Source organism: Vanellus vanellus (genome assembly GCF_965231255.1).
Source record: "Vanellus vanellus genome assembly, chromosome: 7".
Classification (NCBI taxonomy): domain Eukaryota; kingdom Metazoa; phylum Chordata; class Aves; order Charadriiformes; family Charadriidae; genus Vanellus; species Vanellus vanellus.
This window is the reverse complement of record NC_138912.1, coordinates 8,622,016-8,694,104: the sequence shown is the minus strand read 5'-3', so window position 1 is coordinate 8,694,104 and position 72,089 is coordinate 8,622,016. Positions and strand designations below refer to the sequence as shown.

Genomic DNA, 72,089 nt, shown 5'->3' with positions numbered 1-72,089 from the left:
TACTTTTAAAAATTTGAAAGAGTTTCTTTGACAAAAGAGGTATTTACTTGAAGAAAATACTGTCTCTTGCCCCTCCCCCCCCCCCAAAAAAATTATTATAAGTTCAGGTATGCATTTTTTCATCTGCAAACCCTCTCTAATTGGAAGACAATGAAGGGGTAAAATGTATCAGCATTTTTAATCAGTCAAAACAGAAGGCTTCAGTAGGGGGGAGAGGAAGAAAGGAGGAGGTCGATGTGATGCTCCCACAGCCCTAAATGAACAAATACTGACAGTGGCCTACATGCTACTTACTTCTAAATTGTGCCTGTATACAAACAGAAACAAGAAGCAAAGTACTCTTTAAATTAGTCGAAATGTTGTATTCGACTACACAATAAAAATCGAGCAGCTACTGCACTTGCAAGCATATTGAAGACATATATTATGTGAGATCCAAAGACAAAAGTTGTATTCAAGTCCCTTTTTGTGCTATGGCCCATGTAATTATTGTTGTGGTACGTATCCTGTGAAAAAACCTTACCTTTAATTGCATTAAGTGGATAATTGCTTCACATCAAACCAATTAGGGAGATGAAGGGGAAAAAAAGGGGATCGAAAACTCCAAAGCAATGCGCTTTTTGGCATAATAATTTGCGTTATTATAATTTTGCATATAATTTTAGATATACATACATCTTACTTGATCTCATTAAAAGTAACAATGAACAATACTGGTGGCTTGGGTGCCTCCGTTTGGGGTGTGCAGTTTCAGCGTTTGGATTCCCCTGGGAGTGCCGTTTATCCTCTTTGGAAAGTGAGGTCTCCTGTGACACTGGTACCATTTCTCGCTCAGAAGACATCCTCCACGGAGAAAGAAAATAGTCATCACCTTAACTATGTGGGATGCAAAACATACACTGAGCACGTATATGTCCAGCCTGAGATGATGGAAGAGCAGAAGCCATCCCATCTTTCTCTGAACACCAAGCACTGTGTTTGCTCACCGCAGCCTGAGTCGGGCTACAGAAACTTCCAAAGGAACTGCTTGAAAATAAACCCAAACTCTCGTTTTAGACTGCCAACCTTTTCCTTATAGTCCTCAATTCCTTAGTTAAACACCAACCACCATTCCAACCTCCATGACCATGGAATAAAAATCAACAGGAGGGAAGCATGAAAGAGGTTCTCCACCACTTTCAGCTCTCACCAGTCTCCTGTGATGCGAACTCACGTCTCTCTCCAACTTTCTCATCTCCCCTTTGCTTGCAGTTTGGAAACTGGTGCCATTTCACAGCCCTGCAGAGGCACAGCAAATTCAGTGGGGAGTCAGAGAGGAGGATGCATGTGCTCCCTCCGCCCCTTCAGTCCGCAGCCATCCATCTCCAAACCTGCACGTCCCACAGAATGCAGAGAGGGAGAGTTTGGGAAAGGAGATTTCTCCCTGTCATGAAAGAGAGATCACACATCCTTAAGCCTTTGCTTTAATTCAAAAGGAGTCAAAATGTCTTCACTGGGTCATGAAAATCAGCCTCTCGGTTCCTCCCGCTGAACCTGAATTACAAACCCCCTCCCAGCGGCTGTGACAGAAAGGACGCTGAAGGGCAGTTCATAGCAGCCATGTGCCATTCCTTGCTCCGTCTGAAGGGAAGGCGACATGGCAGCAGCAAAGGGCATGTTTTTGTTGCAAAGGACGATTGTAGGGGATTAACAGTTTCTTTTTAACTGAGGAAAATGTTAAAAGTGAAAAGTGACTGCACTAAAGAATAATTCTCCTTTTGACCCACAGAGAAAGAGGTGCCTAATGAAAATATATGATCACGGACAGTGTGAAGATAACTGTCTGATCAGATAATGGAATTGTTTTCAGTGATAAGAATGAATCCATTACTAATGCAAATAACGATAATAATTATAATTTGCAATACAGTAAAAATCACCTAGTCTACCTCCTCCTCTGACAGGAGACTGTATAATAAATTATAGGCTGAGAAAAAAAAATTCAAAGGGATAAAGGTTAAAAGATTAAAAAAAAATCTGAAACTTAAATGCTTAACAGGGAAGTCAAGACCTGAAAGCAGAAATTGGTGCTATTAAATAAAGCAATTGTGAAGAATGAGATATTATGGAATTGATTAACAAACCAGAAACCAAACGTTTCCTCGTATCACTACCTCTTGTCACAGATTTCAATAATTCTGAAAGAACAAAAAATTAAGAGTTGGCGGATAACAAGAAAATTAATTATTTAACTGTAGGTGAATATGCTAATAGTACTCTGGGAAGAAGAATATAACTTAAGACACAAAGAGCCCCCAGAAAGGTTCAGTAAATTTGGGGAGTTTCACCAGTTGTTTTTGCTCTGCTTTGGTATGTGAAACAGGTCCAGCTGTTGTGTCACTCCCAACCAGACCCTTTGCAGACCACGCATATCTGTAGGGCAGAACTTCTGGGGCTCTCTGGGCAGACCGAGATTCTCATACCAATCCCATCATCTTCTTTGTTCATGTGAGGGCTTCTGGGTACGGAGACAATGTGAAAAATGCTTCATTTCACCTTTGTGGAGGAGTAGAATAGGGACGATGAAACAAATCTGGTATTGCAGAGTTTGCGCTAAAGTGAGCTCTTTTATTGTTTACAACCATTTGGCTTTCTCCGTGGGTCAAGCGGAGCAGAAAGTAATGTTACACAGGGCTCACCATACACTGTTGGCATCATAACAGTCATCTAGATTTAGGTGATGGAGCATTGGGAATCTACCAAGAGATAATGTGATTCTTCCACACCCATCAGTTCTCAGTAAAATAGCAATTAAGTGACAGAGTTTAAAGCACTGTCTCTCAACACTCTTCACGTAGATCGTTTTCCAAAGCACTGTATGTCCCGTAACGGCCGCATAAGAAGAGCCGGGGATTGTAACGACAGGGGTTGTGTAAGGGAGACTTAAAGACCAGAGGTGCTGACACCTAGCCAAAAGTAGGAGTGACCACCAAATGAAATTAGTTTTAAACCTCAGAGTGGAGCCTGGTTTTCTGCAGCGGGAGTGGTTTATTGCATTTTAAATTCACAGTTAATAGCTCAATTTATCCCGTCTAAACTTCCCCAGCAAATCATTCAGGAAGTTAGAGATTTGTCACCCTCCTTGAAGTTTTTCATTGCAGCATTTTTCATGCAACTGAAAAGCTCAACATACTTCTGGTCAGTAAAGCACAAGCAGTTTATCAGAACTTCCACAGCATCGGAGTTCATGGAAAATGTTTTAATGATGCAAACTGTAAAAGCAAAATGCGTGCAAAACTCACATTGCGTTTCATAACCATGATTTGTGGTTACCTCCTAAGTGCAATTTATCAAAAACACACCCAGCTAAAATAATATTAACTACTGTAACGAGCTCCTAAGGTTTAAACACGCACCCCTCAAATTGCATGCAAGGCGGCCTTTAATCAATGTTTGCAAAAGTCAAAAACACAACGTGCCTCAACTACTCACATCATATCTCATTGTTTGTTGATGATTCACCAGGGCTTTCTGTTTCTTAGTGGGATGTGCACGGCACAAGCCTTCCATGCGTGTGCACACAGAACCACTTGGCCACCCGTTTCCAAATGTCCTCCCAGCAATGAGACGTTTATCTGCAAGAAACCAGCATCCACTGTCTAATCCTCAAAGCTGCCAACAGAGCCGTAAAAAAAAAGATCCTAGGTCTATAAAATGTGATTGAAACACGTGCAGTTTAATTAGAGAATTCAAATCAGGGCAAGCATGAGACTAGTCTTCAGATAGGTCAAAAGCTGTCAGAAGCAGGAGTGGGGTGGGATGTTCCTGTGTTCTCTCGGGGTAGGACAGCCACAGAGAGTCAGAGTTGACGTTATGTAAAGCTTTAGAAAGGTCAGGACAGCAAAACACAAATAAACTGCCGGGGTAGGTAGCGCCATTGCAGCATCAGAAGGTTTAAAACCAGATTAAACAGAAGTCAGGCGTATCTTAGGCAGAACTAATACTGTTGTGCTGCAGGAAGGTGAGAAAGTTGATGTCTGAAGTCCTTCCCATGTACCGGAATCTCCTGTGATGCTCTGACAGAGCTGCAACTGTCGTCAGCAAAAATACTGGATGGGTCTGCACGGAGGTAGAGAAGAAAAAAGGGAAAACACCTAAAGCCACAATTAATATTATATACTACCTGCCTCTGAAGGAGAGACGCTACAAATGCTTCTGTGGGATGCGATCAGTGTCTTTTGGCAACGTCCCCTCAGTCCTGCAGCATGTCTAGTAAGCGTGTGGCACTTTTTCAGCTCAGTCTCACGTGTCTCACTCCTAAGACAAAACAAAACTATGAAATTAATTTAAATGTGTTTTGGGACACCCTCAGTCACATTACCTGATTCTTCAAATGCCTATCACAATTATCAGACTTAAACGCTGGCCTTGTGGCCCTGAGCTGACAAATTATCTATCCTCCTGCCCACCTCCGTACTGCTTGCTAATGACTTTTCCACGGACAAGGCAGCTAGCTGTGTGTTCCCACACCCTGCAGGTACTACTGCCATCCGGGACCTCTGCTTACACAAGGAACACAAGGAGAAAATTATCTGAAGGGGATGCTGTAATGTTGTTTGTGGAAAAACACAGTTAAATACAGGAACCCCCGCAGGAACCCTTGCAGGACCAGCATCTTTTCTGCTGGACTCAGTTCTTCTCACAGTTAACTTCCTTCAACTCCACTCACTCTGAGGAGTCGATAGTCATCTAGATAAAGCGTGTGTACGTCAGGGGTGGGGGGAATGGGCTGAGAAAATAGATCCATTATGATTGTCACTAGAGGAAAAGTAAAAGCTCTGTGAACAATACATTACACTGCAATGCTTTAACTGCGGCCTCGGTACGTGTTAGCAAATAGGCACACGTATGGCACGCAGTGTGCTTGTGTGGGGGAAGCATCAGGTCAGCACTGAGGTTGTTCTTTGTACTCCAGAGGAAGAGGATACGTTCAGTCTGGTGTCTGCTCTTATCAGCTGATGGCAGACGGAAGTTCCTATTAGAGGTGCAGAGCTTATTCCTCAGAGGGAAGGAAATACTCCCTGTTGTCCTTAGGAAAGGGAGAGTCACCTTTCTAATTCCTTAGATTACTATGGTTTAGCAAACTTCGGCATTCACAGCTGTCGGTCTCGCCACTCCTTTCTACTTTGAAACCTTCCCTGATCTTCAGTTACTGCTGGTGCACACCAATGCCTCTGTTCTCCTACATCCACACCCTTCTTACACACCTCTCCCACTGATTCCTTTGGTTTCCTTACACTCAATCCAGTATCATCCTCCTTTTACTTGTTGGCTCTGCTGCAGCAGACAATATTCCCAGAGACACCTTACACTGAATTTTTCATTCCTCCCTGTTTATGTAAGCTCACCTGCGGACACTGACAGAAGGATCATAGCGCTTGCAATCTACCAAGTTCTTAAAACAGTTTTTTGCCATCACGGGGCAGCGAACACTATGTCCTAGTTGGGTGACTTCTGCTCTGGGCACAAAGCCAGAGCTCCTGGGATAGCAGCATCTAGTAAACTTTTCCGTATTATTACAGTTCCTGAAAAATGAGAAAATAGATACTACTTCAAAATTATAGCCAGCACCTACATAACTGTATGTTGAACCAAGAAGACACATAATTTCTTGGTTTGCAGAAAAGTGTTTGCAGCTAACCAACTAACTTCATACGCTGCACTTAGTCCCTTTATATCAGTGAGGTATGTGCTCAGCTGCTTTTGATATACCCCTTAGTGACGCTGAGATAATCTTTTTTTTTTTTTTTATTCAGCTAACTCCTCAAAATCTATTCACTTTTGAATGTCTGTTTTTCTGGCTACAAAGGATTTGAGGGCTTGGCTAACAGCCAGACTCAAAGCCTCCCTGAAGTCAGTATGAACCTTTCTATTGAAATTAATGATGAGATCCGAAACAGCCCCTAAACAGCGGAAAGGCTCCCTCGCCTAAGCGTTCGGTGTCCTGTCAAAATTCGCACGTAGGAAATTGTCTCCTGGCTGCCAAACAGCGGTTTCAACGGATCACAGGTGACGTCTGGTTTCAGACTGGCAGCTTGTGAGCTGTGTGTTCTCAAAATAGCTGCTGGGAAGGCGTGCATGAAGCAATCTAGGAAGAAAAGGAATAGTGACCAAATTAAGCGTTGTAACTAAGGAATGTTTTAGAGCAGTGAAAGGTTATCAAGGCAAAATGGGGTTCTGGGCCATCCTTTGTCAGACTGAAATACAACAAAGAATGCCAATACAAGACAACCTTTGGTTAAGATGGAGGGAGAAAAAAAGTCTGCATTGCAGTTCAGCCTGAGTTGATGCATTTAAGAGTCAAAGCATGTTTGAATTTGGACATTATGTTCCCAAGAGAAGATATTCAGTAGTTTGAACTTATTTCAGTACAGGAGTCTGAGAAAACGTTTGGAAAGAATGAACGTCAAATAGGGAAACCAGGGTCTCAACTTCTGTAAGAGTCCAAAGAACTGAGAGGAAAGTTATAGAAGAATTACAGTGTAATATAAATTAAAACATGAGGGACATGATCTGTTCATCAGTAGCAAGTAATTAAGGTTGCAGTGAAATTTGTTGTAAAGGTAGGAGTTAAATTGCCATGTAATAGAAAGGGCACGATTCACTACTAATGCCATCTTTACTGCTAGAACAGTGATTTGGTTTAGTACAGTAAAATTCAGAAGAGATGAAAAGTATATTCGCTGGAAATTTAGACTGTAAGGTTTCCTTTGAAAGGAATTCCCACCATAAAAATGCCTCTGTGTGTTAGAATAGAGGGCGAGATGAATGAGAATTAATAAAACAGAATTTATTCCTAAAAAAGTAAATACGCGTTTTCCAACTTCAGTACCAAATGAGACTGGCAAATAACAGGCCTGAATCCCGGTCACCAAACTTCTCACTGACTTATCCGAGCTGCACCTCTTGAAAATCAGGCAGCTCTTGCACCAAGTAAGGGGACTCTGAATCCATTGTCCTTCAGACAGATGTCTGGGTGGTGTTTAATGGAGCTGCTTCGAAAACTGAGAGGAGAGAGTCTCTTTGTGGACGTTGGACATTGCTGTTGTGGAGGTTGTTTTATAAGTGGTTTTACTCCACGAAAACACCGTCTGCAAATTTCAGTAAGGATTTATGGGATCTCGGTACAACCAACGATTTATACAAACTCCTTCCTATCAAGATGGGGCTGTAACTTTAAATGTAAACACACTCATATGAGAAAAACTTAAGACTTAGAAAAGTCCAGCAAAAAGGGCCAAATTCTGCCAGTGAATGCACATACATGAAACTCCCCTGGAAACCAGAGCAATGCGCTACAACACTGAAGGCAAAATTTGGTTCTTAATGTGTCCCTGAAGACTGTAATTATATTTCCCATTGTACTAGTAACATTAATTGAATGTTTAGCTGAAATCAAGTTCATTACAAGTTAAATACAGTACCTAGCCTATTAGGATGGTGTTTATAATTATAGTCATAAAGCACTTGTAAAACATCTTCATTGCAGCAAATAGGTGGAAGTCGGGTGTAGCGGCTGCTACGCATCTCAGTTCGTTCTTTGCATCTTTGCGTCTGAGCAGCATTGTAGACTAAGGTCACACACACCACTGAATCGCCTCCATTGTTAGTGCCGACACTGATGAATTTGAGCGGGACATGGCCTGCAACGGTGAGCAGAAAAATATAACATTGCATAAACTGTCATACAAGTTTTTTTCAGTGCAGCTGGACCTTACTAAACATCCCTAGATCTAGAAACACACAGTAAGGATGTACACTCTCAAGCGAATATACCTGGTTACTGGCCTGGTAATACAGTTTTGTCAATAAGCCAGCCTTTGACAAGGACTACAGTCCTCTCTGACATATCAACTTTTATATTTTATTTCCTGGCTCTCTCAGAGAATCACTAAAGAAAATACCTGATCTGCTTCTGGTATCGCCCCAATTCTTTCCGTCTTAACTCCAACAGACACCCTGCTCAGAGCTACACCAACTTTGATGGAAGTTGAGTGATCCCCAGCAGTGGACTTCTATTTCAGGCACATATGGAGTCCCCGTTAAAAAAAGAAAGCACACAAGTGAGCTAAAAATGCAGCAGCCTCTTGTCAAAGAGTCGTGTGTGCTGCACAGGGGCCTGCAAGCCCTCGGCCAAGACTCCAGGTGTCCACGCATTGAAAAGGCTGAAGAAATCTGGCAAGCGGCATGTAGGGTTGATGTCACTTTCGCTCAGTTGCGCACATGAAGGAGTATCCACACCCAAGTATAACCACTTGGCCTTTCTCGCATTCAAAATAAATTAGGTTTCTTTTTATAGTCACTTTCATAAAAATAGTAACACCCAAAAAGAAAAATTAGTTTTACTGTATTTTATTTGACATGGTTGAAGACACAAGGACACTCAAGATACAATCCAGACAAGTTGTGAACAGCTCCAAACATCAGTGAAATCTGAATTTATCTTGCACAGAGGTGAACAAGACCACAATGGTTGGTTTTATAATATAGTTTAAGACTATTTCAAGCAGGTGAGTACTGTGACGTTATGCCCAACAACTTTTATACTATTCATCCGCTTAAGCCACTTCATATCATAAATATGCAGCTTATCTTGGCGATTAAATCTCTGCAATATATAATTAGCCTTCTCATAATAATGCATTAAAACTCCTGTATGTAAATATTGGTATATTCGTACCAACGTAAACTGTCCTAACCATCACTGCACATTTATCATATTCTAGCACAATTCATCATTCTATCACGATTAGCTGCTAACTTTCAGCCTAGAGTTAAATAACTTGGACCCAAACTTGCAAGTTGCTGCTTACAGCGAAACTTCTGCCAAGGCCGCCTGCTTTCCCTAAGCATAGCAGGCCTTGTCTTTTCAACATTAAGTTGCACAATGTCATCTGAAACCCCTACCAAAAAAATGCTCTGCAGGCAATCTCCTGCAGAAGTCTCAGAACTACTATTCTAAAAAAAACGACTCCTAATAAATTTCATATTAATTTTACAGCCTAATATCCTTTATCAAAATGGGCATCCACATGCCGCTTACAAGGTAAAGTTGTTTAACTGGGTTATAGACTACAGACCACAGCTTAATATTCTACTTACAATTCTAATTCCTTAGAGACAAGCTAATGTTCCATCCTTAGATTTAAAAAGGGCAACAAGGACAGTTGGGAGTTTGTTCAGTAGTTCAGTGCTCTGCAGAGATAAGCTTGATAGTGCTCTCATCAGACTGAAAGAGGAAGTGCAAAAATACGCAAACTTCATAGTTTACAGTTACAGGAGAGTATTTTCAGCAATGAACCCCTGCTTGGAACCAGATGGAATCTTACAAAAGGTGAATAAGAAGGGGCAGAGAATTGCTATTGTGCAGGGAACTAAGCCTGGGAAGAGCTGCAGAACCTACCCTTAGTGTTCCCTGCAGACAGGCTGAAAACAGCACCGAAATCACGGCACACCTGACCTTGCAGTTCGCCTCCTCTTCCGAGGGGAAAGGGGGAAGTTGCAGCCGTTTATTAGACCAAATTCTGTTAACCTAAGGCCAATGGAAACAAATCTGTGCAGAAATGGACCCATTCAGTTTAACACAGGCTGCAAAGACACCAAAGTCTACTTTTCTTTGTGAATTTTGTGTTTTGGTAGGTGGTAGTGGTAGACGGAGAGTGGGTCTTATCTGCAGCTACTGTAAATCAGTGTTCCCTGGCTTTAGAAAGTAGTTTTGTGTTTGTTTTAATTTAAACTAGGGAAGATCCTTAATAAAACTCCAAAACCCAGGGAAGAAGCTGTATATCCAGATCATACAGTCAAAATTTTAACTTGGTTTTACAGGAGGATTCATCCATTATTATGATGAACTGCTGGAGATGGAACGGTCACCATCTGAAACAAAGAAATAAAAATCCCAGCAATGTACTAGTGCAACTGTGTAATACGCTTAACTGGTATGACTTGCACTGCAGGAAAAATGTTGTATTCTCTGACACACCAACATTTCTTTCCTATTATTATAAGATCAGCCTTTTACATTTCATATCTCACCATCTTTAAAAGCCTATAATTACAGAAGCTGATTGAGAAACTGTGTTATTTAAAATTAACAGCTGAATGAAATCAACACAGGCAAAGAGCATTTTTTATACAAGAAAATAGCACTGTAGAAAGAAAGAGTCTGTACAATATTTAAATATTGTATATACATAAAATTATATTGTTGATAACTCATCTTAAAGTTTCTCTTGTTTGTAAACCACGGAAAGCAACACACAAAAAATCCCAGTATTTAGCTTTTAAAGCATTTAGCAGGCAGCAGGAAACTGAATGCTAGCAAGCACACTTTGTAATTATAGAAAGTATCCAGCCAGATACTGTGACTAGCATTCTCTATAGTCCTTTTTTTTTTTTCCCCTTTTTTTTTTTTTTTAAAGCTGAATGCAGAGCAGATTTCACATTCAACTGGGGAATTCTGCAGAAGACACAGAAAACTCAATGGCAAAATGCAGTAGACCAGTTCTGCAGCTCTCCACTGTGGCAAAAGTCCAGGCTGAACACAGAAAGCTTAAGTGCAGGACTGGAACATAAATTAGTGAAATAATTGATAAAGCTTTTATTTCCAAAAAATGTCAGTAATGGATTTAACTCATGCTCAACTTATTAGGAAGGAAGGTTTAGTTTAACAATTAACATTGCAAGGTTTCAAAAATGTAATGAATTCCAGCAGGTAATCAGGCAGCTCTGTATAACCGCTCTGAAAGTGTCAGCATTTTCCAACCTAAATGATTCTATGATTCTGTAATTTTAGGATGATTCTACAGGTTTGGAGTGGGATTAGGATTTGAACCTGAAGTTGTCAATTCATGGTAGATACAGATTGTAGGTTTCAGAAGTTATCCACCTGTAGCATTTTGCAAAATAAAAACTGTTCATTGCAGAAGAAATTTTCGAGGTGAACATGCTTAAGAAAATGTTTCCATAAAGTTTTTATTTAGAAAACAAGATGCTACCATGACCATCATTGTGTTTCACCTGCGTTAGAGTTGTGTGCTTATAGCCATGTAAGCAATGCTTTATTTAATGTTATTTGTAGTTTCACTCTCTTGGCTTCCACCTTCCACCTTATTGGCCATTCAACTCAATCCAGAAATGTATTTTCCTCAATTAAAATGTTTGCTACTCCAAATATATCACAGTACTTTTGATCTGGACACTTTCCCTCTTTCAAGTTGTTTAAACCTTCCTGAACAGCCGTCATCTAACTGTACTTCCAAATCTTAACACAGGGATTCACAAGAAAAGAACTATAATCACTTGGAGAAGTGCTTGATAAACCAGATGGGTCAGAGGGACCTCGACAGGCTGGAGAAATGTGCAGACAGGAACCTCATAAAGTTCAACAAAGGGAAGCACAACGTTCTGAACGTGGGGAGGAATAACCCCATGTACCAGTATATGCTGTGGGCCAACTGGCTGGGAAGCAGCTTGGCAGCAAAAGACCTCAGGGTCTTGGTAGACACAAAGTTGAGCGTGAGCCAGCAATGTGCCCTTGCAACAAAGAATGCCAAGAGCTTCCTGGGCTGCATTAGGAGAAGCATTGCCAGCAGGCCAAGGAAAGTGGTTGTTCCCCTTTATTCAGCCCTGGTGAGACCACATCTGGAGTGCCAGGTCAGTTCTGTGCTTCTCAGTACAAGAGAGACATGGCCATACTGGACTGAGTCCAGCGAAGGATCATTAAGGTGATTAAGGGATTGGAGTATCTGTCATGCGAGGAGAGGCTGCAAGAGCTGGGACTGTTTAGACTCGAGAAGGCTCAGGGGATGCTAGGAACGTGCATAAACACCTGATAGAAGACAGTAAAGAAGACTGAGCTAGACTTCTCAGAGTTATCCAGAGAAGGGCACAAACGGAAACTGCAGAAATCCCTTTTAAACGTAAGAAAAAACTGTTTTGTGGCAAGGGTTGTCAAATACTGGAACAGGTTGCCCAGTTTAGGCATCTCCATCTTTGGAGATATTCAAAACTAGACAGAGTATCCTGCTCTATCTGACCCTGCTTAGAGCTGAGAGGTTGGACCAGATAGTCAATGCATATCCTCTCCAACCTCAACGATTCTGTGATTCTATGATTTCAGATGGAGACTAATAAAAATAAGTTTAGAAGACCCAAAAGGGAAACAGCTTTGTTCTTAATAATTTTCCAAGGTATAATGAGGGTAATGCTAGCTATTTAATCCAATAGCTAGTTCTGAGAGCTTTAACAATAAAGACCTTGTTTTCAAATTGGAGCAATCCATATTAGGCTCCATATATATATATTTCCTATATATTAATTTTAAGGAATTTCTGAGGACTTTCTTTTCAGTGGGATCTCAGAATTTAAGAAAAATGTTTTTAAGTCATTGATTTTCAGCACTTAAAATTTTGAAAGCATGGGGCAAAATCAAAAGAACAATAGAATACCATAGACTACAAATTTGTTCCCATCACCAGAGGATGGTGCTGTTTAAACAGATATCCCTCACAGATATGCCCCCCCCCCTACAGCAACCATGTGGGTTAGTGAGTTTTTCTTGGGAGGAAGAGGAAGAAGAAGAAAAAGGGAAAGAGATTATGATTTTATATCTTGTTAACTAATCTTCAGGAACCAAGGATAATCAGTATTTACTTAATAAAGGTAGATCTTTAAGCATGCTTGAGTAACTTGGGAACTTTTACTACCTCTGGAACTTTTGCTCCCAAAACATTTTAAGGGTCTTTCAAAATCCAGTCTTTGGTCATCAAAGGGCACAAACATGACATACCCCACCTTACTAGCTGTTCTCATATAGCCTGCTGAAATTCAAGTTGATTATGTGACATATCAAAGTCAAAAAATGGAATAGTGGAAGATCAGTCTCACAAACAGGCTGTGGTGGGGAAAATAGGCTGTTAGTAGTTTAAGAAATCAATTCCAACTTTGACACTTTTAGACGTGGCAACATCAATGGCCATGGCTTTGATTTCAGTGTCCCCAAACTGCATAAGTGTTTTGATCTCCCTCCGGCTTGGCACCGAAGCATCAGTTCCCGTGAGATCCAAGCGAAGGGTGCCACACTTTTTCACTCCAGATTCGGTGATGAAGCTGACATTATCTTGTTCTGAGCTATAGATATTGATCACTATTACTAACTGAGAAGGTTTGGCAGGTGTGTAACTGCGTGTCACAGTTTCTCCAAGGGCTACAGACTGGTCGGCTGAGATAAATTTGTCAAAGACATCAGTGCACCAGCGTGTGCCATCTTTGATTAGCAGCTTCTCTGGTGGATGCTTCCCTTCCACAAACCGATTGAGCACACCCACACCGTAGGTGAGAGGTGAACGCCGCACTTTGATGACAGCAGGGTCTAGACCAAAGAGAACCGCTCCTTTGAGGATAGTGAGCCCCACATCCTGAGGAATGATGACTCGACATCTTGAACCAAAAGCGCTCTGGACAGCTTGTTGGAGTAAGGGGGATTCAGCGAAGCCACCCACCAGGAACAGAAACTTGACATTGGTCACTTCTGGCTTATCAAACACATCACCTAAAGAGAAACAGAGCCCATTCAATAAGGAAAAATCCACTGTGGCAAGGCAATTCAGGTGAAAGCCCTAATGTCTGAGTACACTGAATGTCCCACGCACATGCACAAGATCTGAAACTGCCCACACTGCCACTCTCAGCATGCACTAGCTCCACTTCTGTAGTCTCTTCTATATTGTATTTCACTGTGAATGCAAACTTACCTGAAAGCATACAATATTTCTGAAGTGGCATTTAAAACGGAATTTGTATTTAGCTTCTACCAGTAAAGTGAGACGGGGATTTCTTGCAAAGAAATCCTGCCAGTCATATTATGGGTAGTAAGGAAACAGACATCATCTTGCCACTTCAAGTATCAGTTGGATATTCCCAAACCTAACCAATTCAGATGCACTTTATTGCATTCCAGAGAAGTCACCTTAAGTTAAGAAGTCATCTTAACCACAATAAGTACCATCTGCAAAATAATACCTCCTTACATTTTCACAGATGTTCCTTCTTAGCTTAAGCCCAAATCCCCTACTTTCAAGAAAATCAAGTAGTTCAGTTGTAGGCTCAGCCTTAGTTCAAATAACTGCGGCAGAATGACTGAGTCATCTGTCACAACTATTGCAATTCTAGCTCCACCCCTCCCTGCTTACATATAAGCTGTCCAGTACTAGTTGTCTAAGCTGTGACCTCTGAAATTTACCTAATAATTCCTCACATACAGTGAGCAAAGCTGGATATTCCATTCCAAATAAGATTTAGTCAGTGCTTTGTAATGTGTAGAACAGCAATACTTTGCTCAGTACATATGTTATACTCCAGTTGATACAAACCTATTGTTTCACCAGGAAGACTTTAAATAATAGATTTCCCAATAAGCCTATGTCACTTTCCATTACTACATAAATAAATTCAGTGCTGCTTAAGCCATGCCTGGAAGTACTTTTACCGTGACACATCATTTATTATTTGTGTTTTAGAGATGTCAGTGATCTGGACAGTCATGAACAAATGTGACCTTCCACTGAGGAGAAATGAACTAGAGGTCTTAATAGCAGGAATAATCAGAAACTAGTTACGTCTCTGGCATTATTTAGTTGTTGCCTGAAACAACTGCCTTCTGAATGCTTGCAGCCCTGGAAGTAAAGAATAATTGAAGCTTAGGCAGTAACAGGACTGAATCACACTCGATAACTAGTACTAGAACTAGGTAGGAATACATGTTAAGGTGATGCCCCTTACTTTCATTATTTTCCCAACTACTTTGTAGAGAACTACAAGTCTCAGAACTAAGTTCCTTGCCCACATTTGGTGCGTACTAGAGGGTCGTTTGACTTTAATTCCTGTTACTGGTTTGAAACGAGTAAGCGAAGCTTCGGTTTCAGCTCAGTTGGAAAGTGGAATTACACACAGATACGTACTAAGGTGCTGAACAATCTGGTCAATTGTAGGCTTGAAAAGAGCATTCATTGCATCCGGGCTCATCCTCAGCATTCCCTGGGAGGACCACTTCACAAAGTCCACACTGGAAAAGAAGAGTTAGAAAGGGCATTAAAACATTGCAGTCAAGCACTCACAAGACACACTAAATAAATAAATGAGTTTACAGCATCTGCATGCATTTTGCTTGGAAGAAAGTGCCTCACCTCACCCCAGCCCCATAACAACTGCAACAATGTAAAATTTCAAGGGAGAATTGTTATTTTTGCTTGTCTAATTGTTGTTTTCTTTGCCTGATTGCCTTCTGCAGTTACCAATGCTCAGCTGCTTCCCGAAACAGCTGGCAGTCAATCCGGTGCTCGCTCATCTGAAACAGCACCGATTCATCCCCAGAAGGGCAACATTTAGATTATAGCAGCAGCAGGCCAAAGCCACTGGAAACACACAAGGAAAACAAGCCAGTATGGGAAGCCCCAGGAGGCAGAGGGGAGCACAGCATTTTTAATGAGGCATAACATTTGTTAAGCGAATACAGGCATCATGTTATTCCATACTGAGACACATCCATGTAGCTCAGTAGTCTCCTTTCCATTCATGCACATTATAGGTCACATTTATACTCTTTCTATCCCGTTATCCAATTAGTTTCATTTTATTTGACAGGAACATTTAGCATTCCCTCTAAGATTCACCATTAAGACTATTAAGAAGAAGGAGATGGTCTTGTGAGGGGGAATATTTCCAGAAATTTTCAATGATTTCAGAACCTCAGTCTCATTTAAGAAGTAACTCTGAGTCGGATTCCAAGTCATTTAGGCTTAAAGTACATTTACCAATAACTTTAGGAAGAGGTGCAGGAGTTTCAGCCTGCATGCTACATTAAAAAACGCAGAAGGCCAAGGTACAGGTCTTAAATAGCACATCTTCTGCTCTCCGGTCCCAAGCACTCTGTCCCAGATTCGCAGGCTCTCTTGTTCATTCTTTTTTATGCCATTAATCTCCAGGTCTCCCGTAGTATATAATTTCAAAGGACGCAAAATGCCCACTTCTGCTTTCTGCTCACTTCCTTTTCTATAGCAGTCCATGATCTTGTCATTTAGGGTGCTTTCTTGACACTGAAAATCATTAATTAAATCTCTGGAGGAGATTATGTCTCCTTATCTACCAAGCAATTTATACAACTGGTAAAATCCTAGCAGAAAAGAAAGCCTGCCATCACTTCAAAACAAGAACGCTTTCCCCTTGCAGAGCTCTGTGCAGTAGTATAGGTTTTCACCAGTGATCCGGTATTGTTGATAACTTCCCTCAAGCCATGAATATATTTACACCTCTCACTCAAGATCTTGGATTTTTTCCAGGGCCCGAGCCTCTAAAAATTAAGGTTCTGGGTAACTAACATCAAATTCTGTATTTGATCAGGCCTTCCTAATTAACACATAAGGGACTCAAAATATATGGCCAAACTCAGGAAAGCGATGCGGTGGTGGCCTAACGAAAGCCATAAAGCCATAGAAAGCAATACCAGAAAACTGCAAGTCTTGTATAAAAAAAGCTTTTGCAAGAGATTGATCAGAACTTTTCATTCTGGAAATTACACTTCAGGCAATCCCATTTTCTCATGCTTATATTTCATTTTTATATTATTATCTTTCAGTCTATATGCAATTAGGATATTTTAATTATTTGTCTTTGCTACCAGTAGTTAATTCTACATCCATTTGGGTGCAATTTTCTACTCACTTGCTTTTCCTCAAGGCATGTTCTACACTGTGACCTCGAAACTTCTTGTAGTAGTCAATGAAGGAGAAAGGCAGAGTGATGTTTAGCGGATTGGTCCTGTCTGGAGCTGCTGCCCGTTTACGGGACTCAAATGCTATCATCAGATCTACCCAGGCAGCAGGACGCTTGATTTTAAATTGCTCGATAAAATCTTCTCCAAATATTTTACACAGGAGCTTTTCAAATTCATAGTCCACACCTAGAGAACCATATGGCCCACCTGTATCACAAACAAAACACAGCTTTAATATTCTGAACAGCTTATTAAGTTTCAAGTTGACAAAATACACATCAGATAGACACTAGTAGGACTGTCATGGGAGAAGGTCTACAGAAAAAGGTACCTTTCCTAAAAGTAACGGTCTGATACAGAACGTAATCTTACCTTTGCTTCACTTTTACTCCTATACCATCACAGCCACTGTAACACTACCACTATAAAACAGAAACATTTTTATTAGAAGCAGAGGAAACTGCCTCCTTATCCACACATGAGAAGGTGTGGGTTGGACTCATACTTAGGAGTACACAGACTTGATGTACACTGTCCCGTTTGCTCTTACTAGCTTGTACTCTTACAGCCACCAAGACTGAGAAGGCTCAGTGATGAACCACACAGATGAAGATTAACTTGGTATAGAGGCACAGCAACAAATAATAGGCTGACTCATGTGCTTAACAGCTTAGCCACAGGACAAAGTCAAAGGGGACCTGGAGTTCAGGAAAGGAGTACCATTGAAGGAACTGCACTTTAAATCTTTGTTGGGGACCAATCATTGTGCATTTTTCCCAGGGGATGGTAGACCCTCCTTGTTACACTGCCTGTGAACTTACAGGAATATATAAGATTCACCTTAAATCTAGGGAAACTTCTGCTCTGCTAACAGTCACTTTACAAGGATCTTGTGACACTCAGCTATTCAGATCTCCACAGTACATCCCTGAATACCTGGAAAGAACAGCAATACACAGGTGACCTCTCAAAGGACGGGAAGATGACGACTCTACTAGCAGAAGTTGGGCCAGGACCATAGCAGGAGGTCATGGCCTGAATGGGGGCGAATAACACAGGAGATGGCAGTTTCTTACTCTCCCAAAGTGAGGTTTACCATCCAAAAGCATCAGAAGCATTATGTGATTTAACCACGTCTGCTGAACAGCAGCTAGCTTATACTAATTTTGAATGATGGTCTTAATTCAGGAAGAACTGTTAGTGAAAGGTAGTGAATAATAAAGGCATATATTTCCATCACTGACAAGTCAAAATGTTATATAAATAAAGCAAGCAGTGGAAGTGACATTACCTGTTGCCTTGTATAGCTCCTTAAGGTGTCCTTCAGGGAGCCTGATCTGATGCACAGTTATATCCACTGTGCCTCCTCCACTGTCCACAACGATGTAACGGTCACCTAGTTTGCCAAAGGAATAGGCAAATGGCATTTACATTAATGTTATCACACCAGCATATTGCAATGAAAGCTTCTCAGGAGCATTATCATCATGAGAGATAATGAATTACAGAAAGTCATGAATGTCTCTGCTGAAGACTTGATCTTTTTTAGTCATTATAATGAAACCACTGACAACAAATATGAAATTCAGATGTCAAAGGCTACTGATTTAGCATAGATGAAGAACAGATTAATGGAATTCCTCATGCTGCTGGTGTACTCTCTAGTGTGCTCCCAAATTAATACTATGGCATATTTACGGGGTCTATTCTGAGGAAAATATGCTGGTTGCATTTTAAAAGCTAGATTCCTTTCTACTATGTCCTTAACAAACCATATTTTGCTAGAGCATACAGAATTGCAGTTCAGCCTTAGTAACTAAGAGCAGCACATAAACTTGGGGTTTTTTTCTGTTCCTATTTATAATTACTGTGAGAACAATGCAGCGCACAGCACATTTGTGGGGAAACACAATGTTGGCCCACATTATAAAACCAGTGAGAGCAAAGTTTACGCAAGAAAGGACACTACCTTCCTCCAGTTCGGACCAGATCTCTCCTATGACATTTTCCACCAAAAAGGTACGACTCTGTCGGTTACGACGGACGTGTTCCTTAGCTAGTCATTGACAGAGAAAAAAAATCACTGAGTATAGGAAAGCATGAAAAAGTTGACATCATAAGCTGCAGGAAGCAAGTGCAAGCAGGCTGACAGATCTGTACGTATCACTTCATAACAAACAAAAATTATCACATTAGAAAAAAGAACATGGTAAAGTTGTTCCTAGAAAGAAGGAAAAACATTTTTCAGCCACACTGATCTTCCTTAAGACTAACTGGATTAAAAGCAATAACCTAACATGAAAGCTATAAACAAGTCTGGTTTAGTTATTTTTTTATATTCCGTTTTTTTTTTTTTTTTTAAGCGCTGCCTGGAACTGGGCAGGCTGGCAGCCAGCCGTGCTTGGCACAGCCTGTGCCGCCAGGCGGCAGCCCCGGCCCGCTGCCAGACCGACTGTGCCGCCTGGGGCCAAGGAGACTATCCCCACCTTTCCAAAAGCCACTGCTGATTGTGGGTATTTGGGCAAAGATGCCTCCTGAGCCTTTCAGGATGACGGTCTGTCTCAAAACAAGCAGCTTCTCAGATTTATAACTTCTTAAGGCCACAGTGATCAAATCTGACCCTTATAATATTTTAAATATACACCAATTAAAAATTAAGCATAATCTAGCAAGACTATTGTAACAGTTAACTTACAAGACTTAATTGCTACTTAGACATTTAAAAGATTCAGAACAGTCTGTGAAGAGAAAGCAGAGTAGTGAGAGCCTTTGCTATTATGCTTTAAATCAACCTCTACAACTGAATGATCAAAAACAAAAAAAAAAATCATTCCTTGTGTAACCTTCATTCACCTTCAAAGGCACTTCTACAAAACACTACAGAAGAGAGGCATCCTGCCATGCATGAAAATATCATCCTTTATGAAACAAATCGGCATGCAAATCACTGAATGGGTTTTGCTTCTTGTTTCTATGATGCCTATCATCAGAAAAAGACCACTCCACTTGCACCCCTACCCTGCCCATAAAGACCCCGCGATGCAGACAAGCTGCATCAGCCTTGCTGTGCTGACTTAGAAGCACACAGCGAGAGCTTAAACGACGAAGCATTCAATGACAGAACAAGCACTAGGTCCAAGCAGGGGCCTGACACAGAGCCCACAGAAGTCAATGGGAGTCCTTTCATTCACTTCTGTGGGCTAAAAGTGAACACAAGAGACAGTCTTTAACTACGACTGAAGTAAGGTTATCCTGGCTACTGCGAACAGTAAAAATTTTGTTTTGACTTCATAGCAATAATATGGTCCTTGGAGTGCTTCTTTCTGTTTATATTTAAAGGGTTTTTCTCCTTAATCTGTTCTCAACTTGTCTTGGGTGCCTGCCACGCCTTTATGAAATTTTAATTCTAACCCCACATTAATTCACTCCCAACTTTGTTTTCATTAATTTTGACATGAAACCTTTCTCATCCCCAATAGCTTTTACCATACAAAGTCAAGAAGGAGAATGGTACCCCCTCGTCCAAGTATAAGCCCATTAGCAGAAATCCATGATCTGCCAGATCCCGCCCAGCTTCAAAACTTTAACCAGAGAAATGTTTTTCTTTTATTATTTTCCCAGAGGCAAATCCCTGTGTAGCCTGAAAGTAAGTTCATATAAAATCACATGGAACTGGAATGGTTCAGGACATGAATGAGGGGGACAGAAGGCAAGGGGCCCCTGAAGGGACTGTGTCCTGTGCTCTGCATGGGCCTCCATAACACTGAACACATCTGACAAGTGCTGGCTAGGAGGGGCACGGATATGAGAAAATGATGTAGTGACTCTGCCTAACTGAAGAAAAAAAAAAAAATACCCTCCAGTAACTACAGGAATAGCTTTACTATCTTAATCTTCCTTTTGCCTGTACTGTATTGACCTAGTAAATGTGATAAAATACAAATTCTTCTGAAAAATTCCTTCTGGGATGGAATGACACACTAGCACCGATACCAGTGCAACTGTTACAATTCACACAGATGGGAAATCTGATGCATTTTGCAGCAGTCACACCTTTCTGCTTCGATTTCCTCCTTTTGTTTTTTTGTTTGGTTTTCTTTTTATTTATTTATTTTCCTCCAATCCCAGGCAGGATACCAAGCTTAAAAATCCTTGGTGACAAAGGACCTTTTGGGAAGTGACTTACACTGTGGTCCAATCTTTGTCCCTCATTGTAAGTCAGTCTTCAAACATTGACATTAGCAAGAGATCCTAGGTCAAAAAATCAGAAGTGCCATATCCAGTTGCTCTTTTGTAAGTAAATTCATTGCTGTATTCCAGTACTTTGTATTCCCTCAAGTGTTGAAAATAATTAATGATATTTCATAAAGATGACATTAAAAAGTATTTACCAAAACTTCAGACTAAAAGTCTCATTGCAGATCTAGTTATTTAACATTGTTTCCGTAATGCGGCTAATCGAACACATAATTGTTTCCAACAAATTAAATTTTAAAAAAGATCCAACATGAAGTACTGATTTTAATTAAGGCAGAAAAATACTGTGCCTCTCCTAAAAGACTTGCACAACAGCCTAGTAAAGGCAAGGCAACGAAGTCACCCGTGTGCTAAAATTCAAGTGCGTTCAAACACGTCTGCTGGATCAATGCCTAAACTAGTTTAATTACAGCAAACAGTGAAACAGTTTATTAAAGCAAACTGATGCTAACCCAAAACATTTCAAGAGAACAAAGTCAAGAAGAAACGGTAAGAAAACAGCCCTCATGGACAAAGCAAATGTAAGCACAAGAACCTAAAGAAGTGAGTTATTAGAAGTAGTACCCTGTGTAAATCCAGTTCCAATAGTGTCACTTGGGCTATAGCCATTGACAGGTGCCCTACTACTCAGGTCTATCATCTGGTGCAGGCGGAGCTTTCGGCAGTAGATAGAGGCAGCCTCGGGTTCCAGGGCGATGATCAACTGTTCAGGATTTTCAGGAGATGCCATTCCTGCCTGCGAGAGAGAATCGATCAGAGAAATGGGGTGGGAAACACCACAGTGTAGCAGACCCTTTCCAGCAAGTGAACAAGCCTTTCCCCAGCTCGCGGTATCAGTTAGGTCAGCCCTCCGAGTTCAACACGCACAGAAGCTGCTGCCATTTGCTAAAGGTCTTGATCTGGGAATCATCCTGCCCACAGTGTATAGCACAACTTCACAGGCTGTACAGGGAAGTACGCATGCACCTACCATGCCAAGTGTCTAACTGAACAGCCGTGTGCATGACAGGTGGAAAAAGGAAGAAAGTCATTTTGAAACCTGTGATGAATGGCCTAAAACCTGAACTCCTAATTAAGCTGTGAATCTGCACGCTAAGAGGGGCCCCAGCCTCCTTTAAGAAGTGAAGGAATACCTTTGGCCTCTCCTCCCCACAACGATATTTTAAGTATGCCTTTCTTTACATCCCAGATACGTATAGCCCTTGACGAAATGGACTCTCCCCACACCGTGCAGCTTACTAGGAATACAGAATCATAGAACAGTTTAGGTTGGAAGGGACTTTGAAGATCATCTAGTTCCAACCCCGCTGCCATATACGCCATATAAGCCACACCTTTCCAGTAATGCATCTTTTGACTTAAACCCAACATTTTCCATTTCAAAATCTATTGCTTTTAAGCACATTCACTTTTATAACATCATCAAAATAATCAGTATAGCCAAGGGCTCAAAATACAATAGGGCAGGTTCCCTAAAATGTAATGAGAACAAGCCTAAAAATAATCCCACATTACAGAATCAACGTTTGCCATTCTTTCTATTTGCCTTCTGAATTTTCAGCCTCCAAACACAAAGATTTTCAAGAAGTCACAAGTTTTAATGTAACCACATCACTCCCAGAGCTGGGCTTAGAGAAAAATATCAAAGAGCAGTTGACAAAATTGTGTTTTCACTTTTTTTCTCCTGCACTTCTCCCTACTGTATGACTTTCAGTATCTTTCAGCTCTTTCTGCTCAACTTTTGGTTTACCTGCTGCTGTTTTTCAGTTAAGTGCCTGAGTACTAAAGCATGCTAGCAAACAAATAAACGTATGAACAGTTTTTTGCTTCCACGGTCAGTCTTCCAGCAAACCTTCACATCAACTCATACACACGCACTGTGGTGGCTCCAGAGCATCCCCAAAAGAAGGCAGATTCACATGGAAAAACTGCAGACCTGGACTAGAATTTGACTTCCTTCATACAGCTACACTGTGGGCTGTGGGAATTACTGGCTAGTTTACACTTGCAGCTAGAAACTCAAAGTAAAGCTTGTTCAAAAAGCAATATTGGGGTAAGACTTGGAGACATAAAATTGTCATTCTCATTTACTGACTCATTTTACCCTCTCCATCTTAATAAGATAAACAGATTTTTATGGAAAGCATCTTCCTCATTGTTGATAACAGAATGGAAAAACAACAATAAACAAATAAGAAAGTAAGGGTTAAACTACTCATGGTTGTTCATTATTTTAAAAGCACACCTCATGATTGGGATTATGGTCACTTTACAACCTTTATTGCTGTTGGGCAAAACCTTCTGCTTCGGTTACATCCACTGGACTCAACAGCATGGTCTGAAATTAGTGGAACTGTCTGGGAAGAATACTCTGCAAATACTACAGAATATCAAACCTTATCAGCTATGTGGCAACACATACTGAAAAAAATATTATATTGAAACAAATGTTTACAACCAAACTTTCAAGATTTGGAAAACACAGATTTACAGCAGCCAGAACCTAAAAGATATTAAAAAGTTAATCAATCAAGCACAGGTCCAAGACAGACTCTCCTTCCATCACAGCACTTGCATGCAAGCATGTTGGCAGGCACAGGTTAGATAAAGCTCTGGAGCGGTACTGGGGATGAAGATTAAGTTTTTGCATTGTGTCTTAGTATAAATCCAATCTTTCCTCCAACCAGTCTGGATGTACTAGGCACAACCCTGGCTGGTTCCATGCCAGCTCACTTCAACATCACTTATCTCCAGCTGAGCTCTTTTACACACAAAGCTCTAATTTGTTGCATTGGAAAGGGCAATGTTCAAGATATGAATCAATACTTGGTCCCTGACAGATATTTATCTAATCTGTTAAAGAATTCCAAAAATGTATGGTCTCTGCACACAAACTATCTCAGCCCTTTACTGTCTTTGCCTTTGGGAAGTTTTGCCAAAAACTTTATCCGAATCTTCCCTGCTGCAATTTTAAGGCCAGCACTTCTTGCCCTATCCAATAAGGGCATGGAGAACAAATAGCTCCCTACTAACCTGCTGCAGTCTTCACATAAACTAAAGCCATTATCATGTCTTGTGAGAGCTCTGAATCTGAGCAGCAAGTGTGGTGGTTTTTTAACATCCAGTAGGTAGTGTGGATGAACTTAGCATACTCAGTCTGCTCGATGTACAGGGCATGTGTTAGCAGCACAGACAAAGCAATGCTTAGTCTCCTGTCTAACCTACGCACTAAAAGAGAAAACTATATTTTAGGGAAAAAAATAGTTTGTTGTTAAGGGTATTAAAATCCAAAGGCTCCATCATAAAGTACTTGCAGAGGTGACATGAACTGAGTTGCACACACACTGCTATTTCCTAACTTGAGGGAGGAAAAAAAAAAAGATTGTATTAATTGCAAAGTCATCTGTTCTAAGGGGAATTTTGGTAAAAATTTCCAAGGCTGGTTCTGGTAAAAGAAAACAGTAAACCATTAACAATAACACTTGCTTCCTCCCCTCCTCCAGCAGTAGTCTGTACCATGAGCTTTTCACATGGCAGCCGGCAGGTCAGGAGAGGAAGGCAGTGACCTGCAGCAGATGGACTCAGATCCATGTTCTCAGACCCTCCAAGTATAGCAGATGCTATTCTTGCTACTTTTTCTCTCTAGATATTATTTTAACATACTCAAAATATCTCCCGAGGAAAACATTCAACAGAAATGACAGTTTTTAACAGTTCAAAGCGCAGCTGATCCTAACAGAATTTCATGAATAAACTGTTGGGGTTTTTTTTTGTTTAAAAGCTTCCTTACAGAGTTTGAAGGGCCAGTTACAATGAAGAATGTGCTATTTCACATCATAAAAAGACAACACAAAGAATCTTGTACAGCAAAAGGTACTAGGCATCCAACATATATATGTGTATATATACGTATGGACCAACAGTGACTATTTCATACCTTAGATCACCAGAGACAGCACATTATATATCTCTATACACACAGCACAGACAGAATGGGGGAAGAGGAAATGATAAAGAAACAAGAACACATACATACTTCCGGGCAGGAATGGAGCAATGAGGTTGCTTTAATACAAGCTCTGAGAAGATGAAGACTTAGGAGGCAGTACTTCTGTCCTGTCCTTATAGCCAAGGAGAAAAGGACAGATGGGAGAAAAATATCGGGCGTGAAGAGAAAGAGGAGTAAAAACAGCAGGCGGTGAACACAAAGAAACAGTGATGCATTCACTAAAAATATTAACTGTAGAAGTTTGGGAGTTCGCTATATTTTACATTTATTCCTTTCTATCTGCCTCACTCACTCACTATCTGCCCAGTGCTGCCCAAGTACTAGTGTAACTAAGAACAGACATTCACAAATTAACAGGCTTGAATGGGACAAATCTAAACAATGTCTCAGTATTCAACATTACATAGATCATCCTGGCAGTGGGACAGATGCATCTCGCTGCTTTTGCCTAGGGCAGCTTATAGCAGACTTTATAACAGAGCCATGTCTTGACTCGAGTCTGGTAAGGAGATTTTCTTTCCCCCATTATACTCACTAGCAGTATAAACCCAGTCATCACTTATGAAACATAAAGGAAGCAGACAGTGGTTTTCCCAAAAACGCAAACATGGAAAATCCATCATGAAATTATAAAAACCCTTTGACCAGAAGGAAGTTCTTAAAAATGGATTTATTTGCAGGACATTGCTGCATTTATATACCTGGAAGAAGCAACCAACACTATGAAAAGAACTACTTTAAAAGATTGCCCCAAACTCCCTTTGCTCATATGCCTGAGGACTAGGATTTCATACTTTGAGAACTCCCAGATTTTCACTCACTCCAGTAAAACAAGCCTGTGAGCTGGTGCCAGTGCATTGCTGTTCATTCGCCAAGATGCATCAGACAGCAAATCTCAAAGTGCTTCAAAGCCTCACGTACTACAGCACAAAGAACTTTGCCATCCAGATGCAGGTGAATTCTCAACGTAGCGCACTGGCTTTGCCTTTATAGCCAGAGAAGTGACACCAGACGAGAGCCACAGCTGACCGCAAATACACTCTTGAGTCTCTGAATAGCATCAGCTGCCAAGTGTAAGACTAATTCAACATTAGCAAATACTGAGGTCTGGACTGTAGCTTAGTATAGCAGCTTGAGTGCTTCCAGAGAACTAAATCATACACACTCATTCCATGCACAGAATCATTACTACAGATTGAAAGATGCTACGTTTAAAACCCAGCCTCTCATGCTCCAACATACAACAAAAAAAGCAGTGCACGTTCATTTATGTTTTTAAATTATTGTAATGTATATGGCCTTAAAGACAGTACTATAGTAGAACATTCCATGTAGTTTGAGTCTTTTTAAAAGGCATTGAAAGCCACAAGGTAGGCCTAGATGAAAAGCTGTCATCTATGAAAGCCACCATAATTAGAAGCGGCGGCATTTAGCTGGAGCACTCCTATATTCCGTAACACAGCCAGGCAGAATGCTGTTGCTCTATCAGGCTTTATTTGTTAAACCACAGTGACCTCAAATGTAAGAGCATATTAGGAAATACACCATCATTGACAAGCTACATGTTTCCTATTACCATCCTTTCAAACTATTCAAAGCAACAGTTAGATTTCCTTTGTTGCTTTTTCAGAGATATACATCATACATCTTTTTAAAGGGAAAAAAACAAAACAAAACAAAACAAAAAAAACAACAAAAAACCCCAAACCCAACCACTGACTTGTAACACAAGGAACATTCCTTGTGTGGAGTGCACCCGTTTCTTTGAGTTACAAAACAGATTAAAAGAACTGATACTAAAGTCTAAAACAGTGAAAAAAAAAACATGTACAGAAAACAGTACTCCATCCGTTGAATTTAAGATGCTGATTTATTATTAGAATTGCATATTAACCAGAGTCAGCCCCATGCATTTTGTATTCATCTCTATTTCCTTGAGCTTTACCTGCCTGGAAATCCTCTCTTTCTCTCTCTCTTTCATGTACACACTTTTGTTCTTCACTCAAAAACCTTTAAAGTCAAACTTGTCTGAGTACTAAAACTTCTGAAGTCTCACAGCTGACTGCTTTGAGGGCTGGGAGGCTCCCAGCTCACACTGCAGCTCTTCCCACTGTCAGGGCACACATAACTGCTTTCCTGCTCACAGCAGCCTATTTTCAATCATTTCTGAAGCTTCTGTCCTTCCATCAATGCTGGGTGATAACACAGGCAGGCACACACACGTTCACAAGACCACTGCATAGGTCTAGCTTACTTTTGGAATCAGATCATTAAAAAGGGCCAAACCTCCAGAATGAAACCACACTAGGGGCACAACAGCAATGATCAAAACACCGACCCATCTTGCGCAGACTTCCCAAGAACTTTTCTCCATCCAAAAGGAAAGCATTTGTGTTAAGTTGGTATGTACAAAAATTAGACTTTTATGTCCCTGAGGTTGTGTGGAGGAAGAATAGTCTATAGTACGGCTGTCAAACCCAAGTGAAGCTGTGTGCCAGCCCCTAGGCTGCTCCACAGGCTAGCAGTGCTACCCTGCCAGGCTAGGAGGGAGAGCCGCAGCTCACGGGACCAAACCGGCCCCACACAGGCAGACTCTGAGAAGACTGATAGCAAAGGGATCTGCCTTAATGATGTTCTGCAGCACAGGGGGTTGGGGAGATGAAAACATTAAAAAAATAAAATAAAGGATGAAGTGCATTTTACCCCACACTTATATAGGATTAGATTCAAATGGTTCTTGCACCTCAGTGTTACGTTAATGTAGGCAGAAAAGCCTCAACCTGGTAAGATGCAATTGTGCTTAATAATATAAAGCCAGCACCTTCCTTAGGGCAAAAATATGGTGAAAATACATACTCATCCTAATACAGCCTCTGAAAAAGGTCCAAAAAGTAGAAGAGAAATGGTTAAGAGTCAGTACATACTGGAAATAATGGAGGTACAAAAGAGTGCTACACAGATTTCAGATTAATGAGATCTGTGCAGGCAGTCTGGTCTTGACCCCATTTCACTAGAATCTAGAGTCAGGGCCGGAGCAAACTGCAGCTGGATCTACTTCAGTGCTAATGCTCACCTCAACTCGCAGAGTGGTAGTCTTCACCACTGCAAGAGGAGCACAGTGGCCGCTCTGACCCCTTGATTCCCCTTTGGTCTAAGGAGCAGCTCAGGCCTGTTTTCTGAACACAGAAAATAATCTGATCGAGACCCATTTTTTTCACCCATTTACTAACATTTGCTACATCACTTTCAGGGTCAAATGGAACAAGAAAATGATTCCAACATATACTCACAAGTTTTTAAAAGTGCATTTTCTCTGGATAAGAACTGTGCATATACTCAGAAGTGAACGTTACTTCCTGTTGCACTACGAACCAGTGAGACGATCCTGGCAGACTGTACTCCTTACTAGCTTAGATTGCCTATCTGTAAAATATGTATACTAGTGCCTTTTGCATGGAAAGCCACTAAAGGAAAACGTTTTGTAAACTAAGTATAGAGTAAATACTAAATTATTTTTGTGGCAGTTAAATTTGAACTTTCAGAAAGAGAAACAAACTAATAATGAGGTCTGATTGGATGGATTCTAATTTACTGCTCTGATAAATTTTGTAGGCATCTCAGAGCTGATTCAGTACTGTGTCAGTGCCATTGGCACTGCCTTCACAATTAAGACGACATTTCCAGATAGAAAAATGTTGCATAAAGAGACTAAACAGATAAACATGTGCAAGAGAAGAACCACCCTCATTAGACAGTTGGAAAAACAAGGCAGCGAGACTAAAAGCTTTGGCTAATGCTGCACAGGAACCCATGATAAGGTGGGAATTCACTCCACAGCCCCAGAACTCCAGTTCAATGTCCCAGTCAAATGCTACTCTTGGCCAAACAGCAAGCTTCAATTTCTGCATGTGAGACACAGCACATGCAGAAGCTGCAGGGACAGCTCCATCACAGCCTTGGGTCCCTGTTCTGCTTTCACAGTTTGCCACCTCCACCAACTGCATTACTTTAATCACTTCTGAAGCAATGCCACAGACCAGATGAGTGTAACGATCCCTTCTTCTGGATGGTAGGAATAACCTTTTAAACCTGTTTTACCACTAAAGCCACATTTGTAGGCACCAGAGATAAAATTTAAAAGTTGGATTCCATGACATAGTTCTGCAAAGATAATGTGGTTCGTTAGGAAATGAAGCTCTGCAGGACAACATCATTCAGCCAAAAAACCAGAAGCTGTGAATTAACATCAACATTTTTCTATTTTCCAAGATATTTATTATAATTAGTAACAATAGGAAAGCCATGATTGCAAGTTAAGCACCACACAGCCCGCATGAAGAAAGTATTGTGTGTCTGAATCAAGGCAACACAAAACAGCAGTTGGAAATTAAGTGCCTTGTGAAATTTACACTGTTTAAACTAATCAGTTCATTGTGTAAACGGATTCATGATAACACCATCCACTTAGTGCCTTGGTAAGTGAGCTCTTCTCTAATCCTCCTCCTTTTTCACTAGCTAGCACTTTCTCCAGTTCTATGGCATCAAACTGGGATGTCACAAATAAACGACTGAGATCTAATTACAGAGGCAGAGCATGCCAGGAAAGAAGATGAGCAACATGGGAAAAGACTCTCAGCATTATCACAAAGAGGCGCGTAAGGGGGAGCTGGGTTGGCAGGGAGTGGGGCTAGTGGATATCACAAAGCTGCATGAAAAGCACAACGCATGCAGTTTTGCTAGATCTTCAGCCTTGAGACTTAAGAATCCTTCACAAAAAATGTTTGAAAATCACTACGCCATCACATACACCGAGGCTTCGCTGTTAGTCTTCAGAGTGATGAAGAGCACTGCAATATAATACGCATTGTGAATAAACATAACGGAGTGAGGTCAGACAGCCCATTTAGCTCAGTCCACTTATCTGTTCAAAGACAGATTCTTAAAATTGCTCAACAGCCACAAAACAAACAGGATTTTCAAAGGCACCCAGATTCCTCTTAGTGACCACAGCAAAGAGGTTGGGTTTGCCAAAGGCAGGAGGAAGAGCTGCTGGGTGCTCCCCTCCTTTCAAAAATTCATCCTCGGGATCAAAATGCAGAATTAACGTCTGTCTTTTTCTCTTTTTTAAAATCCAGTCAACACAATGTTCGGGTGGTGGTTGATCCTGCAAAGATCTGACATCTACAATATCATAGAGGCACTTTTTGCTTTACAGAACCAAGAGCTTTTTGCTTTCTTTTAAACAACATTTGCTATACATACACGCATATACATAACAGACACACATAAGTGCATGTATTTTCACACTATTGTTGCCTGTTGATCTACAATTAGGTTTGTGGCACAGGCCGTCCTTCATCCTATTCTGCTCAGGTGCCCCGACAATATTTTGCATTTCACAAGTGAGAACATTGTGAATAATTATCACAGCTGCAGGACTCCTTCAGTGTCAGATTCCCCACCTGCACAGTTAAGTGACAGCACAAAGACACTCATCTCTTGGCAAGAACTGCTTGAGAGAGCATAAATGAAAGCTCAGGCTATGGTAAAATAGCAGTAACTTCATTTTGCAGACAAGAGAAATACAAGTGATGAAAGATGAAAAGTGGAAAAGCCATCGGTTTAACGGATAGGGCACCAAACGGGAAGTTAAGAGACCCCTATAATAATTTTCATTTAATTACCTATGCTAGTGCAAAGTGAATAAGTAATGTGAAAGACATAGAAGGATGAACAACAACGTAAAAATCAGCCTTTAAATTTTTCCCGAGGATTTTGTGATTATCCTTAGACCTCCGAGACGCCAGATAACTTCCCTTCTGTATATTTATAAAATTTTTCCTTCCTTTTAAAGTTCCACTGCATAGTGGTTTGCAGTGCTTTTTGAATTCCCAGGGCTTGCCCATACCAGAAGGCTCATACAAAGTCACTAACTCACAGAAAATTCACAGCCTTCCTACAGCCTTCACCTAGGCTGAACTTTCTGCTGCTCACACTTCAAAGGCAGAACTCACAAGCCATGAACTCCCATGAAGGGAGTTTTTAGGTGAAATCCTCTAATCCATTGGAAATCAGGATAGATTATAGATTATAATAAGGTACCTCACACTTGCACCCGTATTGCAGGTTTGGTGACGCGATATAAATTAACTTCCAGTTAATAGTGACACTACTCCCCATTTAAGAGTTTGTGTATGAACATTTGTGTTGAAGGGGAAAGAGGTTTCGATTAGCATTTTACGTTTCAACTTAGTTTTGTGATGAAAGAAACTCTTGGATACCAACTTCAGAAAGCTGGGATGAAAATATGTAATCACTGTATACGCTATTATTATTGTTGTTGTTGTTAATTCCAAAAACACCACTAGAATGACTTACAAACCTCTACTACAGCCCTTACTTCCTTGTTATTTCCCAGTGTGAGTATTCACGTCTGCTAATTTCCATAAGGAATGGTGACAGAATGAGCTCTGTAAAGGTTATAAAATGAACACTTTTGCACCCCTTAGTTCAAAAGAGAAGTGGAGAAAGTGGAGAGGGTTCAAGGAGGGCTACTAAGGGAACATGTTCTGTAGGGAGAGAGCGAGGGAGCCGGGTTTGTTTAGTCTAGTAAAGAGGCGGCCAAGGAGGAATCTAATAGCTGCCTGCAGCTATGTGAAGGGCAGTCACAAAGACAGCAGAACACAACTTTTCTATCTCGCCAGGACATATAACAAGGGGCAACAGCTACACATTGCAGCTTGTAGAGTCAAATTGGATATTACAAAACCCCCTTTTTACTAGGAAGGTGATGCGGCACCAGAACAGCTGCCCAGAGAGGCATCTCTGTCCTTGGGTACTTTTAAAACTTGCCTAACCAAAGCCACTGCTGAGCTGGTGTTGGCAATAACCCTGTTTCAAATGGAAGGTCAGACGAAACGATCTCCAACAAATGCCTCCAATGCATGCCTCCACGATTCTAGAATGGTGCAGGTATTATATGCTGAGAAATACCACAACTGCTGGTAGGAATCTTTCCCAAATGCGAAAGCCCTACACACTTTCTCATTCCTTGCCCTTCTGAAAGGCATGTCAAATCCTTGCCTATATCAGCGAGAGCCCATCGCGTCTGACAGTACGACAGCAGTACCAGACTCTCCATAACAAGCCTGCGGTTATTTAGGGCCTTACAGGTCTCCATATGGAGTTCAGTCATCTTTGCAATTAGAACTTTTATTTAAGTGTCTTGAGATCAAAAGGAAACATTTGTCACAGTGCACTTTTTTTAATACAAAGAGCACAATAGTCCTAAGTGTAGCCTTGAACATCAGCCATCAGCCGCTTTAAAAAGTGATTCAATATAGGGAAAACAGTTAGTTTAATGCATCAAGGATACACAAGTTGAATTTACAACACTAATACAATTTGCACAAGAAAAAAAATCTGCCTCAGTCCGGTGTCTTGTCAGAGAAGGAAACTCAATTCCTAATTAATTCATTTTCCTATATTTGGTTGCACAGAAAAAAATGGCATGAGAATACAAATAGCAGACCTGGACTTGAAGTTCAATTCTTTTGCATTCAGCTCTGCTGCAAGCGTCCCATATAACATTTTGCAAGTCACTTAGACCAAACTTTGTGAAACAATCCACTAAAGCAAATGCATCAATTTCTGAGTAGCCAACTCAATACCAAGGTTTACAGTGGAGCTATTGCTGAAGTTTGTTGGAATGGGCAGTGCTTGGACTCTAAATCATCAAGCTGGATATCTGTCATACACATACCTGATCATGCTACTTAGCAAGCTGGTTTGGACCAAAGTAGAATCCATTTGATATTTCATTTCTGTTTACTAACCAATCCATAACGCTACTCCTACGATAAGACATAAAGTACAGCCTGTAACATTGCTCCCTCCTAACAGCTGTTTAGAAACCATGGCATTATCCCGTTCTGAAAGGCAAGATAAATGGGGCACCTGGAACTGTAATGAAGTGTGACTTTTAACTTTCAGCACACTCTGAATAATGAATTTTGTGGAGTTGCATTGGCTACAGTCAGAACTGCTGCATTTGTGTGGTCACTGATTAGATGAACCAATTTGTTATAGATGGCTAGGCTGTCTTATTGAGATAAATGCCTTTGCTAAGCATGGTCAGGCTGCCTCAATTTTTTTTTTTTTCCTGGGGTTGCTGTTACCCAGCTAAGAGTACAGATTGCTTTACCTGTGCATTTCTATGCTTTACACATTATTTTTATAATCTATCTTTGTATTTTCAACTTGAACTTGGAATTCTTTGGGACTGTAAGCACTGTTTGATTCTATTATTAAAACCCATACTCACCAGGTCTTCTGGATTTTGTATTATCGTTTCTCTTTCTTAATTTAAAAAACAATAAAATTTACTAAACATAGGATATAATACAAACCTCTGAAACTCCTAAAATGCATAATGGAATCCAGAGAAGGAAGAGAAACAGATAATCTCAGGGGCTCCTGAGCTCTACGAAGTATTAATTGGGGAAATATTAAGTTCTCCTGGGCAGGAGAGACAGGACAGATAACAGGATATATTGTCAAATCTGACACTAGCAGAACTGCAGAATAATGAAAGAATACAGTATTCACTACATAAATGTTACGAGGATTAAGATTATACTTCTAGTCCAAATGATAAGGTAAATGCGGCTTCTTGCAGAAAACAACAGTGACAAAAAGGGCTCCTCTCTGTCAAGCCTTCCAAAATGTCACCCTCCCCTCACAGGTAGAGGAAGTCCTTTAACTGGTCTGTCTTAAGTCAAAAACCTGAGGAAATTTGTAATTTAAAACTGTACTGTGACAGCTCTGACAGGGGAATGTCATCCTACCCCAAAACTAGCAGACATGTTCTATGACTCAAAGAAAAAGGCCCTTGGGACAACCTTGAACTGTTGTATACCTGTCAGAAATCATCTAGAAATGCATACAAGCTGTTTATTCTCAAGTTATGCTTTCACTGAAAAAATACAACTTTAATTTTTGAAGGACTGTTGGTCATTTGCTTGCTTCTCAAAGGAAAAGACTGTTCATGTTGAACTCCCCACGGAGGCGATTTCAGGGTTTTAGAGGGGCCTGCAGACCTGAGGGCTAACGTGGAAGGAAAGAATCAGTGTTCTGTCTTAGCAAAGGTGAGAGGTGGAAATCACTGAGATAAAAGTGTTGGAAAACGTGTGTACTGCACCTGTGGGATGATCTGGGAAGAGGGTCAGGAGGAAGTGCCACATACCACTGCCTGTTCCACCCCCTGTCTTTGACCCCCCTCTTTATGCATGTACTTCAGCAAGCTCCTGAGCTTGGGCTCATGTCTGCACCAGCCACAGCCACAGCCACAGGAGCGGTGTTGGCTGACAGAGAGTTTACATCTGTTTTGAACAGAGCGCAGAGATGGGGAAGGACCGCCACATCTCCCAGCTGCACAAGACAGCACCCAAAACGCCAAACGCGCTGCTGTCGGAATGCTTTCTGCTGCAGTCACAGAGTCTGTCATAAGCCTCCTGCTTTCTCTCTTCTTCCCTGTACTGGAACCTGCATCACCAGGAGGTGCATCCATACAACACCTGCAGTGGAAACTAAGTATTTCGTCTGTCTTTTGCCATCTACTGGGAGGAGCGGTGTGAAAATTCAGTTGCCATTTGCGCTGTATGGAAGTCTGCCCTGAATCGGTCCCAACATAAAAAGATTCTGCTCTCCTTATTGAGAGAGAAAATGAGGCCTTTATGTACCCTCAGTAGGGGTGTCTGTTCTCCACTGCCTTTAGAGGATGCCCACTGGAACCGATTTTCTGGAAGTGTCTGCTTTCCAGATAGAAACAAAGATATAGAAATACTTCCTTGGCTTTATGGCATGATGAAAGGATTATTCCAGTTGCTATCTTAAATCAAAAAACGTCCTCTTCCAATTATACTTCACTTTTCTAGGGAACAGCTCTGCAGTTTGCGGAGAAACAACACTCACAGGTTACAACAGTGAGATGGATGAATCCAAGAGCAGATGTCTGAGCAGAGTAGTTTGGAAATTAGTATGGTAGCACAGGCTGACGAGCAGGCCTTGAGGAAGGAAAGTGGAACATAAGGAAGGAAATATTTGAATTACAACCACTGGCTACCAGTCATGAAGCAGCATTAAAACCACTTTTGTTTACAATGCATGGAGAACGTTCTGCGGTTTACCTGTGCCTACTCCTCCAAGGCTTTTGTGAACTGCTGATAAGAAAGAAACATAATTTCTTTCTACACACAGGCAAGGCACAAGCTTTCTGGGTCATCACGAGAGAGAAAAGGATTTCTTGTATTTGTGAGATAGAAAAGACTACCAATAATTGCACCAGACCTTAGAACATTGCACCTAGTCTATCACATTTTGGTCTCAGAAGTAATCCCGGATATGTAGACATAATTTTCTACGGGGAAGAATCTTGGATCCCTTACAAGGTAAGGAACGACCACAAAACTCGGAAATCACCAACATTTTTCTTTGCACAACAGGCTACACAAAATCTCCAAATTGTTTGTTTTCTTGTGCCCCTGCCCTTTCATTCCTCCAAAATTTTCACAGATATTGGGACCACGAAAAATACAAATTAACATTACTAATGCTGACTCATATTGCTGAACGATAGTGTGCTAAGGGAGACGTTATATTTGTTGACAGGTTGATGGTAAATGGGATCACAGTGGCATTGAGTCCATATTTCCACTCGGGTGATGTTGCTGCAGCTCACTCCCAAGTGACTGTAGCCACAGATCACATTTGGGCAGTAAATGAAAGCTTAGCTCCGAGTGGCATTACCACAAATTTTTTGCTGCATTACATTATATCCCCAAGGTGCAGGAGGACATTAGTTGCAAGTTTTATGACTAGCATGCATTAGAAAAATGAAGCGATTAAATTCTCATAAGCTTTTCAATTTTTCATGTTATAGTATTCTAGAAATGCTTTTTGTACCATGGGCACGCACCAGCTACCACAGCAGCAAAGCCTGACTCTCTTCCTATTTAAGTATGCTCCTAGTGTCTCAGGCTCTCCCCTTCCCTTTGTTTCAAAATATCCTCATTGTAGGTCTTTATGGCTCGGGCTGATTTTATTACAGACACACATGTGGCCCTCACTGAGAGCTGTTTCGCCAAAAGAACCCTATATGCTTGCTATTTTCTGTTAGTTGCATCTTACTTTGTACCTTGGACTTTCTGATTTTGCCTTAATATTTTTCACTACAGTTCCACTTTCAGCTTGTTTTTCTTTTATCTGTCATTGTAACTGAATACTGGCACCTAAGATATCTTTTAGACCGACCTGTTCTCCTCCTTCATTGTCCTTTCTATGAACTTGCTAGAAACAAACCTACCCACTACTTTTAGACCTTGTCCACATTGATTTATATTTGTTTGTGGACTTCTATCACTCCCCCGCACTCCTCCTGATTGTAGTTTAGACTTTCAGACTGTTGTTTTCTTCTTTTGGCTGGAAAACCCCATCTAGCAGAGTCTTTCCACCAGGCAGAGGGAAGATTCTTATTTTGGGCTATTTCTGTTGGTTCCAGCGCCCTTTCAGGTGACTTCTAAGATCCTGAGAAACATGTTCCACAGCTTTATAAGACAGGCACAGATCCATCTACCTACTTTAAAATACAATGCTACAAAACCCTCCTATTTTACTTGCCTAGCAAAATAGAAAGAAAATCTCCAAATATTCCAATTGTGCCACAGAATTGGACAAACAGAAATGTACAGAACTGGATTAGCAGATGGCTTTGTCAGCTGCCTCTGCTTTCATGTGAACCTGGCTGGGTAATTAAAATGTGTAAACCAAGATCAATTAGTACACATTTCCCACTGTGCTGAGTTCCCACTCTGTAATCTTCACTCATTTAGTTATCCTTTCCTAATTAAACATAGCTACAAGATGCAGAATCCTCCCTAACATATCACTTAATAAACATTTTAATCCTTATGATTAAAATGTTCTTAATATCACAAAAGTGAAAGCATGGACTCAAGAGAAACCCCAGAAGCTACAAATAATCAGGATGGTTGATGCATTAACACACTTCTGCCTCATCTGCCGCCACTAACAAGTAGTGTTTCAAAGAAAACACCAGCTTCCCAGTGCTGCTTATGCCTGAACATCATTGCCTTTTTATGTAGTTTATAGCAGAAGTCTGCTACACTGTGCCTAAATAAATAAATTTCAGTTGTGTGTGTTTTACGTACCAAAGAAAATACTTACAAAGGAGTAAGTGTAGCTCAGCTTCACAGATAACAATCTGGTTAAGTCTCTCTAGTAATCTTTTTATAAAAATCAAACACACTTCACATCAAGTTTTTATTAGCAAGGGATTTTATGTGGTGTCACATTACTCTTTCACCACATTTGCTTACTTTTCTCCGAAGCTTTCTACAGAGCAGGCCAGTACTGGTCAATGTAATGTAACGTAACCCTGGAACACAATGTGTTAAATAATTCTCATCATGTGCATTCCATGACGAAATTGATGTGAAAACATTAATAAACATTCAGCATAAGAGCTGGTTAAAGAAAGCATCTGGAATTCCAGGCTCTCATGCTTAATCCTATAACCTAGACTGCTTCTCTGTTTGTTTATACGAGCTCACCATGCAAATGACTTTGTTATTTGTAATTGAAAGATAAATCTACTTCAGAACTCTAGAACTCTATTTCAAAATCAACAGTTCGTATTAAAAGAGAAGAACCCTCAATATCTCTAAGTAGACCAGCTGACTGATGTTTGTAAGCCTACAGAATATTTTGGGCAAGCTTACGAAAATGCACTATCCTTCCCTTTCCTTCGCTGTGCCCTGAGTGCATTTGGTATGGCATGTTTTACTGTCTCATTTTATAGCTTCTGCATTCACATACTTCTGTCACACTCCAAACTGTTCCTTAAAACCTTATTCCTATTGTCATGTTCAAGGTCTGCAGCCTGCAGATTCTGCTCTGCTCTTACTGTGCCCAAAGAATGTGTGTTGAAAGATGAGCTGGAAGAATGCCTTTACTAAAAAGAAACACTCTGCCAAGAATATTGGATCCTCTCATAAACAATCTACAGTGCCTGAATTTCATTTGGATAAGGGATTAAAAGGGCCGCTCATAGTAATGTATTAAGACAGCGAAGTGCTGTCAAGACTGAACCAACTATTCACACCTACCTAGATTCAATGGATTTACCTAGATTCAATACTTTTAGAGTTTCACCTTTCCATCAGTGAACATATGGGGGGTTTTGTTTTTCTCTTTTGTTTTGGTGTTTGTTTTTTTTTTTGTCATCAGCAATACAAGACTAATAAAACACTGAAGTGTCTTGTTCCAGTACAAACTCAGATGATACAGAGGTGGGATCCTGGCTTTGTGTCCATGTTCTCACGCCATTCTGATGAGGCTATTAAGTGCCAGGCCATGGTCACAAGCAGGAAGTGGCTTCCCTCCATACCTAAGCGACCTTTTCACGTTGGGGTCTAAACCTCAGCCCAGCCCAGGATGCATTTGGCTGCTTTTGCAAAGACAAGAATAAGGGCAGGTCCCACCACATGAGCGGGACAGAGTCCCCCCACATGCTGGCCAACTGTACCACTCTGCCAAGGTCTCCAAAATAAGAAAGAAATCAGCAATTTGAATTTATTACTCACGATGAGAGTTCTTCATAAGAATGGGATTTCTTCTAAGACTGGTAAATACAGCATTTCTGACAGAACTACACCAAAGCAAAGAATTTGAAACAGAACAACTAGGACACAGAAACAAGAAAAGTTAACACTATACACGATGCCCTATATTTCACTGGGGGCAACAATGAGAAACCTGACTGATACATCCTAAGAGTCATTATTCGGGATATAACGAACACGCATGCAATGCACACTAATCCCAGCAGACATGCTTTGAGAAAGAAAACTTAAGCCAAAGTGGGTCGTACAGCTCTGCTCTCGCCACAGAGCTCTCTCCAAGTGTGACCAGACCTCGACAAGTGTCAAACAGCTTTAGAACTATCTCCGGACACATAGGAATTAAGCATGAGGGACAGGAAGAAGCATCTGTGAACTGTTACTCAGGAAGAAAGCAATTTTGATTTAGCAAAGTGAAGTTATAAAGACATGCAGCCCTCTACAGCCAAACTTAACCAGACTTAGTCCTTCAGGAGGCCCCGGAGAGCAAGACAAATGAGAATAAACAAATACCTGCTTCAAATAGGTAACAACGCAAGTATAAAAGGAGTTTAGGATACAAAAAGCACAACAGATGAATACACATGGGGCAGGCAGGGTAACAGCAAGAAGAATTAAGGAGCAATTTTCACATATCAGTAGGTTAATCACAGTCAAGTTTCTGCAGGCATGAAAAAAAATGCATTTCAGAGCAGGTTTCAGAGGAGGAAAGTGAATTAGCATTACAGATGTTCATGTCCAGGACATGTAGCTTATTCTGAAGAGATACAAAACAGGCCAGATTACAGTTGCCAAAGCCAAGGAAACGATGTTGCAGTAACCGAGATGCAAAAGCCGTGACAGCTTGGATGAAAGCTCAGCAGTATGCACAGACAGGAAAAGCTGTTATGCAGACAGAATTAGCAAGATTTTGATAGGCTTGATGGAAAGAGAGAGGAAGAACTATGAGCCGAAGGGAACACCCAGATTACTCATTCAAATGAGAAAGCAGCACAACTGGAAGGGAGTGTTGCAGGAGCCCTTAGGCAGATTAAGAGTTCCAGGTTAGCAATGTTGTGTTTAAGGCAAGACAGAGATGAGGGGATGTCAGAGTCGCACTGAGATTGTAGGCGGTACAAAAGCTGATGGATGTCGAGTGCAGCAGCAGATCTACAACACTTCTTACTTGACTTTATTAATTCCATGCTTTGCCTAGACAGCCACTTAACCATTCCAGAAAGGCTGGGCTTTACGTTGTGATCCGATGACTGAAGCCATTAGTATTTTTGTTCTCTTAGAGCTACGTCACTTGCCACAGATTACTCAAGCAAATTTCCACAGGTCATTAACATTTCCCACTAGTTAACTCTCAGCTTAGACTAGTGCTTGTACCTCAGTGTGTTTCCAGTAACAGTTTCACACTTTTCTCTACTCGATGCCCTGATTACTCTTAAGACAACAAGCTCTCCTTTTCATGATGCTTGCATGTTCCAATAGCTAGCAACAAGGGCTGCAACTTCCAATCCATCGGTACATACTGGTTTGAGGGACATGTTGGATCCAGCAATAGGAATCTGAAAGACTGAATGGCAATGCAGAACTCTCAGTTTTCTGCGCTTTTTTCTTCATACCCTTTACTTGAGAAAGAATCAACCGTGTGTCAAGTAAACATCAATTATTTCCCTAAACTTACATTTTCCTGCAATTGGTCACACACACCATGTTAAAAGCCTTGTCAGTCCTTGCTATTTATCAAGCTTGCCGATAAAAGTACACAATCACAGACACAACCACAGACACAGACACTAATTAACAACATTCCATTGTGCCACAAATGAGAAATGCCAAGAGATCTACATTACCCTGCCCTGCTCCTTGCACAGCTCCCGGTTCACGAGCACACATGCACACACACAGACAGCAGGCAGACAACAATATACAAAGATGGGTCTCTAGTGTTTCAGATTTACCTAAAACCGTGTCCTTCCATCAGAACTTTAAGAGTGTTTTGCTTCTGGCACTAGCATTAGCAATTCCACAATAAAGACTGTTAAGAAAAATGTTGCTCAACATTAGAGATAGTTAGAAACAGATAAAAATCTGGGTGCTTCCCAGGAGCACTCTGCAAGTTATTCATGCTTACTAGATATTTTACAAACTGTGTATCGCATAGCTGCTGCCAATGAGTTACGCAAGTCTCCGACCAAAAATAAATAAAACAAAATGGAAAATTAATATCCTGATGAAAAGGAGAATGTGTACATCTGTGTACCAAAGACGCAAACTGAGTTTGAAATAAAGGATATGCATATGGAAAGTGCACATATTTGGGGGGGCTGTGGTGAAAGGGTTAAATGCAGATAAACCTTTAACTGATGAAAATATCATTTGAATTTAATTTTATATCCAGACTATCCGGTTCACAGTCCTTTCATTCCTACTGTGGGAAAATGGGAACTGGAAAAAAAAGTCCCACTGAGGAGGCCCTTTGCTTTCCCTCTTCTTCCTTTTTTTTTTCTTTTTTTTTAATTTAAAATTCTGCGATGACCTAAAGAAAATAACAAAACAAAACTGTGTCCAGTATTTTAAAATCAGCTTTCCCTTGGGTCTCAAAACTGCATCTGTTCCATGTGCACTGAATTCAGCAGGAATACAGTGTACAAGATGACTAAAACATCAGAGTCTGCAATAAGGGACAGCAAGAAAATGGCATCTAAAAGGCGAATACCTACAACTTAAAGCTACTGCTTGGTAGAGTTAACTTGTCTTTCAATGTTTCTAGTCTGACTCTTTCCTAGACCATTTTTATATAGTTTATACTAGAGCTAATTGTCCCAAATACAGTTTATCATTTAGCCTGTCAACTAGGACTTTAAAGAGGCACTTCTACATTCAGCCTGTAAACTTACCTTGTAGGCAGCTTGTCTCATAAACTGCTTTGCAGGCTGCTTCCAAATAGCAGGCACTGTAATGACCCATCTTACTTCAGTGTTTTCAAAATCCGAGCCTCCTTGGTCACTGAGCTCCTAAATAAAACGAAAATATAGAGGTGAAGGCAAAATGATGAGCACCAACTTTATAAGAAAACATTATTTTCTGCTGGCTCCAGTAACAGTAACTTCTCTTTTCAATTTTTTCACTGTTACATCTATGCTACAAATCAGAATTATTGCCAACCTGTCAAAAATACTTTACTGTGCTAAAAGCTGGGATTAGGGTTGATGCCTTCTCAAGAAGGCCTATAGAAAAGTTTACTGCTTAACATGAACTAGAAAAGTTAGTTTTTCCAAAAGCAGCACTGCTGAATATTACAGAAAGTTTATGTATGTTCTTAGTTACAGTGTGGGATTTGCTGTTAGCTTGAAGAATTCACACTTGCGTCTTGATTAATACACAGAAAAATTATTTAAGGCATCACTGATGAACACTATGTTTTACAACCTGGATTTTTCAATGACTTCTTTATACCTCACTTACTAACCTTTAAATCAAATTTTTACAACTCAGTTAACAAGGGGAAGTTACAGTATACCCTGTTAAAAATGACTGATTGCTCCTTGAAAATTTTGCTTCAAGCAAACATTCATGACTAGTTTAGTTACTTTATTGTCCTTTTTTCCCCCCCTAAAAAGAGGAAAGTCTGTACTGCATTTGCAAATTAGGTGATATACTGACATGTTTTGGGAAAGGTTCCAAGTAAAATGTCCCTACCATATGTCCTATCTAAATTTCCAGCCAAACAGGGAAAGGTTCAGAAAGGTGAACAACAGGCCTTTAGAGGGTAAAAAAATGTTTCTGCATGTGCTGCGCCAAGGTGTTGTGTTTGTTTAGCTACGCTGCAGTTCAAAAATCCATGCTGGAAAAGTAGTACCTTTATACTGCACAGGGCACTAGAAATGGACAGATGATAGTCCAAAGTAACAGTTCATTTATATCGCTTGTCTAATTAGTTTCAGCATGCACTCACAAATCACAGGAATTTATTTATTAACATCAAGAAAGGATGTAGCCCTGAACAGGCAGCACAGCAAATATATGGAATTGTACACAACAGCATCCATATTCACTAAGAATTTCCCCAGACTATGCACAGGTACAAGTATGTGACTCCACAATCAAGCCCAAAATCCCAAAATCTAGTTAAATACAGTCTTTGACAAGAGGAGGATTTGGAGTCGTAATGATCGGATTATTTCTCTGTAGCCATAAAGAATAAGCTGAGATCTCACAGACAATAAATTAAATCCATTCAGAAAAGTAGGATAGTTTTTTAACAACGCTATTTTCAACAATGCTTGCTTGCATGAAGATTCTGATCTTTATTCTGTAAGCATAGTAGTTGCTGGGTCAGGAGTGCTGTGCACAGGTAGTTAAGTTGGTTTGAATAATGGAGCCTATACATCTGCGCTAGTGCAGAATTACACCTAGGCTAATATGCTGAACTTCTCAGTGCAATCAAGTGGCCTGTACAGATCATTGGCATAATTACACTATTTCCACTAGGTTAGCTGGCTGGTACACCTCAGCAGGTCATCTTCGTACACACAGTTACAGCAAGATCCAAGCTACCAAATTGTAACGGAACTTTTAATAATTTTTCTGTTACAAATAAATCCAGCTCATCCGACTTCCCTTTGCTTAATCAGTGAAGACAAAGTCAGGCTGGGGCAGGAGACATCAGCAGGTGCCCCTCCTATAGCATTTCACAGTGCCAATTCTTTAACACGAGAGAGAACCTTGCGTGAACACAGAACAATCCACCATCCCAGCAGAAGTGTAGGGGTCAAGGACAGGACCCAGTCGCAAATTTAATTCCCAAGCTTCACCTCCTGCACTTTTAAATTTTCTTTTCAAATCAATATTTTTTCATGAAAAAAAAAAAAAAAGCAGTAGAAAATATTTAAGCCAGCAAGAAGATATTCAGAACTCTGCATCACAGTGATACACTTACTATTATTGAAGCCAGCTTCCCCTGTGTGAGGGGAAAACACTTCAGGCTATTGTGAGCCCTCCAGAGTCCACAGCCTGCCTAGATTTTCTACAGCTGCCTTACTTTGTTTACATCAATTACTACTGAGGTCAAAGCTTGGCAAGGTTAGAAGTGTTAAGCTCACATTTATACCAATTATAAATATAGCAAATCTAGATAAGGAAGCATTATGGTACCTTTAATGCCTGTTCCTTAAAGAATTGCAGAGCGTAAGCAAATATCTCAAGCGCTTTGACTTTTTTGCCATTTGCAGCTGTCAGGTCTGTCTCCATGGTAAGATTCTACATGAAAGAAAATAACTGGAAGTTGTTAAAAGGAAAAGGTAAACATGAAATTAATTCCCAAGCTTGAGGAAAGGGAATTCTTTATCCACCTGGCCAGGAAAAAGTGACAAAATTGTTCTGAAGAGGATCTAACTCATCACTTGAATTTCCTGGAGCATGACATTTGTTGCTTATTTTAGACTTTGTTTTTAAACACCTACCACGTCTACAAATACTGGAGGCAGAGACAGAAACATGGACTAAATATTAAATAATTACAATAAGTGTATTTGTAATTAATTGCAACAAAGCTGTATATGCACAATATTTAATCCAAGTTAAGAGTTAAAAGCACAGGGTTTTGGCTTCCTACCAACACATGAAACCAGAAAACACCTCAATACAGAAAGTACTGGCCAAGTCCCAAAACTCCAGAATGACTTAGTTTAAAGACAAAAATGTAATCAGCAGGAATAATGTCAAATTAGCAACATGATTTGCACTTGCAATTTTGATAATGAACCCTGGCTGGATTTGCTCCTCTGCGCTAGAGTTCAGCATGGCTCTTATATTCTACTTCTGCTTTCTGAGTAAATTCATAGAACAAACCGACCTCATGCAGAGTCCTTACGCAGCCTTGAATTTCACCCAGGAAAATTAGGACATGAAGATCTAAGCAAAGCAGATATTGAACTTCTAAGATTTCGAAAGAAGGCTGGCAATACACACTTGCCAAATGCAGTGAGAAGCAAAATGAATCATAATGTTAACTGAAAAGTGTAATTTACTTTATTTACTCCCTAAACGTAGAAATAGAGCTGCTTCACATCTAGTTCACAATCTTTAGGCAAAATCTAGCACTGTCCAATGGAAGATGCACAATCATGCAGTAGCAAATGCACAATCATCCAAGAGAGTCGGTTATTACTTACACCAGTGGTATGTAGCTTCATCTTAAACTTTTCAAAATACAACCAGTGCTTTGATTCAGTGGGATCCAAGTCATGGTAGAAATCTCTTGCTGCATACCCAAAGCTATGGAACTTTCTCTCTGGTGTTAGGAGGATGGTAGTTGGTGTCTTCTGATTGGATACCCCCGGATCTCCACCTTCCCATCGTCTATCCAACAAATGAAACAGCTTCAGTAAATTATACTGAATGATGATGTTTCGAGCAGCAGAAACAACAGCATATCTTGAGAAAAACAATCTGGTGACAGACTGCACACTCTGCTTTCCCCTACTAAGATACTGATTTGAATCCTTATGATATCAAAACCGAGTGTTTTTATTCACATCCAAGAAAAGAGGACTGCAATTTTAATTTCAGCCAATTCAATAAATTTTGTAATTAGCTGTATAATTTTTAAGGACATAATCATACTCCGTCTTCGGTAAGAACACAAGTTCCCTAAAGTAAGCCACACACAATGTATTACACCTACATTTTCAAACTAAACATACATATGTGATAACTATTGTCAGGAAAAAACTCAAGTTATTATACAAGAACACTACAAATGAAAACCCAAACCCTCAAAAGGGCCAATCCAATTGTCAATCAGACTTCATGCATGCTTACTTGGTTGGGATATTTTTCCCCATTTTGGAAAAGGGACCTGTTTAAGTCAGCTGAGCACCACTGCAAAGTTGATTAAATCCCTTCTGCCACAGAATGCTCTCTGAAGCAAGACAAGCCAGTTCAACCAACATCTGAACATGTGCCTAATTTCCTGGACACCTGAAACTCTGAAGATGCCTCTGCAGATGTTGAGCTCTCAGCATTGCACTCTCTACTCACCTGAAGTTGATGGATTTTGTGTTTCAAATGCCCAAAATGCTGTAAAAATTTTAGTTTGTCAAAAATAAAGCAGACTCCCCCAACCCCCACGTATCTTTTTAATTTAATTTAATTTAAACATTGGGAAGAAATTTTAAACATTAGGGAGAATTTTTTCACTTTGAGGGTGGTAAGGCACCGGCACAGGTGGCCCAGAGAGGTTGTTGAGGCCCCACTCCTGGAGGTGTTCAAGGCCAGGCTGGACGTGGCCTTGGGCAACCTGGGCTGGTGGGAGGTGTCCCTGCCCATGGCAGGGGGGTTGGAACTCGATGATCTTCAAGGTCCTTTCCAACCTAAACCATGATTCTATGATTCTATGATCTTACAGGCACCAAAAGATTTCCCTCACTACCATCCATTAAAACAGTGAATAAAACTATCCTATCTTATCAAGATTGTGACGGTATCTTCAGAAAGACCCAAGAAGCACAAAGGTATTAAGGCAGAAGCAACACAAGGCTTCTTTCACAGAATGGATAAGGAAATAAGTAAGAACATCAAATTTGGGAAAAACCATTAACTGCAGCAGGAATCGGGGGAGGCACGGGGGGCCAACAAGGTCAGACAGTAGAAGGGTGTACCAGAGCGACAGCTGTGAGCATTCTTGTCTTCTCCTCACTTCTCCATCACAAAAAAAGCAGAATGGAAGAACGAGAAACTCACATTACTCTTCCTCCTCACGCAAGTACTTTCAGCATGGGAAACAAACACCAGAAGACGTTTTCTTAAAAAGGCAGCAGTGGAAAATCTGCTTTATGCTATCGGCCATACTCTTAATGCAGCTCAAAAAGATCCAAGCTAAGATCACATGGGCAACTGCATTCATTATTAAACCACATGTTGATTGCTTTTTTCTAAAGATAGCAAAACACACTTTCATAATATACTACTGCCAAAGTCCTTGTTCTGAAGCACAAAAAGATTGCCTTGTTCTGTGGTACTTGTTTATGTGACATAGGAAGATTATGTAGAAAACAAATCATCTTTTCCATTTCACTCTCAGAAACAGTTGAACCTATTGAAAATTAATTGACCTCCTGACCAAGGCAGACAATTGACATGGAAAACTGCAATCGAAGGGGTTAATTACTTGGCAAAGTAACAAGGAACAGGATCTTCTGCAATGCTGGGAGCCCTTTAGACCATTCAGCTGGATAAAACAGAGCAAAATCTGCCCTTTTTTCTTGTATCAGCAGCAGCAGCGATGGCAGGGAATCTCATGTCTACGAATTTACTTCAGTGTAGAGAGCAATTCCACTGCTCTGAAAGCAGAAACAGCAGGATGAGAAGTGGAATGTTTTCCACCTTCATCCACTTGGAAAAACTTTCCTAAACGTCCCTAGTCCTTCTGCTCAGCCCCTGAGTTGTTATCAGCTGGCAAGGGCTCTGCTCCAGGTCATTTCTTCTCATCTGCTGCTAGAAATGTACTTGGTCAACTCCAAAATCTTTGAGTAGGTGTTACAGCAAACATATGGTTCCAATGTGAAGAAGCTGGGATCTCACAACCCCAGATTGTTAAAGCCCACACACTCGCTGCAAGCAGAGAGGAGACAGACTGGTATCATTTTCGCTCGGAATCATTAATGATTCATTCTGAGTCATTGGTGGGAAATTCCATAAATAGGACATGGCTAATAACAATACTTCTTTATTTTTCATTACGGTTAGGCACATTTTCTCTTTCCGGAATAAGTACACTTAAGGTGCAGTTTAAATGAAGACAAATTGATGCTCAGTGGTATGGGTTGAAATTTTCAAAGCCACCTAGAGGACTGGATGTTCACTTCCTGATGAGATTCTGAGGGAAACTAGACACATTAACTGCTCAGCAAGTTCTAAAGTTCTCAACCTGTATTACCTTTCAGTCATAGAAAGAGCAATAAGGAGGGGGAAGTCCGACTTTACCATTTGCTTTAAAAATATTCCTCTGTGACAGGTTTTCTACAGAGAAGCAGCTGCAGTCAAAAGCACGTGCATGGTAACTCCTGACACTCTTCTCAGGTGCAGCCCTAGCCTTGCTCGGGTTAGGGGAGGCTTCCAGTCAGTATGGCTAGGATTTCAAGACTTTCATTTGCAGCTTTATTTCATAGTCCCAGCATGGCCGAATACAAGCTAGCAGTACTCTAAATGCACTTGGAGGTATTTTTTCAAAGCAGGGTCAGAGCTAAAATAATCTACTCAAGCAGAACCTGGGGTAGATTTCTGCCTAAATTCAGACATACGAGACCAGTTCCTAGGCTGATAGAAAGTGCAGTAGTTCATAGGAGCATAGACCCGTTTATAGCCACAGAGGATCTCACTGTATATTAAAAGTGAAAACAGACAAGAGGAAAGTTAGTGTGGAGCGGATCACAAGGTTATACTAAGGTTAGAGAAATGCCCTTCCTTACACATGGATCTGCCTAACAGACTGAGCAAAGAGAGTGATCTGCAGAGTGATGAGAATTTGATCCAGAGCTGCAGCATAACAGTCAAGGAAATGAAGCAGCAGGGTCATCAAAACGCAGCCGAATGCCACTAGGAGTGTGTATGCAGAAGAAAGGCAAGCACGTGTCTGCCAAGAACTACAATCAAGCAGGGAAGAGAAGGAAAAGGAAAAATCTGAAGGTTGAAGTAAAGTTACACTGAAAAAAGACCACCTTCACCCTCCTTCGAAAGACAGGCTGCAATTTGTTTCATAAACAGAGGCGGTTTTCCATTTATTTTTCTCCATTTGTGAAATACTTACATTCAGTTTGTTGCTATTTAACCAGCAGCCAAAACATTTATAACCTCATGTAAGTGCACATAAATCAGTAGGAGTTTTTCAAAATTGTGTAAGACCTCACGTATTGCCTTCAAAGGAGACATTATTAACTCCTTCTACAGCACCGAGCTGTCTTTCATTATGGCTCTGGCACTGCCCTGCACCCTGAATTGCTTGCTGAACTGCTGGCCAGGCTGTTCATAAGCATTCACTCAGCATCAAGGTACGCAAAAAACAGCAGTCACTGTAACATATACTTCTACTCTGCAACAAGAGCCTGAAGGCTTTACAGAAGCCGTGGGGAACTAGTGAGAGTCGACAGGTATGAAGTATTACCTAAAATTGATAAAACAGTAACTAATGTTATGCAATCAAGCAAAAGTCATTCATTGATCATGTAAAAATATACGCCTAACTCTGAACACACGCTTTAGTCTACTGAAGTGAGTGAGGCTACTCATTTAAAGCTAAGCATGTGCTTAAAGAACTTTCTTAGGTTAATGCTTATAAATTAATTTGGTTTTAGTACTGGACATCACAGAAAACAAACACTCACAGTCAAAAACAGGACTTTGTCTACTAATTACAGGACTAGAATCATGACTATGAATGCTGACACTACAGACAAACTTGGTACTAAAGCCTTGTCTATCCACTCTTTTCTTAAGTCAGACTTTGTAATTAAACCCATCTTACCCTTCATTGAGACATTTACAGAAAAGCAGCTTTGTTAAAAGGCAGTCAGAAATCTAAATGTCTGGAAAGGATCAACACCAAGGAGGGAAAGTGGAAAAATGCTAGGAAGCAAAGAGGATCATGCATCATTGGCATGCTTTATTTTAATGTAAACATTCTCGAGAGCGGGCGGGAAGTCACATTTACTCTGCTGAAATATTTGTAAATTATCCTACATGTAAGCCTCATTATATACAGAGTTCGAACCTCTTACTACCTTCTGAACTACTGAAGCCTTATTTTGGTATACACCATTCTTTTCTTTTACATATATATAAAAATACTACATACATTATTTCATAACTCAGTTTCAGCTATATCTTCCCCAAAATCCTTCCCTATCAGCAATATTTATTAAAAAATAAAATTAAAAATCATCCCTGGTATTAAAATACGTTCCATTGTTTGAAATACCTGTTGGAAATTGGAACACATTCCCCCCGCTCCCCCCCCAAAAAAGTTCCTCTTTTCTGGTTGTAAATATATGAATTAATTTATTTCATCTCTTTTTACACCAGTATGTCATATAATATCTACACAGGTCTGAAACTACAATCATGCTACCATTATTGCATAAGGAACAAAATATGGTGTTTGAACCATAAGTAGTAAGCTCTTAATTAAGATTAGGAATATACTCTCAGCTGGCCACACAGAACCCAGATTTCAATGTCCCGGTGATGTACAGCAGGAAGCCTGGTACTCTGGGAGGAGAATCTAGTCTGCTATCTACTGCAGGATAGTGTGAACCCAGTGGCAAAAATCAGGTCCTAAGGTAAAATTTTGAGTCCAAAGGGCTTAAAGGACATCCCTAGAAACAGTAGGGAACTCACATAGTAAAATCTTCACAGGATTATAGGAACAACACAGTATATAGGATTTAGGCTTGCTCAGGTACAGCTTCAGAGATGTCTTCCCTCACTTCAGCCAACTTCTTCAAGAAATTGGATTAATTTTTTGCTGTCGATAGAGAACAGGAATGGATATACATGGATTCTGACTCCACAACCCTGTAACCTGGCTGAGATAGCAACACATGGCCTGTCCTCTGACTTCTAGCACCACGCAGCTTCCTGTGCTGTTTGCGGAACAATAGGTGGATGGATGCAGAAAAGTCCTTGAAGCATTACTTGTCTGTCCTGAAAATGGTTTGTATTTTTGTAACTGGATGGTTGAATACCATTCAAAAATTTACCTCCCTTTAGACAGTATTTCACATCACCCAGTTGTGTCACATCTCTGAAATACATTGCAACCGTATACAAACCAAATATGCAGGCTGACTGCACAATCAATACTGTCTGCTGAGAATTAGAGCGATGCATTGCAGCTACCATCTTTACTTAGAAAAATTACAGTATATCTCTTTGGACTACCACAAGTTAGTCTCTTTGCCCTTTTTTTTCTCAGTATAACATGTTAAACCAGTAGATTACCTACTGCTTAACAGCAGCTTTGTTTAGAAGAACTTCTATGGCTAAGATTTTCATACATACCTTGCTTCTTCTGAAATCATCTATATCTTGGTCTTGTTACAATACTAACATTTTAAAAATACTTCAATAAGAATTGTATAAGCTTTTAGTTATAAAACAAATCTTGAAAAAAAAATCAAAAACATTATAAAAATGGTTTGTAGGGCAATCTTCAGGCACATGCCATAATAGTTTTTGTATTTGTGATTGCATTATATTTATATGCATAAATTTATATTGCATTGAATTTATCAAGAAATTAAGAAAAGAGCCGTACATAACAGCATCTAAAATCTGTTCCTTACATACATATAACACAGAACAGATTACACATCAAACCTTAATTTTCACATTCATGCCTTTTGATCGCTTTATTTCCCAATATCACTCATTCATTATCAGGGATTTGATTCAAATTTAATGGTAAAAAGCTTAAATCAGCCAAATGAACTATCACTTTCTGGGTGCAAGTAACTAAGCGTTATACAAGCACTTGTGTACAAGCACGACTCCAGGAGATGGGCAGCTCTTGGGAAATGCCATGACCCTTAATAAATGGGTAGTTTCTCTCGGTCTCTGAGATAAGGGCATCTTGAGTTAATAATTATCACTGCTCCCTGAACAGTTCTAAATACTTACTGACCCCTCCTTTCACCCATGTCATCTTTTAAACTCAGCAAAACAACAGACAGGGGACATGTTAACATTGATTATTAAAGCAAATTAAAATACAAGAAAATGCAACAAAAAAGTATAACCACAAGAAAGGCATACACTGTGGCAACACTAGAAAAATCTAGACACTTCAGGCTCCTGTAGAAGATATCTAAAGCTACTGCAGACAATCCATGTTAGCACGATCAAAAACTAAATGCTGCATTGCAGCCCTTACCTCATTACATGAATACATTCTGGTTCCTTGGTGAAGCTGTAGGCGTAGCCACTGGATGTTGTGCCAAAATCAATAGCCACAACAACAAGAAATAACTGTTCTACAGCATCATCTGCATCAGAGTCCTTCTGTTAAATAGCAGAAACAAAACAGATAGTGAGTTACTGATTAGAATAACTGTAACCTGTCTTACCCTTCAGTATTTCTGCTCTCCGAGACATGCATATCTCTTTAGTGGAAATAAGGACTTCCCTAAAGCTGCATTTCTGACGAAAATTGGTACCAGAAAACTGCACATTCCAATGGAAATAGAAATTCAATATACAACTCAATATATTTGCTGGAGCCTTTTATACCTAACCTTCTGAATCAAGAGTTTCCTTCATATTCATTTCTTGGAATAGCTATTATCTTATATCATTAAAACTTATGGCTAGATACTAGGTTATTAGTTTTGGGGCTAGTTTGTTGGTGGTTTTTTTTTCTTAAATTGATCAGAATATGTTTACATCCATCAATGTGGTATATTTGGGATTTATTTGATGGTTTTAGGAGTTACCTATGTCATAACCTTGAACATGAGGTACTACTACCATTCAAAACCCGTGGAGACAGGACAACCCAAAATACAGCAATAAGCTTTATATCCCGTGATAATTATTTATTTATGAAGAATTTACATAACACTTATTTTGTAAGTACTATATGCACTCTTTCCTCCTGCCTGTGCTAGAATGCATAAAGCTGTTCAGCTGCTTACGGGGAATCTGAATCCTTCTGCCTGCCTCTTACCTGTAATCCTGCAATCCCTGAAAAGCACAATCAAGGGCAACATGGGAACGTTAACTAGAAGAGGTGGAAGGGTTACGGCCCAAATCATAATGACGTGATATAAAGCACGATGTGAATAAGCAAGGTATCGTACCACTCCCCGGTGTGCTGCTGCTTATTATAAATCCTATGTACAAGAGCAATGAGTAATGAATAACAAGGGAGTACTGTTCACATGCTGATGGTGGTTAAAACACTGGCAGCTTAGCAAGACAGGAAGAGAACAAGCTGGAAACAGCGGTGACAGGGCTGCGTGCTACAGGCAGATAGTGAAGGAGGGTAATACAGCCATCTGCACGCAGATCATTTTGGCAAAATCACCGTGGAACAGACCTGTTGATGTATTACTCTACAGGTCATGTCTGAATCCTCCACCACTGCTGCTCAGCCTGTACCCTCAATAATGCTTTGAAGCAATTGTTATTATCTTTCACAGAGGAACTGCCAATGTCCTCATTCTATGAGCAGTGTTCAACATCTTCCTCACGTCTCTCTGTTACTCCATGCCTGCTACTTCCAGCACCTTTCCATCGTATCCCTATGTTTTCCAAGATCATCCTATTTAAAATGGAGACGTGAGAGTAACAAGCTTTGGTCTCAAATAATGAAAGCCTTGTTTGGATTTCCCTAATAAATATTTTCAACTAGAGCAGTATGTTATCTATATGTCTTCCTCAAAGAGTTTAAGGAGCAAATCAAACTGAAAGAGGATATAAATTCATCAGTATGACAGAAATAAAGGCGGAAAGTCCTAGACTACATGGAGAAAGAAGGGAATAAAAGCAGAAATTTATGACACCCAACTCTGGAAATCCTGAAGAGGGTTGTCATACAACTCTGAACTTGATTCAGAAAGCTAAGGAAGGAATCCAACAAGGGTAGCAATGTGTTCTGAACATGATCCCTTGCAATATCAAGAAATACACTGTGCATATACTGTGTTACAGATGAGGCAGATCTTAAAAGCAGATGGGACTTAGTTTCATTAGGAGTTTGTCAACAAAAACAAACATGATGTATAAGAGATTAAAGCACACTACCTTTATGGATCACAGGTTTGCTTCTAAAAACTTACAGAGGTGACTATTTTCCTTAAGAAACTAAAACTGTTCTATTTTGAGCTTCTCTCTATGGTGGAGAAGATTCTTTTCTCTGGGAATTCAGATTTTACTGTTGAATATTGTATATATCCTTTTTTTCTGAACAGAATGACTTTTCAGGGGCTACCTAAACAAATCAGTGACAGAGACAGAACTTGGGAACCCTGAGGATCAAGAAGTCCCTGCATTTGATATAAAAATATGCAGGAGCAAATCTATTAGCTCAGCAAGTAGACAAAGAAAAAGCAAAACCGGGACCCCAGTGAAATCAATGAGAGCTCTGTCACCCATTCCAGCGTGGCCAAAATTTCACTTAAGACTATGGCTAGCATAAAAGGGATCACCATGTGAGGAAATGACAACTTTCTAAAAAAATTACGTCCCACCAAACAGGCAGGAGAAATAAACGTCAACACACAGTATGTTAAGAGTACATTTCTTACCACAATATGTGATGGAGACAGTGGAGTTATTCCAGGGTCTCCCAAACTTTTGGCTGGTGATGAGTAAGCAGATGTGGAAACTGCATCTGAAAGGAAACAAAAATTCTTCAGTGTCAGTAAACAGAATGAGTAGGATAGGACAGTTGCTTTGCAAACTGCTACACTATTTTCTTGTTGTAACAAATCTGCTAAGAAAGAAAGAGAATTCCACAACCCCCACGTAATTTTTTTTTTCCCTTACAACATGCTAAGACACAACAACTGCAGTTTTGCCTTTAAAATGTTTGTCTGACCTTCATGACTAACTTTCATTCTTTTGCCTATTACATAACCATGTATAATTTTAAAAGTCTTCCTAAATATATTCAGAAGTCATAGTTAATACAATCAGCTTGAACACTGTACACTCACATTAATAGCCTCAGATTTAAATGTCTGAATGCAGAAACTAAACACAATTGTGAGATCAAAAAGACAGACTCTTTTTAAGAGAAAGGAGGAGTTGATATCAAATTGGCAATAATAAGTTGCCATTATAACAACATGAACTTTATTCTGAAACTTTCCCAATACTGTCTCTGTTTTTATTCTTCAATACACTCTGCACTGAAACATCTTGCAGCTGTTAATATTACTGCAGGACAGAATCCAGCTGGGAAAAGGAAAGTATTATTAACAAATCATCAAAGAACTATTTCTACCCCACACAAAATACTGAAATGTCATTTAAAGGAACATACCAAATGAGTGACAAATACTGCAATGCACTATTTGCATTTTTCCTTCTTGTATTTACCCCATTTATGATAGAAAAGGAAATGGCTTATTAAAATAATTAGGCATTGATGACTCAGATGGATGTATATATAATATATTTGCTTATGAAGATTGCAATGATTTATCAAAATGGAATGCAGAAAAGGTACCACACACGCTGTCCATGCTCATAGCCCTCTGCCCTCAAATTTAAGCCTTGAGTTTACTGAATTCTCTTCTGTAGAATACAAACTAATTATATGTAGAGCAGAATTATTTAATAAGTCTCTAAAGATTAATAACCATAATAAACAACATATTTCAACATATTTTTATCACCTACTTGGATGTATCACATAATAAAATGCATATTTATTCATAGCATGTATTTTCTAGACATGACTGACAAGTCAGAGAATTATTCTAAGATGACACAGGAGCTGCTCTCCAAGAAAAGACCTTAGAACCACTTAATGAAGAATCCTGTTGCTCTTGATAATCAAACATGTGTTGTTTCCCAGGGAAGATGCAAAAACTCTGCAGCAGGCAACTATGGGATAATCTGCCTACAGGAAAAAATCTTCCTACAAATCTTAATATTGCTCTTGTAACAACATTTATTTGAGTTCAAGTTGCAATATGCATGTTGAGCCTCATCTTCAGAAGCATTTGCAGAAGCAAAATATTCATATTTCCTATACAAGTTCTTCAAGAATACATTATGTTACCCCTTTTGTGGTAAAGTACAAAAAGCCAGAGGCCAAATGTGACAAGCACTGAACCTGCTCAGTTCATTAAGATATATTTGGATCAGATGCTGCTATCAACTTCCTTTGTGTAATTTCTTCCTCTTTTCAAAACAGATTCACTTTTGTACCATCAACATGGCACTTTTTGTAGAATTGAAGAGCAATATTTCAGCACAGGACAAAAATGAAATTGGTAACAAAACAGGTTCCTTGCATCCTGCTGTCGTTCCTGACTGGACCAGAACCAATACTTCCTGAGCAGACCAGGACATCTGAACACTGACTCAACATCTTTGGAAACTGGTATATTTCCTCCACTTAGGATGCTGGCTTTGCAGGACAAAAATGTAGACATCAAATCACCATCTGTGTGGTTTCAGTGTTTCTCTTGTTACTAATTCTTTTTGTTACCTGTTTCAGCGCTCGTGTTTTAGCAATCTGTTTTCCAGCCTGTCTTCAGTTATCAGCTTTGTTGTGCCTTGAGAAGTTATTTATACCTCTATATGCAACTCAGAAAATCCTGTGTGACAGTATACACATTTTTTGTCGCTCGATGATTAAATAACCAGTGCGATATTCATATTCATCCAATGACATTGTGCTAACTTGGGTGGTGTTCTATCAAGAACTTGTGACCATCCATAGGTATAAAATGTATACAAGCACACTCACTGTATCCACAAGAATAAAATTATTTGCTAACAAATAAAAAATGTTAAGCAGAGATCAGAGGTCTGTCTTAGCTACCTGCAGAAAATACTGCTTAAAATAGAAAATGGACTTAGATATTTTCATCAGAAATCTTTAAAATAAATTGTCCATTTCAGTTTCAGAATGCTCTTGAAAACTTAGGCAAAAAGGCTGCATTTGTGGAAAGGTTAACTTTTTCTAATTCTCATCAACTGCTCAACTCTGCTGGAAGGTTAAGCTCTTGGTGATTTATCAGTATTTTTTCACCAGAGGAAAAAAATCGTTCCAAACCCATGACCATTCTGCACTGTATTCACTGCTGCTCCTGCAAATACCCAGTTAAACACAATAATTCTACAATGAGTCCTATACACCACCAGCCTAAAGTTCTGGTGGATCAAGAGAGGAAAATCACAGAAGACAATGCTACAACCTCTAAAGTAGCAAAAAAGTTTTAAGCAAAATATTCTGTTACAGTGATTCAGTAGAGTTGCTGTCACATTGGCAGAAGCAGCAGTTGCATTAAGTTGCAACTCATTTAATGAGGCTACTAACTAATCAGGTGCAATAATTAGGGCAGCCATAATTGTTATATTGTAACTCAGCTGTTAAAAGAGGCCCTGACATTACCCAAGAGCTTGCATAGCTAACCAATGAATGAGTGTAGTTGAGAATAGTGGGAAGTTAAAAAGTCGTTTATCAGAGCAGTTGGCATTTACAGAAAATAGCTTGCAAGCTTTGGCTTTAATGCCAAGAGTTCTTCTAACAGGTAGTGAAATAGTTGTTAAAACCAAACAAAATTAGGAAGTTTGTAATATTATACTATCTACCCTATCTAAACTGAAAGGTGTTAAAATATACTTGTCCGTGCAGGAGCTTAAATATTTTGTTGAGTTAGTGTCTACTTGGGGAAAAAAACGTGCATTTGTCACAGTTTTCACAACTCTGTTCTGAAGGGCGGTAAATGCATGGATATTCCAGGATATTTAAAAACCTCTTATTCCTAAAGGACTGTGATTGGTGGATGTGAAAGAAAAAAAGCATCTGTTCCAAGGCAGAGAATGGCTGAAGCGTTGCAAGGAACCCAACTTGCAATCATGAAGGAAAAGAAAAAAAAAAAAAAAAAAGATGCCTTTACTTTGTGAGTAAATTCCTCCTCTTAACAATTTAGAAAGATGTCCTGGATAGTACCATGGTATTTGGAATGGTTCTTAAAAGCAAGATGACTTATTTGGCCATTTGTAACTAAAAAACACAATAGTGTCCCACATAGCTCAAGTTCCAGCTTTATCTCCCATGTTTACCACGGATCTCTGTGTCAAACTACACCGTATGAAAAAAACATATAGCTAAACATATTGCTCCGGGCAATCCTGCTTTAGCAGGGAAGTTGGACTAGATGATCTCTAGAGGTTCCTTCCAACTCTGAAAATTCTGTGATTCTGTGAAACAGCATGTGTTAAATAAACATTGAATTCTTGACAATTTGCACACCAAAATAAATGGAGGAATCTGATTAAGAATCCAAATTAAACTAAGCCTTCACCTACTTAGACCAATATTTAAAATATTTTTTTCTAATTATGATGCAAGCTGCTTGAATAGAAATTTTTTGATATAAACATTAACCTGATATACGACTGTTTATATTGGGGATTTTGGATAATTTAACTAAATGTGTATAGAATGAATTTGAACACATCATTATAATTTCTGACTTTAGTCCTAACCTAAGCCATTGCAAAGAACACCTCGTGCATTTTCAAGGTGACCAGAAGAGGAAAGGAAAATAGAGAAGACTCTTTTTCAGCATTTTTTTTAACATTCAAAGGGTCATATCTGATTTGCAAATCCCCAAACAATTACAGAACTGGTAAGATCAGCAAATACTGTATTAGTAAGGGATCATGTTCATTATCATATTAGCTGCAATTGGTGGTTTAACAGATTTAATTTAAAATGTTTCTTCTTTTCATCTAAACACATGCAAGAGTTTATTTTCTGTGGTTTCCTGCAATAGTTAATCAGTTTAGCTTTTTCTGGTTTTCAGTAAATGATCAGCCAGATTCTAGATCCCCAATTTAGCTGGCAACAAAACACAATGAAGGATTAACCTTTAAGTGTCACAGAATACAGAGTAAAAGCAACGTCCACAGCATTTATAAAAACTTAGCTGATGTAGCGTAAGCATTTCACTGATAGCATGTTCAGCTGAATCTGATTTTCTAATAGATCTAGAGAGCAGGACCAAGCTCATTATTTAATTAGAAAGATCAGTTAAGGGAAGCTGATCCCCTCTGGAAGACCTGTTCTGAATGTTTGGGAGCCCCTGCCACGCATTCTTATTCAGGACTGGGTAAATAAGTTTTAGTGAACCACTGAAAGTATCAGACATGGACCACTATGGCCCCAGATGATCAGTTTTAAGACAGCAGGTTTAAAAGCACTTTAGGAAAGATGACTACTAAACCTCGCAGTCACAAGTCACTGAGGTGGTACAAAAAGAAAACCTTTTTCCAGCAGCTACACAAAATCTCTTTTCTATTAAATTCAGCTTTTATTAAATATTTAACTTTATATAACTCAGCTACACCAGGTATCAGCAAAATTTTCTACTTCGCATACTAGGGAAACTGTTCGTTCCAACAGTGAAGCGGCATGCCATAGCAGTGGGTTCTCTGCTAACAGAAGGTTCCAGGCAACCCACGTAACATAAGACAACAGATAAGCTAAAGTTTTTGCCAGTGTGTGTCGTCTCTAAGTAAGAATTTAACAAGACAAGTAAAAGCAGGAATTCAGGAAGCAGGATATGCTGCTCAAGAGCATAAAGCCCAGAAATGCAGTCAAATCAGGGAAGGGGGGAAATTTCTGAATATGTCTCATGTCACCAGTTTAGCATATGGAAAAGAAACAACTTTAAAAAAAATAATATGAAGAAATAAGGTATCAAGCCCCAAGACTGCCATCAGAAACCCCAACGCGGACCTTTTCAAGCACATTCTGCAGTACTTTAGAGTCATGCCTACAAAAGAGAAGGCTTGGCTGCGAGAGAAGTGCACTTTCCAAACCTTCCCAGCCCTCACTTCCAAGTGATGCTGAAAAGGACCCGTCATGGTCTGGATCTCCTACAGCTGTTTCGCAAACCAGGAAATACACAGCATCACTATCCAATCATGTCTCTGTAGGAACATGCCTGAACACTAGTGTGCATGTTATATCCCAATCAACGTATCTTAAGTTCATTTCTATTTCTATCCTGCCAGAGTGGCCACAAACTCAACACTTGCTAATTAAACTCTTCTCACGATTTTCTGAATCAAGAACAGGATCAATACTATTCCCTATTTCAGATCATACTTCTAGCATTTTAAGAAGTGCTTTCACAATAATTAGTCTTGGGGTTTTTTTTTCAATCCATAATATACAACACAATGAATTCCAGGCAGATCTAAGCCTCTGGCTGAGCTTGAGGACCCACTGGAAAAACCCAGGTACCACAGCCTTTTCCAGGCTCTCCCGTACTCCCGTGTATGCCTGTAGCACAATACCCTGCCTCAAAAGGAGAGCTGCAATAACTCTTTTTGATTTGTATAATGCATATCCACTGTTCCATATGCCAAATCCGTTCAGCCTCTCAGTTATTTGTAGGCTGGTGAACCAGATGCACAGGGTAAGTCAGGATGCATTAGACCTACTAAAAATGCCACTATTGCAGCCGATGTTTATGGGTCCAATAAATCCAGGTTAACTGAATTTACCGTGCACATACTAAGCGGTTTCAGAGATCAAACACTTGCACATATCTGCTGGCCATTTTTCTGGAATTTCCAGCCATCCAGCAGCTGGTGAGAGTGATTGCAACACGTAGCAACAATCTCAGTCAGGTTGCTGGTCATACCAAAATCTTGGCCAAATTCTTAATTTTCCATTCAGGCAGTACCTCTGGATTTAAAAAATAAATAAAAAAATAAATTATTAAAATGATGTACCGAGTGAAATATGGGTATAGGGTAGCCATCAGGCAATAAAAGAATGAAATTAAAAACATCGGTTTTCATTCAAAATATTGTTTATAATTTTATATATATAATAATAATTTTGTTGCAAGCAAAGCTTGCTAATGATGTTTGCACAACAGGAAAGGAAGGGTTTACCATATTGCTATTAGCTGACAACTGCTGCATTGATGAAGAAAACCTTATTCAGCTTTTTCTATTGCTGAGATTTTGCTTTGCATTAAGAACAAAATGTCACAGCTTCCAAATGTAACATGACAACAAGAAGCATTTTACTGCAAATACAAAGATGGTCTTTGAAAATTATAGAACAACACAAAAAAGGAGACAGAGAGAAGAAAATATAAAAAACATTTAAAATATTCTTATGCTTAATAAAAAGATCTTGCATTTCACATCAGAAGTAAGAACCTTCTGTTTCCACTGAAACCAATGACACCACTACTATTACTATCAATGGAATCAAAGTTCTTTGTTTTAAAATGCCAGTAGGCATCCAGCTGGTTTGTTGAAGGCTACAACATACTTCCCTTCTATGAATACAGCCATAGCTGATCTCTGATACAAATCCAAGTTTCCTGATACCCTTTCTTTGTTATACAATTGGTCACCCAAAGAGCTGGTATTCATCGCACTGATACCAATTAGGGCACAGTGATTTCCTAAGTAAAAAAATCTCCCAATTCTTTGGATAAAATTCTAAAAATATCACATGTTCCTCATTACAACTTTGACCTTTTTCATTTACGCTTTTATATTGCCTCACATCATGATTACAGTTTGACTAGAGGACTTACTTTTCCACCATGCTATCAAGCTTTCTAAGATAACATTTTAACATTACTGTTAAAAGTATCAAAAAACAACCCCAGGTTCTTCCCATAACTCACTTTGTCGATAACGTTCATTTTTCTGCATCTCCAGCAAAGGAAAAGCAAAAGACACCGCTTATTTTCTGTGAACTTAATTTCAGATGAAAGAAACACACAAGAACTTGCAATAACCTTCTGAAAATGCCACATGGGTTATGTTCACATCTCCTCTTTTTGACAGGATGTAGGCTAAACTATTTTACCTAGATTTGATCTCACCTCAATAAATCTTGGTAAGCTGGACTAAAACAGAACAATCACATTCCCGTGCACACTTCACAACTGGATCTGTAAAGCCTCAGCCAGGTCCTTACCAACAGCTAAGTCTGACCTAATAGCTAAGTCTGACCTAACAGCTGCCTTAAACTCAAACCCATTCACCATTTGCACTGTAAGGTCTTAAATCCAGCTTCACCTTGAATGACCTCAGAGCTTTCCAGCTTTTGCAATCAGTCAGCTCCCTCTTCCCTCCCAGTCCTGATGTGGTTCCCACTTGCTCAGAACCTGCTCACACCCCAGAGTCTGGGATTTGGGGAACTCAGCGGCGCCTTGTAGTGATCACTCTCTTGCTAGATTCCAGCTCTTCCACACTACTGCCAGGAGTGACAAAACTGATCCTGGTTTACATGTCAGAAAGGGCAGGCTGCATGTTGTGATAAAGGCGGGTTAACAACAGATTTTGTGGCTCAAAGTGGTAGAAGACAACTCCCCGGCATCATAGAATCATAGAATGGTTTAGGTTAGAAAGGACCTTGAAGATCATCGAGTTCCAACCCCCCTGCCATAGGCAGGGACACCTCCCACTAGACCAGGTTGCCCAAGGCCACGTCCAGCCTGGCCTTCAACACCTCCAGGGATGGGGCCTCGACAACCTCTCTGGGCAACCTGTGCCGGTGCCTTACCACCCTCAAAGTGAAAAACTTCTTCCTAATGTTTAATCTGAACCTGCCCTCTTCCACTTTAAAGCCATTCCCCCTCTTCCTATCACTACATGCCTTAGTAAAAAGTCCTTCCCCAGATCTCCTGTAGGCCCCCTTTAGGTACTGGAAGGCTGCAATAAGATCTCCCCAGAGCCTTCTCTTCTCCAGGCTGAACAGCCCCAACTCTTTCAGCCTCTCCTCATAGGGGAGGTGCTCCAGCCCTCGGATCATCCTCATGGCTCTCCTCTGGACGTGCTTCAGGAATGTCCAGGGACGTTTCTAAATATTCCACAGATACAGTTCTCTAATAGACACATTTAATACTCACTAACTAACCTTCTCTTCCTTCAACAAGCTCGTCTATGAACTTGCTTCCTTCAGGATTCCTTGCACTATTTGCCTCTGTGCAAGCACGGTTTTCCTGTATCTATCATCTCCTCCCTCCTTTCTGTTTGGAAGCAAGACATAAGGAAGAGAAAACAAAACACTGATGTACAGAATCTAGGTTCTGTGGAAAGATACCTTCCTAGAAAAGGTTTCCTGCTGCTTCTCCTTCAACATCATGTCTGTCATCTACCTCATCTACTCGGTTCACTGCAAGGTTGTCAGGAATGGCACTAATAAGATCATGCTCTAATTCCCAGGACTACATTCATAAAACAGAACATTTGTGATGCTAATAACTTTCTTCAGGAAAAAGCACTGTTTACCAGCTGAAGGTGGGCTGGCTGGTTGTTTTTTCATTTGAAAAGCAAGATCAAAATATGACAGTTATAAAAGACCCTGTTTTACTGTGAGTTCCTATTTAAGAACCATCTCAGGACACAACTGCATCCTGAAAACACAGCAATCCTAGATTTACCTTTCTAGATCAAGCTATTCAAAGGAATATTCTTCAAAGACTGAACAAGAATTACTGTTCAGCTTTTCCGGACCATGCATCCAGCACACAGGAATAAGAACACTTTTGGAGGTACTTGTTTACTTAGAAGGCAAAAAGGTTATTTATTTATCAAGGATTCCTCGATTCATGAAGTATCTTGCAATGCATCAAGCTGGATGAATGCAGTGATTCCTTTTTCTTAAGACATGAATTGGAAAAATACTTGAAAATGTTTTTCTTCTTCATGTTGACAATCTTCAGGAATGCCAAACATGATTCACACATTTGTAGAGTCTTGACACAAGAAAACAAACCTCTCTCCCTCCCTGCCCCCAAAAAACACCAAAGAAAGGGAGACAGGGTAAAAAGAACAGCCAAACTAGAATAACTATTACTTCTCATAGTAGACAGCATGAGTGATGCTATATACAAATCCCTTGATATTCTTCAAGGCTATTAAACCCAATTTTGTCCAAAAATGGGAAAATAAGAAAATCTTAGTTGTTGCAAAACTGCAAAAATTGATATCACATTTGACAATTCAGTAGCAAAGTCATCTGTCAATCCATAGCCTATGGCTATTCATTTAGCTTCTGAGTGACACTTTACAGCTAAATCAAAAGTAAGTTTGTATTTCTTTATTCTTTTTATTTTATAATCTTGAAAACAGCTCAGCTATCAGGCTTAAAGGAAAATACCTTATGAGGAGAGAAGCCACAGACAGAATACAGTAGATGTTTAGGATTTGTAAAGCAGATCGCAAAACCATGCAGTCCCCGACAAAAATCCATTTCCAGAGGTTTTTATACTAGCACCCATCAGGCTTATGTTCAAATGCCATGACTGCATATACACATCACATGGAAACAAACACTGACCAGCCAGAAAACCAACTGGAAAGTTACGTGGTCAGGGCGACAAGCAGATGCTATGGCCTGCAAAGGAGTTCCTATGGCTAAAATCATAACAGGACCATAAGCTGAGTAAGCAAGAGACATACTACAAAAGCTTGATTTTCAAATGCAGCAGTTCCATAACGACAATACTGAAAGCTTTTGTAAATGGCATGCCCTGTCGTTCTGATCACAGCATGTGCTCTACTAAGGTATCCATGGAAACTTGAGAAAGAGATGTTAAATTTGCTGGATCTGTTTGGCACCAGGGAATGGGGCTAGTTTCCAGTCAGCCCAGTATAACCACAGGTATTTTGATCTTTAAGCATGGAGAAAGCATCAAGAGTCCTCAAATGATGATGAAATCCACAAGACAAAATTGTCACAGGAATGCATTACCCAAGCAATGACTAGGAGGTGGCAAGGACATACTAAAGAAACTGTGATTTTAATGTTGTTGTTATCTCTTAATAGAGAAATATAGCCCAATAGCTGCGACAAGGAGAGATACTCTCAAATATCCACTTTTCAGACCTCATAAGGAACGGGAAAAAAGAATGTGTGAATACAAACACACAGAGCCTCATGAGGAAAGGCTGCATGGGACAGGTGGACATGGAGCGCTCAGGACTGTAAAACCCTTCGAGAGACACTGCTTCAACCCCAGACAGTGGTCCTGAAAAGCACTAGAAACATAAAATGTGTCCAGAAATGGACAAATCGAAGCAGTGTTCCCAGATTTTTCCCTATGGGAAAAGAAAGTAACCTACGGAGAATAATTTTCTTCTGTCTTATTCCCCAAGGAAACCAGCGCAGGTTGGGTAGGCTCCTGCAAGAGTTTTTCTTCAGAGAGCATAAATGAATAAACTCCCTCAAATGACATGAAATTGCTACTATGAAACCCCATTCACATCCACACTTCTTTCCGGACTTAAACTGATACAAATTATTCGAAGTATCTTTCAATATTCCTCGGAAATTGCATCTGCAGAGAACACTCTGAGAGTGTGGACTCAAGCACTGAGAAATTACTGACAGAAGAAATAACAGATATAAGAAAAAACCTCTGCAGGTCTCCTGTTTTTGTAAATTAAGATGCCTTTAGAACTGACCCATATGCTCAGAGCCCTGCAAATCAGTCACAACAGAGCTACCGATTTGGGCCAGCGAGCACCAAATGACTCTCGCACACGACCAGATCACTGCAGCGTGCCGACAACGGGGCACATCGATGCAGTTCATAAAGCTGCTCTCTGATGTCCTTGACACACCCTGATGCAGTCCTGAGTAAGGACATTTAGTCAAGCCCTTAGTAAAGAACAAAGGCTTTCTAGCCTGAATGCTGGCCTCCATATTCCAAGTATTTTAGTTTATTTATTTGCTTACTTTATTAGAACTGGCTGCATTTTCCTATTCATTTACATGAAAACCTTTCTCAAATCCCTCCGAGACAGACTTTGAAGGAATTTCCTGTTTTAATACCCATTACTTATACAGTTCACTACTGCTATCTTAATCTTAAAACACTGCAAAGTCACTGCTTTAGTCGTAGTTATGGTAAAATTTAAAACTCGCATTTGGTTATTTTAAATGCATATCACTATCCTTTTCAACAGCACAGCACATGAGCCATAGCTGACATATTTTGAGTAATGAGAGTTATGGAATGTTCTGTTCAAGACCAAAAATGAAAATGCCTCCTCTCAGTGGCCAGGCACAATTTAATGACCCAGAAGCCAGAACATTTGTCACAGTGAAGAAGTAGTCTGCAGGTATATCACAGGCATTTTGGATCACTGAAGTTCACACTTGGCAGTAGCATTCCCTCAGCACAACACCAACATCTGTGACCTTACATCACCAAACAGCTGCACGCTCTTCAGTAAAACATCTGTGAAGCGAGCGAACCATTTACAGTCACGACTGATGGACTTCAGAGCTCATTCCCAAAACAGATTCCAAGTACTCCTGGTCTCTCTCTGTCTCTCTCTCTCTCCCTCTTTTACCATTGGGGAAATACAGCCAAACAGACCTGTGCGACAGCGATGCAACCTGGAGCTTCAACCATTTCTCTTTTCAACTAGCAAGGCTGTTTAATAGAAAACTGGCAAGTGCCCTACAGAAGCTGAATAAGTAAGCAACTGAAGTCATTTATGGATAGACAAAATACTCTAAAGATTTCTAAAGCCGCACATGGAAAACGTCAACATCTAGTTTACTTAAAAAAAATAAACAAAAGGAATGTATGCAAACTACCCAAAAAGGTCTTGTTGCCTCATTAAGATCATGACTATTCTTGTTGTCTTACTGGGAAGCAGCACCATTTGAGTGCATTGGTTTTTATTCCTTTCACATTTTCCCTTATTGTTTACTGAGAGCCAGTGCAGTTTTTTTAAATACCCAAAAAAGTCAAGTTGCTCCTTAACGATACCAACAGACAAAAACAGCCACAGAGAGAGAAGTTTCTAAAATCATAAATGGTGCGCTCTTTGAAGTCACACACTTGTGAAATCCCATCTGACACATCATCAAAAGGCAGAACCAATTCAGGTACAGAAAATGGAGGTGATGGGATCCTTTGGATATTATTGTTTTAAAACAGAAAGTATATTTTAAGGTGTTTTTTTTTTAAGAAAGGGATGGTTGTTTGGTGCAATTATAGACAGAATAAGTGAAATCATAGAAGAGGACAGCAAAAAGGGAAGTAATCACCCAGAACAGCTTAGAAGAATAAGGAACTGGAAAATTTGAAGTATTTGACCAAAACTACAGCTTTAAAAGAAAAAAAGAAAAAAGTCCAGACTTAATTGTAACAGCAGAAATTACATCAAGGGGAATCGAGAATTTCAACTGCATTCCCATGAAAGTGGGAGAAGTTGGCCATGGCAGGTCACACCACCTCAACAACAACAACAAAAAAGCATTTGGCAGAAAAGAGCACAAGCTGAGACACCAGTCAACTCGCATATAACCCCTACCACCAGTGACATGGTCAGAAAGCAAAACAGATTCTAAATTTTGACATTTACATGCAGGGATCAGGTCTTTTGTAGCTGAGGCAGCATTCTGGTCTTCCTGCACAGAACCGGCCTCTCGAAGGCTGCTCTAACTTGAGGCGACACTGAGGCTGCAGCAGCCTGTTCCGGCTCCTGGTGACAGTTGGGTTTGAGAGGCATCCCAGTCACACCTCTAGACTAGGATAAAGCCCCCTTACACCACACGTGCATCAGCTAAAGCAACCTCTGGACAGAAGAGACCTCTTGGGGCCTCACTACAGCTGACTGCAGCTTCAGGGAAACTTTGCAGATGCAGAGCAGGGCAGCTCTGTTGAACTCCAACTGCTGTCCCAGTGGGAATGAACTAAATATTCAGACTGAAAGCTTACAGGATGACAGTACCATAAAGAAAAACTTGTAGCTGAATCAGCGTCAGCCAATTATGAGCCAATGTGGAAGCTTTACGTGCAACAGCTTCTGGGTATGAACAATTCCATCCAGGCTCATACTAACCAAGCTGCAGATACCGCAATGCTGTGCTAACTGAAGCTATAAAAATGATTGGCAGGTACTGCATACAACACTTGGCTATTTCACATATAGACATTTCTTTTACGCATTGTACTATGCTGCAATAAGTGACTGCAGCTTCAATTCTGTCAATACGACTCACTAAATCACATTTTATCCCCAAAGCCTTTTTTTCTTTGACAGCTTCAGCATTCCAGTGCGTGGAAATAACATAAAGATTTCTGGCATAACAAATCATTGCTTTACTACACAGTCTTATGTCTTCTAACAAAATCCCTCCTGCATGGATTCCTATGTCACAAGTTACTTAATTTCAGCGTTGCATTGTACTAAGCTTGCAACTTTGCAGAAAACAAAACACATGATATGCTGTCATATAAAAGACAAATGAATATGCCAGTCTGTTCTTCCCTTTGTCAACTGCATGCTAGAAAATTGTCTGTTTGGTTTGAAGTAACTTGTAACATTAGAGACTTTATTTAGGAAGGACTGAAAGAACATTTAGATGAGGGGAGGGAAAGGCAGGGAGGGAATCCAGTAGAGCAGGTCATCTTGAAGATTCAACTAGTTTCTAAAAGTGTTCTTTCTGCGTTTTTGGTTTTTTGTTTTTTTTTTTAATGGATACTTTGACTCTTGTATTCCACTTGCACTGCAATTAAGCTATTTTATACAAAATATTCCCCAAATCCCATTATAATCTGTACAAACTCAACCTTTCAAGTTTCTCCATACATTATTGCCAACACCTTAGGCTCAACATTACAATTCCCTCAAATCTTTGCAGCATACAGTGAAGAAGAAGGGATGGAGAGATCAAATGAAATCAGGCTGAGTCTGCGTTTCCCTTAGGGTTATTCACCCATATCATCTGTATCCTAGGAACCCTCTTCCCTCCCCCAGTTCCCTTCCCACACAAGGAGAGACCACCCCTGTCCTGCAAAGGCTGGGTTATTTTTATCAGTCGCAGTGTAACCGCAAACAGACCAAAACCACAGAATCTTGTTTCAAGCAAAACAAGATTCAGATCGTCTCAGCTCCTATGTCAGGTTTGCAAAGTCAGAGACCCACGGACCCATTAGCGTGGTAAAACGGAACCACTCGGGTTGTATCCCATCCCTACACCACGCTGGGAACTCTCTGGTCGCCGAGGCTGTGCCAGGATGCCAAGGCTTGCCTCTCAGCCCAGACAGCGCTGTTTCTCCCACCGAGCTGCCAGGTCTTTCTTTTCCAGCACATCAGGCTACTCGCTAAAAAGGGTGCCTTCCTTTATTTCACCGTCAGCCCTCCATTTCCATCCCAAGCCCTCACCCCTTCTCTCCTGGGCCGTTCTTGGGAAGGGGAGACCCCGACCCGCGGGGAGGACGAAGCCACAAAGCCCCCCCCCTCCCCGCCCGGAGGGATGCTGCGCCCGCCGCAGCGCACCGGCGCCCGGGCAGGCCGCCCGCCCCCGCCCCCTCCCCGGCCCGGCCATGCCGCCGCATTGTTTTTTCACCTGGATCCCCTCCCGCTCTGCTGCCTCGGCTCTCCCCGGGGAAGGTACGTAACGAACCGCGGCCGCTCCGCAGCGGGTGGGGGGCTCAGTGGGGCCGCGCTCCGCAGCCAGCCGCCCCCCCCACCCCGCTGCCGCAGCCGCTGTCTCCCCGTGGGGACACCCCCCTTACTCCGCCGGGGAAGCGATGGGGACGGCCGCCCTGCCTGCGCGGACACAGCCGGGGCGGCGGGGCCGGCAGAGCGGCCGGGGACATTGTCTGCCGCCTCCCCGCCTTCCCCTCCTCCGGACGGGGCTCCGGCTCCAGATTACTTCCCCCGATAAGCCGGGGCCGCTCCGCCGGGCCGCGCCCGCCGCCAGCGCTCCCTGCATTGCGGCGGCGGCGGCCCCGGCGGGAGCGGGGCCGCGCTGGGCTGCGGATCACCGCCGCTCGCCCTTACCTGCAGCACCGCTCTCCGTCTCCGACATGGCCCGGCCGCCCGCCGCCGCCCCGCGGCTCTCTGCCCGCCGCGCCGCGCTCACCGCACCCGCCGAGGCATGGGCCGGCGGCGGAGCTGCGCTGCCCACCCCGGGGAGAGGCTCCGCTCCTTCCTCTCGTCCCCACCCCGCTGCGCCTTCCTGCAGACGGTGCGGAGAGGCAAGGGGAAGGCTCCGCGCTTGACCCCGGCGCTGACAGCCTTCCCGCGCAGGCTGCGGGGCTGCGCCGCCCCTCCCCGCCCGCTCCCCGCAGCCGCACAAGGGAGCCAGGGCTGCGGCTGCGGCTCGGAGGCGGCGGGGCGCTCGGGGAGGGGTGGGTGGGTGGGTGGATGGATGGGGGGGAGCTCCGAAGGGCAGCCCAGCCCAGCCCAGCCCAGCCCCAGATGCGGATTTCACGTCTGCTGAAGCAGAAAAACCCTCACGGTGATAGCTATAAAAAAAGCAAGCCCTCCTTGGCCGAAAGGGACACCCTGCCTAATCCGTGTGTGCTAGGAAAAGGGTTCTGAAGTCCTACCGGAGACAGAGCGATGAGGCGGTTTGTACAGGTTACCTGGGTTGTTTGCCCTCAGGTTCTCAGGGGTGTGTAGGTATGGCTAACCTGAGCAGTCAGAAATCAGTAACAGGTCCCCCAAAAAATCAAGAATTACGGGGTAACTTTTACAGCATGGGATTCTTATTTGCCTTTGGAGTGAACTCTGCCATGTGGTTCTGCAGTGCCACCAGGGCCAGAATCTCTTTTTTTCCAATGATTTTTAGCTAATTAACTTGTCTCCAGGACCTGGGAGAGAGACACCTCTATTGTCACTCTATCCATGATTAAGTTTCAAGAGTTTTCCAAACTAAGAAAGAAGCCATTACAAATTTGAGAATCAAAATAACGCTGGTATCCTCCCATGAACAATCCTGGAGCCAGAGAAAATGTTTTGCTGTTTTCCTCCCATGCTTCATTGTCTAATTCTCCTTTACTGTCCAGCCTCAGCAGCTATTCGCATTTTGAAGGCACTCCCAGCAGTTCACGTGTGATAAATAAGGACATTAACACCAAGCCCAGCCTCGGTTTCTTGCTAACTCCCGGGCTCAGGAGGTCACAGACATTCACGGCAATGTAAAATCCACCCAAAGCTTCTCCCGAGTGCTCTCACCAAAGCTGTCTCCTACACAAGGCAGGATTCCTGTGAAACCCCTGAGGACCAGGGAATTTTGAAGCAAAACCCTAGACACTGCAGGTGCTTACTCAGCACCTCCCTCAGTTTGTTCCCCGATTTCCTCCTCTCACAGCATTAGCTCTGTTCCCTGTAAGTTTTATTTGCCTCTGAGGACAGACGCGTGCCACAAGAGTTAAAATTAAAGCAGTAAACTGCTCCACATCTACACGCCTGACTCATCTCAAAGGCCTTCACCAACCCTGCACGCACTAAAAAGACGACCTCTTCCTGAAATCCACTGTCTTGTCCACATGAAAAACTGAACTCAGTTCTCCACCTCCCAAAATCAACTGCACAAAGGGATTTTCTAAACTGTTGAGGAGAAGAGAGGGAAGGAGCACGCAGGGATGGCAGAACAGCAGCTCACTCCACCGCTCACATCAGCTGTAAGCTTGTACCCTCACGGACACCCAGTAACACCAGGGATCACTCACAATCTGCCAAAACCCGAGGACAGTGTGCGTTGGGGCAGCCGGCACTGGGATTGCCGCTTCCTGGGCTTCCCTTCGCTCCACGCCAGGCAACAAAGGGGAACATCTGGCCAATAGTCGGCTTTAATTACCTATTTAGAGGCAGGCTGAATATTTATGCTGTCATTAAACGGCCTCGGAAATAAGAAGCCAAACAACTCTAATACTCGGTTTCCTGACAAGAGACTTAAATAGCAGAAACTTTTGCTTCAAATTAAATGCACTTCAATAGCAATTATTCGTAGGCTTTAAAAATGTATTGCAATAATTAACAAAGGCAGAGGGAAAAGAAAAGAAACAATCAAGGAACACATAAACACATACCCCAATTGTATACTTTCAGGAAAAAATACTGTATGCAGGCTAATTTTCCACAATTCTTCAAGCAACAAGACAACACACATAAAAATAGCATTTGCTGGGTACAGACATCTTTCCGAATGTCAAGGCAGTGACTGCATTATTCAGTATCAAGCCAGGTTGCCTAAGTGACACACTCAGCTGTAGGTGTTTTGAATAAGGCAGAAGGAGAACATTTGAACGCATGTGACTGCTAGTTTCAGAAATAAGACCCTTTCCCAGAGATTTTAGTATCTCTTTTTAAAACCTAGTGGCAAGAACCAAGTAAAAACATGCATTTCAAGTAAAATGAGATTCTCAATCTGAAACATGAAACGAAGGACTAATGAAACAAAGCACTAAGGCACCTTAAATTTTGTTTCATTTTATATAGATCAAAACAGATTGTATAGATAAAAATAAATTACAGAAAAATAAAACAATGCATTGTTTTCCCCTTGTCATTGCTCTTCCTTGGAAACAAACAAAAAAGCACATTTCATATGAAAGAAAAGAAAAATTTTGAAAATGTCACTGTATCAAAGAAGATTGCTCTGGGACTGAAGAGACTTTATTTTTGTTATTTATTCCTTAGGAAGTTTGTCATTTTTATGGTCATTTTGATAGGTTGTTTGGAATCTGGGGTTTTAACGGTTGAGATTTTATAAGCATAAGAGGAAATGAGTCCAAACAATAATTAAAGTGTAAAAAATACCCCAAATATATAAATTTTGAAA

The 72,089-nt window shown here is 40.7% G+C and overlaps 1 protein-coding gene across 1 annotated transcript; it reads right to left on the bottom strand.

Annotated features, from left to right (window-relative positions):
- Window positions 1-12,915: 12,915 nt before the first annotated feature.
- HSPA12A (heat shock protein family A (Hsp70) member 12A) lies at window positions 12,916-69,329 on the bottom strand (the record flags this gene model as incomplete). Its single annotated transcript, XM_082486398.1, has 12 exons — window positions 12,916-13,591; window positions 15,000-15,103; window positions 16,759-17,017; window positions 18,102-18,206; window positions 18,780-18,866; window positions 21,632-21,803; window positions 41,662-41,778; window positions 43,919-44,023; window positions 44,938-45,124; window positions 51,693-51,820; window positions 54,067-54,152; window positions 69,302-69,329. 12 exons carry the CDS (start codon window positions 69,327-69,329, stop codon window positions 12,957-12,959), a joined length of 2,013 nt encoding a protein of 670 aa, XP_082342524.1. The 3' UTR covers window positions 12,916-12,956.
- Window positions 69,330-72,089: the final 2,760 nt, after the last annotated feature.